Here is a 57,367-nt window from a genome sequence, read left to right as displayed (position 1 = left end):
TTTTGTTGGCATTCCATGGTTTGCATCATTCCATCATAGTCGTTAAAAGCACCCAATTTTTGCTCGGCTCCCTTTCTAACCCACTTCTCATACTCCAAATGCTCAATCAGACCTCACCAATCTCTTTAGAACATGTCAAAACCTTAGGAAACCAAATTTTAACTCAAATACCACCAAATCCATCGTTAAATCCACAAGATTCCCTTTTGATGGTCCTGATTATGTCACATTACCATACCCGTTACCCAATCAGATCCCATCACATGAAACCAAACCTTTAAACAACCAATTGCACCAAATTTCAGCAATAAATTATTTGATTTCACCATTCATCCATCAGAGATTCCATTCTAACATATCTTACATTACGATACTTCTCGAACAAAAAACCTATGATTCACGCATCTTTTACATGACCAAACCCTCTCCACAACCTTGTAATTCAAATCCATGCCACTCTACCAATCATAAACCTAAAATTTCCTCATTTACCCATCCATCAAGCTAAGATTTCATTTTTAATCCCCTCATTAGCCGAAAGACCCACGACGTAAATTCCCAAAATTCCAACACCATTAAAACTATCAAGCACTCCCGTTAGACCCCAAATACACCAAGTCACTAAGATATCCACCACCCAAATATCAGATCCAGAAACCCCCATTTTACCCTTTGTATACAAAGATTCTAAATCGATCACTCTCGTTGCTCATCACACTCAAAATCTTAAATTTCGATCATGACACCTCTCATGAGACACTAAAACCTTCCAAAAATCTTCAACAACCACTTGATTGACCACCCACCAAATTTCAGACCTCAAGATGTCCATTTTGCCTTTTATCCAAAAATATTCAAAATCGACGATCCTCATTAACCACCACTCTCCTAACCTGAGATCTTCATCAAGATACTCAATCCAAGACACCGAAACCTCCATCAACTTCCTAATCAACCATCCACCCAACTTCAGACCTCAAAATATCCATTTTGCCATATATCAAAAAAGATTCCAAATCAACAATTCTCTTAATCCAAGATCTTCATTGAGATACTCCATCCAAGACCCTGAGACCACCACTAACTTCCTGATCAACCACCCACCCAACATCAGACCACAAAATACCCATTTTGCCCTTCATCCAAAAATATTCCAAATGAACCATCTTCATCGCCCAATACGCCCCAAATTCAAGATCCATCATCTAACACCTCCAAACCCCATCCAAACCTCCTGATCGATGATTCATCACATTTTAGACCCTAAAATGACCATTTTACCATTAGCTTAAAAAGATTCCAAATGAACCATCATCATCGCCCGATACGCCCCAAATTCAAGATCCATCATCACACATCATCTAACACCTCCAAACCCCATCAAAACCTCTCGATCATCGATCTGTTAAACCTCAAGCCTTAAAATTACCATTTTACCCCTCATTTATGAAGATTCCAAATCGAGGGCTCTCATTGGTCGTTACTCTCCTATTTCAAGATCGGCATTCCGGTACACCCTCCGATACACCTAGACCACATCATTAGCTTCCTAGACACCTCGATAAACCCTCCTCCATCTTTAGACCTAAAATTACCATTTTACCCTTCTATCAAGAAAAATCCTAATTTGACCACCCACATTGCTAGACACACTCCAAATCATGATTTCTCACTCTGACACACCCCTCGAGGCCATTAAACCCCATAATTTCCCTTTTCAGACAACTTAAAACCCCCTTGGAAAATTTCATTACAAAATTCCCCATTTTACCCCTCCATCTACAAAGATTCTAATTCGTGTAATCTGGTTGGTTGAGAAAAACCCTAATATCTTGAATTTTAATTTCAGCCCTTGAATCCTCCACATTACACCCCTTGGACTTGCCCTCTCATTGCAAAATACCCCCTTTTTCTGTTTATTCACTCAACTCCCTTCACATTTCTAGAAATCACCCCAAAGCCCTCACTAAACCTAGAATCAACCCTAGCCTTAGACTTGAGTCCCCCTTGCTTCTCTACCCTAGGATCGGCCTAACCATCATTTAGCACCCCAAAACCCTAGCTATCCTCCTTAAAAATTCGGCTAAGCCATTTTCAATTCAAAAATTGAATTTAAATTTGAAAACTCCCCCCATTCTAAGCATTTAAGGGAATGAGACAAGGAGGAGAAAATCAGGGGAATTTGTCTCCTTGCCTTAAATTCGGTCAGAAGGCAAGAGGTTAACAAAGAAAGAATCTAAGAAGCCACCATCCCTTAGATTAGGATCAAACCATCCTAGCCTTCCATCTCTTTTGAAAATCAAGCCTAAAACCTTAACTTCTCACACTTTAACCCTAACCAAAACTCTCCAAATTTAGTCCAAATTTAACCAAACCTTAAACTAAACCCAATTCAGTTATAATGGAACTAAACCACCCCCCAAACCAAACTAGGATCCTTCCCACTTTTTTGAACCAAGAAAAACCAAAGAAAACTAAAAAAAATCAAAGAAAAAGAGGCCATAAGACCCAAATCCGAACCTAACATGGGGGATTTTGTTTTGGACTCTCTTTAGACTCTTCTCCTTTCTCTAGCACTCTTACCATTCTCCCTTCTCCCTCTCAAAAACCGAACTACACTCTCCACCTCTCCCTCTCTACCTCCTTCCTCCACCACCGAATTCCCTCTCACTCATCTCTTCTCCTTTACACCCAACAACCAAAAACCCTAGCCTCCTCCTTTCTCTCCACCACCAAACTGATCATCACCCTCCATCTTCACCCAAGAAATGAGATAAGAGGAAGAAAGAGCACCACCATTTAGTCACACGGCCAAGGGAGAAGAAGAAGAAGAAGAGAGAACAAGGAAGAAGTACGAGGAAGAAGGTAGAACCCCCTCCCATTCGGACAAAGGAAGCAAGGAAGAAGAAGAAGGAAGAGAAAACCCTACTTCATTTTGGCCCAGTCAAGGAAGAAAGGAAAGAACAAAACCCCCATTACATCAAATCAAATTTGGATTGTCATTGTTTTAGCATTTCAGCACTATCAATTTCATCTCATCCCATCCATCACTAATTGTTTGTCAAAAGGCCACAAAGAGGTGAGCTTCTCATCTCATTCTTTTTTTTTTTTTTCTTGAACTTTGTTGGTATCCTAGGCATTCTCTAATTTTAGCATATAACCCTTTTCATCTAAGTGACATTATGTAATTATTTTGAATAGTTTTCATGGTGGTGAGATGCAGGAATCATTAGAACATTTTGTTAATTACTTTGAATGAATATGCCTTGTCTTATAGTGTTTATTTTGGGCTGAATTTGAATTTATTTCAATGCTAAAATCTATTCATTTTCATGGCTTTTCAATTTGATTTAGTCTAGGTTAATTTTTTTTCTTGAACTTTTTTATATTGGGAATAACAATTGGAAGGGATTTTCATAGGAGATTGAATCACTTGTGGCTTTCCCTTTCCCATTTGATTTATAGGTGTGAGGGGAACCTTGGATAAAGAAGGAGAGTGGCATATAATTGCCAACTCCTTTGCTCCTTTAAGGATTTCCCACACCCGAATTGAGAACGGAAGGGTTAAATCAATTGAGAGAAGAATCCCCTATCATAATCCCCATCTTTCATGCATAAAATCACTAGCATTTTGTAGACAATTCTTTCTAGTTTTTATTTTTTTTTCTTTTCACTAAATTAGGGGAATGGTACTACGTATCAATTGTGGGAGATGAGTCCCTAATACCTTCCCTCTCTCCCCTAAAAAGTACTTAGATTAGCTTTGTTTTTGAGTGAGTCATTTCTTGTTGTTTTCTTGAACATGGGAGACCCATCACTTTTATGTTCTTTGCTTTGATGGGTGGCGGCTCCAATCCATTTTCAACCATGAAGTGAACTTCAAACTCAATATGACTTATGTGTTTCTTTTTTGTTGCTTTATAGTTAAAAATGTAAGTAACCAAAATTACGCTCGAATTGATCCCTCACGAGGGGTACATAGGCAACCTGGGCAGTGGTGCTTAGGTTAAATCGGGATAATAAAATAAAAATAAGTCTCATAATCAAGTGAAATTTTGTGATCAATCATCTTTGCATTCAAATAATCTTTTTTTCTAGGTTTAGACTCCTTCATACTTGCTAAACAACCTTAGGTTGCCTCCCTAATAGGTCCCTTCCGACCTTAGACACGCATTCTATGCATCATTTTCTTGTATTTCATTCACTCCATTAATGTCACACAAACACGTGCACACTTCTGTTTTTCTATTATTCTATTGCATGCATACTTTATCCACTATTCGAAGTCTGATACTACAAAGAGGGAAGAGAAAGAAAAAATGTGTAAGAGAAACAAGACCAAGATAAGGCTAACCCAAAGGTTCTGGACATACTATCTTGAGCTGCTTTCAATGCTATTCTTGAAATAAGCTTAAATATCTTGTTCTTGAGCTACTTTCAATGTTGTGTTGCTTTCTTTTAATGCTTTTCTTCAAGGTTTTAAAAACTGACCCGGAAACGGAACCATTCTAGTTACTAGTTTTCGGGTCAGCGGTTCAATCGTTCAGGTCGAATGGTTATAATGGTTCATATTAGGAAAGGCCAAATAGTATATGAGTCATGAGAAACAAGGAAAGGAGGATTGGAGGAGTGGAGAAGAGTATTTTGTCAACAGAGAAAGAAGAGAAGAAGGAAAGAAAGAAAGGAGAAAGGAAAAAAAAGGAAAATAAGAGAAAGAAAAGGAAGGAAAGAAAGAAGGAAGGAGAGAAGAAGAAGGAAAAGCAGGAGAATGATTCGGCGCTCATTGGTGATGGCGATAACACAATGTAGATGACAGATCTCATACAAGTTCTCAGATCTCAGATCTGAGATTGATTTTTCATTTTTTCTCAGATCTAGATCTGAGATCTTCTTCTTCTTCTGAGATCTAGATCTAAGATCTGCAACTTCTTCTTCTTCTTCTTCTTCTTCTTACTAGATATGAAATCTGAGTTCGTGTCTCAGATCTGCAATTTCTTAAATCGCAAACCACTGTCTGGGTCAAACGAATCGACGGTTCGACCACCTGGGTCAACGATTTTCTGACCAAGTCAACGGTTTTTTATCCAAGAGCGGGTCAGGGATGAAATGGAACCAGTTGCTTGAATAGTTTTTAGGCCGAATGGTCTGACTGTCTGGGTCAACGACGGTTCAAAAACATTGCTTTTCTTTACGAACATTGGTCCCATAAAGTTTTTGATACCTAGGAGGGGTTACTTTACCATAAGTAATTGATATCTATATGTTGATTTTATTTTATCGTTGTTTCATGTTTAAATGCTATTGTTGTTTTTTTTTATGCCAAATGTATCCTGATTTCGAATCTAGCATAACCGCCTCTACTGCAGTCGTTACTGCCTGAGCCGAGGTGGTAGATGTGGGCAGCCGTAGCAGGGTACGGACCTGTCAGGCGCGCCACATCTAGCAGAAGTGGTAGGCACGACGCTACCTGACAAGAGACGTGAGCACAACCTCCGGATTTGGCAGGTACTATTGTCAGGTAGATCTTTTCTATAGATTGCTGAGCTACTTTGCACCAAGCTGCCTTGGTCCGAGCTACCCTACATCGGGGTGTCGGGGTAGCCAAGGTGCGAGTGCTTGAGTCGAGCCTTAGGCAAATATGGGCAGAAGCATTAATGGTACTATCCCGAAGTGTCCCCACTTTGGGGTACTTTCCGTAGACTGGGGTGTTCCTTCTTCAGGAAGGAATAGTTCGGGGCCACCGGGGGGAGTTTGGGTCTCGGGAGTAGCTCGGAAGTCCTCCTCCCTTCGAGAGAATTCTGAGTATGCTAGATTTTTCTTCTTAGCGAGCTACTACATCTGTCGAGCTGCATTGCTGGGCTTTGGCGAGTTCAGTACACCGAGTTATGGCCACGCTACCATGCTGACCTATCACTTATGCCAGGTTATACCCACGTGTCCCCATGCTACGAGGTCGGGCCAAATCACCCTCCATCAATTGCCCCCCACTCCCCGTGCTGGGGGTTCTGATCCAGTGCGGGGAGTCCGCGGTGTACCGGGTGGATTTGGCTCGGAGCTCTGGCCTCCTGGTCAGGCAACTTATGGGCCAGACCAGTTCACTACTTGGCTCGATCAAGGGCAATCCGAGTCACGTACAGTCTACGTGCGGATGTCACACGATCTATGAACTTCGCGGATGTCAAAAAATGCGCTAAACCGATTTCCTCAAGGATCGCGTAGCTGGTTTCCTTGAGAGTCGTCAGATCGTCTTGATCTTGACCGTTAATGCCTGAGTACAGTGGCCATAAATAGCGGGGGTCCTGGTCATTTTCCCTCGCCATAAGTCCTCAGCACTTGTCTTGAGCTTGTGTCTAAGGTTTTCAACTCGGGTCAATTATTTCTAGTTTGGTTGATTTCCTTGGTGAGTCTTCTTTGCTTTTCTTTTAGTTTCCTTTCCTTCTAGTTCGTTTCTTTCCTTCATTATGTCTAGTTTCGATAGTCAACTGGATGAGCCCGAGTTAGGTACCTCGGCCCAGGGTGACCCCACCAAAGTCCAGTCTCACGAAGTGCGAAAGGCCTCGGGTAATCTGGCGTCCACCTCTAACCGAGGTCGGATGCCAGATAGGTTCAGTCCCTCCATTATGACCCTGGAGAGGCTCCGATACCTCATCCGGAAATACAATTTGCCTAGGGAGTATACCTACAGTCTTCCTGCGGGTAACTTCCCATGGGATCACGGTCCTGACGAGATCATGATCTTCTGGGAGCAGCTTATAGCCGGGCTCCGTCTTCCTTTCCACCCTCTTATCATAGAGGTCTTGAACCACTTCAATGTTACAATATACCAACTTCACCCAAACTCCGTTCGTAACGTGGTCGGGACCATATCCTTGTGCTTCGAGTATGTCCTTCCTTTGAACCATGATATTTTCTGCTCAATCCTCTCAATAAAGAAGAGCGCTTCAAGCGTTCTCCCCGAGCACAGGCGGGCTTACTACCTGTCTCCTCGCTCAGGTTTCAAGTTGCTGCACAAGATTTCTAGCAAAGTCCTGGCCTGGAAGCAGGACTACTTCGTACTCCAAAACACCGCGGGGTGGCCTTTTCCCACTCATTGTAGGGCAGCCATTCAAGACCCCGACGTTATCCTAGACAAGAAGACAAGGGAGACGCTCCAATCATGGGCTGAGCTCGGGTTCAATTACAAGGATTATATCGCCAAGACCAAGCTCATACAGTCCAACTTGAGCCCGGGTAGGTTTATCTTACTTAGTACCTTGTTTAAATGATTGGTACTTTTGAGTTTACTAATGCCGAGCTATGTTGCAGGGCCCATGGAAGAAGAGAAGCTTAAGGGGGAGAGACTTTTCCGCCATATGATAGGGAAGAAGAAGTGAGCTACCAAGAGAGCTCGCATCGAGCCTCCGCAGGCCCCCACTTTCGAACCCGAGCTTCCGCAGGCTCCTACTTCTGAGCCCGAGCTCCCTAACGTGCCTCCAATCATCGACTTGGAGGAGATCCTACCACCTCGGGAGCCCGAGACATCGGCAGAGCCTTCCCCACAAGCAGCGGCGGAGCTTGAGGTCACCACCGAGGCCACTGATGCAATAGCTGAAGCTTCCATCGAGCCCATCCGCACAGCTGAGATGGCCATTTCCAGCTCAGGGAGTCAAGAAAGGAACCGAAGCATCCTGATTCCTCAGTGCAGCCTTTAAAAGAGCAAGGGGGTTGTCTACACCAAAGAGGTCTCCCTTTGGGCCGACCTCGCTCCTGCTCAGCTCGGAGCCCAGGCTACCACCCACACAATGGTGGTAATTTATAAAGACCCTTTTCTCTCCTCTTTTGTCCCCCCTTTACTGTACATTTTTTCGGTGCTAACCAATCTTCTTTGGTCAGGTGAACTCTGCCATCCACGCCTTGACTCTTCAGTCCTAGAGGTATTTGAAGCGGGCTTTAGCTACCAAGGACTCGGCATGCGCAGCTCACGTCGATCTGAGAGCAGCTCATGACCAAATTTATCGGTTGGAGAACGATGCCTTAGCTCGGAAGAATGTCATCAAGGCACTGATGGCAGAGAAGGAAGAGCTGGCATGCGAAAGGGATGAGTTGAAGAGAGAGGTTAGCACCCTCCAGGCAGACAAGGGGGCTCTAGAGCTCGAGGTGAAAGGCCTTAAGGAGGATCAAGGGGTCCTGAAGCACGAGGTGGAGTTCCTCAAGGCCGATATTGAGGAGAAAACCAAGATCTTCAACCAGGCCATAGAGGAGACCAAGGTTAAGGCCGTTCTAGACTATGTCAAATCGGACAAATTTGATGTTGTGCTGATGAAGGCCTATCGTAAGGGCTTCAAACTTAGTAGGTGGTTGATAAGGCACACATACCCCGAGCTCGATATGAGCACTATCACCACTTCGCAGATCACAGATGAGATAGCCCGCCATGCCACAAAGGACCCAGATTCTATGGAGGAGAGCGGCGACAAAGAGGCAGATGCCACCGACCCGGCAGAAGCTTCTAAGGAGGTCCCTAGTAAAGATGAGTCCCCCAAATAGTGTAGCCCTTGTATCTTGAGCCTGTGAGCTCAGTTGTTCCTTTTTTTTTACCGAGCTCGTTGTACGAAACTTTCAATCAATGAATTTCGCTTTTTTGCCAAGTATTGCGCACTTTATACTTTTTCCAGTGGTTGCTTTATCCGAACTACTAAGTGTCCGAAGTAGGATTTTTCGTCTTTCGCCACCCCGAACTGTCTCCTAGTACTTTGTAGGGGTGGTCTTTATAACGTACACCGAGGTGAGCAACATAGTAAGGCATATGCCCGACTTGTCTACTCCTAGGTTACTTGGATTGATGGTTGTCCCTAGCGGGTCCAACCTATTGTATGCCGAGGTGGGCTATGTATTGTAGGGTCCACACTCGAGTTGCTTGCATCCTTGGCATACTGAGCCTACGCTAATGGGGTGGTTAGGTCATTTGTAGTGCCGAGGCCCTTAGTCAGCTCGACGTTTTATCCCTTTGGCTGGGGGTGACTTAGTCACACCTCTCCTAGAGTCTGCCCATGCAAAGAAGCGACTAGGACTTATAGTGCCGAGGTCGTCGTTAGCTCGACGTTTTGGCCCTTAGGCTCTGGGAGCAACTACGGACCACTCCCTCCTGGAGTTTGCCCATGCTGAAGAGGCGATTGGGTCTTATCACACCGAGGTCTTTGTTAGCTCGGCATTTTGGTCCTTAGGCTCTGGGAGTAACACGTGGTCTACTCAGTTATTCATAGGTAATATTGCCTTAGGTTGACAATATTCTATGCCCGAGGTACTTGTTTCCCTTCTAGGGTTTTGAGCTCGTATGTTCCTTCCTTGAACACTCGCTTTACTCGGTAAGGTCCTTCACAGTTCGAGCCGAGCATACCAACACCGGGCTCAGGCACCATAACCTTACGGAGAACCAGGTCGCCGATGCGGAGATTCCGCTTCTAAACCCTGACATTATAGTACCGAGCTACTCTTTGCTGGTAGGTCGCGGTCCTGATGTATGTGAGGTCCTGTACCTCATCAAGTAAGTCGAGGTTGGTACTTAGCTCATCTTCATTTGTATTGTCATCATATGCTTCTAGTCTCAGCGAGGGATTTTCGATCTCGGCTGGAATGATTGCTTCGGTGTCGTAGGTGAGGTTGAAGGGGGTCTCTCCAATAGCGGTCTTTACCATGGTACGATAAGTCCATAATACGCTGGGCAACTCGTTTGCCCATAGTCCCTTAGGTCGGTCCAGGTGTGCTTTTAGCCTGTGGAGGATAGCTCTGTTCGTGACTTCCGCCTGTTCGTTTGCTTGAGGGTGCGCCACTGAGGTGAAGTTCTGCTGAATTCCCATGTCTTGGCACCGGTTCTGGAATTTGATGTCCTTGAACTGCTTACCGTTGTCAAAGATCAGTACTCGTCCAAAACGATACACTATGCTCTTCCAAAAGAAGTTTTGTACATTCCGAGCTGTGATTGTTGTGAGAGGTTCAACCTTGACCCACTTGGTGAAATAGTCAATTACCACCACTAGGAACCTTCTTTGCACTGTTGCTGGTGGGAATGGCCCGAGTATATCAATTCCCCATTGTGCGAATGGCCACGGGCTAGTGAGGTATTTTAGGTCGGCGGCAGGCTGGTGGTGGAATTTGGCGTGCTTCAGGCACTTGTCACATTTTTTGACGAGCTTGATGGCGTCTGCCTTCATTGTTGGCCAGTAATATCCCTGTCGCAGTGCTTTCTAGGTGAGGGCCCTGCCCCCCAAGTGTCCGCTGCACAGGCCCTCATGAGTATCGCGGAGGACCAACTCGGCCTCAGAGGGTCGCAAGTAGCACAGATAGGGAGCATATAGGATCTTTAGTACAGTCACTCGTCTATCATGATGTATTTGGCCGCCTAACTCTCTACCCTTCTGGCGGCATTACGATCTACAGGGAGCGTTCCGTGCAGTAGGAAGCTCACGAGCAGATCGATCTAGCTCGCTCTATTTGAACAATGGGAGCGACCTCCTCTACCCCCCGAGAATGCTAGGCCGAGGTAAGTTCTCTATATACACGGTTCTCATGGTGCTATTGCTAGTACTAGCTAATCTGGATAGGGAATCAGCCTCAACGTTCTCTGATCTTGGGATCTGCTGGATCAAGTGTGACTGGAAGTTGAGCGGAGGCCCTCTTACTATGGCTAAGTAAGCTATCATGGTTGGCTCACGGGCTTCGTACTCACTTGTAACCTGGTTGACCACGAGTTGAGAGTCATTACAGTCGATAATGTGCTTGGCTTTCACCTCGTTTGCTAGATTCAGCCGGCTAGTAATGCCTTGTACTCTGCTTCGTTGTTGGATGTCGCGAACTCGAAGCGCAGTGCGTACTCCAGTTTTACACTGCTTGGCCCATACAGAACGATCCCAGCTCCGCTGCCCTACTGGTTCGATGAGCCATCTACGTGAAGGATCCAGGGCTCCTCATCCCAGTTCACGCTCGGTCTGACTAGGAGAGATGTCGCGCTGGTTGCTACTTCACGGTGCCTGAGCTCAATTGGCATGGGAACCTCGGGCTCGCCCGAGCTGGGGGCCTTGTGTTCGACCGACCTGGGGACTTCGGAGATGAAGGTGCATTCTGCGACAAAATCTACCAAGGCTTGGGCCTTGATAGCAGTTCACGGTTTGTATTGGAGCTCGTACTCGCTGAGCTCAATAGCCCACTTCGTTAGCCTTCCGGAGACCTCAGGCTTGAGCAGGACTTGCCTTAGAGGTTTGTTGGTAAGGACGACTATAGTGTGAGCTTGGAAGTACGAACGGAGCTTCCGAGCTGCAATGACCAGTGCATAGGCTAGCTTTTCTATCTCTGGGTACCTCGTCTCTACTCCCTGCAATACTTTACTAACATAGTAGACAGGCCATTGGATCCGATCTACTTCTCTTGTTAGTACCGAGCTGACCACCTCGTCACTTGCCGAGAGGTACAACTCCAAAACATCACCCTCTTCGGGTTGGGTTAAGACAAGAACGGTGGCGAGGTACTTTTTGAGCTCATCGAACGCAAGCTAACATTCTTCAGTCCATTCGAAGCCTTCGCTTTTTGTTGACTTAAAGAAAGGCAGGCAACAGCCTGCCGACTTGGATATGAAACGGCTCAAAGCGACTAAACGGCCGTTCAACATCTGAACCTCTTTCAATTTCTGGGTGGTCTCATTTCTAGGATAGCCTTAATTTTGTCTGGGTTAGCCTCAATGCCATGCCGGTTGACGATGTACCCTAGGAATTTACCCAAGGTGACACCGAAGACACACTTATTCGGGTTCAATTTCATATTAAACTTACGCATAATTTCAAAAATCGAATGCAAATCTTGTATTAAATCATGTGAAAATTGGGTTTTGACGACCATGTCGTCTACATAACACTCTATTTTCCTGCTAATTAATGGCTCAAACAGTTTATTTACAAGCCTTTGGAAAATTGCCCTGGCATTCTTCAACCCAAAGGGCATGACCTTGTAACAGTACAGGCCGAACTCGGTTATGAAAGCAGTCTTCTCTTCATCAGCTGAGTCCATCCTAATCTGATTGTAGCCTGAATAGGCATCCAGAAAGCTCAGCAACTCATGCCCCGAGGTCGCGTCCACTAGACGGTCGATCCTGGGAAGCGGGAAGTAGTCCTTTGGGCAAGCTCGATTCAGGTCGGTATAGTCGACACACATGCGTCATTTACCGTTGGCCTTTTTCACCAAAACGGGGTTGGCCACCCAGCTCAGGTTATGGATTTCCCTGATAAAATCGGCTACAAGGAGCTTCCCAACCTCCTCGTCAACTGCCCTCCATCGCTCTGGGACTAGGTTATGTTTCTTTTGTCTAACGGGCCTAACTACAGGATTAATGTTAAGCTTATGAGTCATAATACTAGGGCCTATGCTGGACATTTCTGTCGTGGACCATGCAAAAATATCCAAATTCTCGAGTAAGAAACTTACCAGTTGAGATCATAGGGTCTATGCCGGGCATTTTTCCTTGTGTTATTTCCCCTATATTTCTGCCAAGAAATGATCAAAATCTAATGGGAGAAGGTATACAAAGCTACTATGAAGCTTCGTTGAACCAGCCGCTGTCAAATCCTCAACATTAATCCATTCCTGCCATAGTCTTCTCTTGTCATTCTGAATCACTGTAATCTTTCTGTTTTTAAATATGGTCATCGCATTAATTCATTTTTGAAAGGAGATTGTCTATTAATAATTTGAAAATTTCTGTTAGTGATATGTTTTCAAAGACGATCACCACTTGTTTAGTTCTTCGCTGATTCATTTTTTTCTTCTTCTAATAATTAGCTATGCTGGAATGGAAAATCGATGAGTTTAGGATTGAGTGTGTTAATATCTTACCTGCCTTATTTTACTGAATGGGTGACTAGGTTTTGCCTATTGAAACTGTATTGAAAGACACCGAGTTTATTTTGATTATTGGGCATCAATGATACTGAGGTCGGAGAAAGATTATTAATAGCAAACACCCCGGTTACAAAAAGAAAAACGAACTTAAAAAATTATATTAATAAATAAATAGATAATAAAAATAACAAAAAAAAGGAAGAAAGTAGGAGGTTAAAAATCTAAAATGGTGACTTTGGATCAATGGAACAGGATGCTTAGCTTGATAGATTAGTGATGCTGCGCGATCCGGGCACTCTTAGCTGGTTGGAACCTGGCTCCTAACTGTGATTGACGACACCTGAGATGAAGAGGAACGTGAAGAATTCCCAGGTAGCTCCCTTGGCGGGAATGCTCCGATGCTTAAGTTAGAATTCTGATAAGACTTAAGGAAAATGCAGAGAGAAAACTATGCTGATTGCGCTAGCTTCAATACATTTGCTTCGCGAGGGTTGCAGTTCTCTTATACCGGAGCTCTGTCAAATCTGGCGTAACCGCTTCTGCTGCAGCCGTTACTACCAGAGCTGAGGTGGAGGATGTGGGCAGCCGTAGCAGGGTACGGACCTGTCAGGAATGCCACATCTGACAGAAGTGGCAGGCACGATGCCACCTGACAACAGATGTGGGCACAACCTCCGGATTCGGCAGGTACTATTGTCAGGCAGATCTTTTCTATAGATTGCCGTGCTACTTTGCACCGAGCTGCCTTGGTCCAAGCTACCCTACACCGGGGTGTCGGGGTAGCCGAGGTGCGAATGCTCGAGTTGAGCCTTAGGCAAATATGGGCAGGAGAAAATAAATGGTAAATAAAAAAGGATACAGTGGATTCCCTTTTGTGTTGGCTTGTTTTGGCATTTTGTTCTTATTATTAAAATTGTTTATTTGCGCTTGCACTTGCTTGGAATCCCATATGGGCCCCACCTATTAAACATGGGAGAGGGGTGCCTACCCCCTTCCCTTTTCCATCCAAGTCTTATCCAAACTGGTTAGTTGGTGCCTCGGGTTTTGGAGTCACTATTAAAACAAAAAATATTTTTTAAAATCATTATGGGCAATCTCATAATCTCTATTTCCTTTAAATGATGGGTGGCAACTCCAAATAAGCCCAAGTGAGCCATTTCCCAACACTCACAAGGCCATCACTATATCAATTTATCAATGCAAATACAATAATGAAATACGATTAATTCACACAAGCAAGGAAAACAAACATATTGCATCACAAGTAAGTTCAAAATGTTTCAAACATATCCAATATGTTAGCCATATTATTCGAATTTTGAATTAAAACTAAACCTGAAATTGTTCAATTTTGTGTTGCTTCCACATCATATTTTCTATATTATCCCTAATATTGGTTATTTGTATATCTGCTTGTTCGATCTCCTCATCGGAACTCTAATTGGCTTCATTTGAATCCATTGCATATCAATCGATGTCTTTATCATGAATGGATTCTTGTCTAATAGAATTGTAGGTGATAAAGTATGCCACTATGATGTATTTTTGCATTCGTAAATCAAATGATGACATATTCTACAAGATAGGAAATTTTCCCTTTAATATCCCAAAACACCTCTCTATAACATTTCTTAATGATGGGTATCTGTTATTAAATAATTCATTCTTTGACTGAAATCTTCTTCTTTACAAGTCCACTGGGCAATCCAAAACCCACAAGATAATATTTTCCTATAAACACCATATGCAATCGAATGCATTAAACATGGGTAAATAAAAGTATACCAACCAAAAATGTCAAAATATATTATCTCCAGGAGGATGTGGGAATATTTAATGTAGTTGAGAAATAGCTTCTATAATAAACACATTTATGGTGCAATGCGACTTCCTCCCCGTATATGGGATTTCTTGTCCAAATGAACCCATGCACTTATATTGGTACCATTAATTGTCCCATTACAATCCTATGTGGTCATATACATTATCAATATATAAAAAATACATGACATATATAGATATACAAGACACCAATGAAATACCTGAAACCATGGGTAATATTTCTCTGAATGTCTGATTAGAGGTGTAAAGTGGGTCGTGCCGGGCCGAATCATGGGCCATGCCGCCCTCGGTGAAAATTTTGGGGGTCGTCCCAGCACGGTCCACAGCTTAGGCCCGTGTGGGCCCATGTCGTGCTGCGGGCTGAGCTGGCCCGTGGGCCAAGCCTTGGCCCAAGTCGGGCCTTGGACCGGGCCAAGGCTATTTTTGTCTATTTATTTAAAAAAGTAGAAAAAAAACTTAAAATTTTTATATACTATATATTATTATATAATTATAATTTATATAGTATATATATATATATATATATATATATATATATATACTATATATTATTATATAATTATAATTTATATAGTATATATATATATATATATATATATAAATAGTATATATGGGTCATGTTGGGCCGGGCCGTAGGTGGCAGGCGACATGACCTACTTGATCATGCCATGCCGTGCTATGCCGGTCCAAAATTGTGCTGGACGGCCTGACCCGATTTACACCTCTATGTCTGATATGTGGTTGCACTTCTTCAAATGATAGTGGTCAAATCAACTCTCTCGCAAGCCTACAAATTACTTTGCAAGTCCTCCTAAAATAAGTAGTAATAATAGTTTTAGAGTGTTGGAACCTACTTGCAATCATTTAATATCTTTCATTATAATTAACAGTCAAAAGAAAAATAGCAAGTGATTCATCCACTATGATATTCTGATTGTTGAATAAACGGCTATGAGCTCTCAAGAGATTTGCAAAATTTTTAAATACATGTCCTTTCATATTAAATGTGTCATACACTTTATCGTGAGGCTCAAAGTCATCCAAACACTCTATCACAAATGCATGTCCACTCATCCTCAATGTGCAATATAGTTGTTTGACAAAGTATGTGTGGTATCTAATCACTCTATTTATAAAGATAAGTTCAAAGAACTCGTCGTCATCTTCATCCCACTCATTGAAAGGGATGTCATCTATTTCATTAATGTCCATAGAATTCCTAAGAATATACGCACATTGCAATACCAATTGAGAAATGAAGTATTATAGAACATGATAAAACATAATGAATTTAATGAAGTATAATGGAACAATTGAAGTTTCATTTGCCACAAGATGATAAATACAATCATCCAACCATTGTCGGATACGTGCAATGGCTTTCAAGTCAAGAATTTCCCATTGATCATTTGACATGTCCTTTGGCTTCCCTTGTTTACCTTTGAATGATGCATACAAGTCTTTAGAAATCAGCGTATCTTTCGTTTTGATTTCCAAAGAAACTAATAACTTTCATTTAATGAAATCATCCTAATTGAATCTCCTTCCATTATTTCCACAAGAACCTTGCCATGATACCACTATTATTAATTGAGTGGAGTCATCAAAATTGGGGGGGTGGGGGGGTGGGGGGGGGTTCATACACGTACACACATGTGAGGCCCACACATAATAAAGACATGTAAAAAAAAAAAAAGTGCAAAAGGCAAAAAGAGTAAAACAAAAAGGCTTTTGTATTGGCTTAACTTGCAAGTCAACACGTTCTTCGACTAACAACAAATTGAGTTCAACTCTCCATCTTCTCTCTTGCTCTCTAAGGTTTTGGTGGAGAAGGTTTTGAGAAGGGGGCAAGAAGAAATGCAATGGTTGTAAAAGAGAAACAAGGAATCCTACAACATCTATCGTTTCTCTCTTTTGCTCTCCATCTTGGTGAGAATTTTCTTATTTGTGCATTCTATCTACATTGGTGATGCTTATTGTTGGAAACCAAGAGTTTTTTTTCTTGATGTAGTCATCTAGTTGTAACTAAATAGAAAATCATTATACCCTACTATTGGGTTGATAATGGAAGATTTGGACTTCGGTCGTTTGGTTTTGCCTTCACATTAAGGGGTTTTCCACGTAAATCTTGATGTCTCTATTATTGCTTGCATTGTGTTTGTTAAATTGTTTCTATTATTTGCTACTTGCTATTTGCTTGTTATTCTTTTTTCTTTGCACTGGGAAGTACAAAAGGATTTGTTTCCCTAACAAAGTGGTATTATAACCAAAGGTTTGGTTGGCTGCAAGTATTTCCAAATGCACATGGTGACTCCCATGGCTTTGTAGGCTTTACCATGGTCAAGTAGTTGGCAAGAGCAGTTGATCTCCCATGATTAGGGGTGGCCATGAGCCGAGCTTTTCATGAGCTATTTGAGTTCAACTTGTGAAAAGCTTAGTTCTGATCGATTTAAACTGAGTTTCAAGCCGAGCTCAAGTTCAATATATAGGTTCATTTGCTAATCGAGTCTTCATGAGGCTCGTTAGCCTAATGAGCTTTTACATATATGTATATACATAACTTGTTTTTATAATTCTTCATTTTTAAATCACATAAAAAAATAAATTTTCATATGTATAATTTTTTATTTTTATAAAACATTTAGCTCTTAATCAAGCTTGAACCAAGTCGAGCTCGTACTTACAACCTTTTGACTCGAGCCGAATTCGAGGTCAAGTCTCTAGCTCAAATCGAGCTTGAGCTTGAGCTCGAGTCTCATACTTTATTAGTGAGTCGACCTCGAATGGTTAGAAATTCAGCTTGACTCGGCTCGAATCCACCCCTACCCATGATGTCTCTATCCATGGGAATGGTGCTCCCATAGCTGGCTTCCCTATGGTGTGAGTAAAGGGCTCTTGGTTGGTGTGCCTCAAGTTTGGCAATATGACAATGGCTTCCATTTGAGAAGTATGAAATTCCCAATAAGGAAGAGATTCATACGTGAGAGGGAGACTATTGGGATTCACGTATGAATAGTTGAAGAGAATTCCGCATTGGAAAGAAGCGAGAGTTGCAAGGGGCTTATATACAAGAGTGGCCCATAACCTAATAGCTTAAGCTTTTGGGTTGTATGTGTTGTCTCTCTCTTGTATGCAAATCCTACGCGCATGTATCTGTATGAGCCCCCGATTTTTTTTAAGACTCCCCTAAATTAATAACAAACAATACCTATATGATGGAGATGAGGTTCAAGATTGATTCAATAGTCTGTCTGGTATAAGAAAAGACCTGTTACAAACAAATAGTCTGTTACAAACAAATTTCCATGCATGAATAGATATAAAATTCACTTCCTTGGTCCTCCCAGCTTATAAATGTGATTGATGGATTACAATTACACACAAGAACCAAAGTAAATCATACAGAAAATATATATATATATATATATATATATATATATATTTGTATACCCAAATAACTAACTTGCATATCCATGATATCTATTTATCTATCTATCTATCTTCCAAAATGTATAAAAATAATATACAATCCCCAACCTTATAACCTGAGTGTCTAAGCTATCAAGAAACTCCTATGGCTCTCCCCAAGTATAAACCTGTATTAATTTTTCTTTCTTTACAGTAGTACTAAGACCTGCAAAACCCTTATCTTCCTCACTGAAGAGGGGAAGGAAAGAGATGCAATAGTGTGGATTAACCTGAGATGGGAGACGAATATAATCTCCTTCTCTTTCTCCGTTGGAAGTACCCATCAATTGAGCAGCAATGGCAGAAGTAAAATGAGAGATTGGACAAGTGTGAAGGATGTGTGAACCCATCAAGCCACAAAGTCTGGCAATAACTGTGCTGCAAACCTCTTTCCATTCTGGATGTTCATGTTCTCATAAGCAGCAGAGGAGTGGGGAGGTGGAGAACTCATCCCACAGAAGTCATTGGGTTCACCTCCACCTATCTCTAGCCTCCTTCCCAGTTGAATGTTCTGGTTGGAGAGGTAGGTCTGTTGGGTTCCTGATAGGGAGAGGTTTTCACAGTGGGGAAGGCCAAGAGTGAGGGAAACTCCATTGCCAGAGAATCTTGGTGCGAATTGCTCAGGGTCGAACCTGCCAAGCTCCCCAAGTGAGTACGCACTGAATGCTCCACCATGGTTGGTCGTGCTCGTTATTAATGGGTACCCACCTCTGCTCTGTCTGCCCGTGTCAAATTTTGTGAAGAGATCTCTGTTTGTGTCTGCAGGCTTGACATCTGTGTCCATGGAAGGAATACTACTTGGGGAATTCTGCTGCAACTCTGTACTCCGGAGCTTCTTGGGGCTGGTTCCTTGCATGAACCCTTCAACGTCTGATGACCCAATGAGGGAGAAGCCAGCTTGGGTCCGTATGTTTCCGCCCATGATAGCAGAAGTTGAAGAATTTGAAATGGCGGTAGAAATGGCGTTTAGGTTGGTGGTGTTGCCTTGTTTGGAGCTGAAATTTTTTATTTGATCCGTTCTAGCAGGACTGTTCTCTTGTGCAGCATTGGATTTCGACCCTGAATCCTCATTGACTTCACTCCTGCTGGTTTTATCCTCTGAGCCATTCTGTTCTTGGTCCTTGGTTTCTTCCAAATACATCTCTTCAACCATTGGCTTCCAGAGCCGAACTCGAGCATTTATGAACCAGTTAGAGACCTGCATTGCCCAAGATTAAATATCTTTTAATCACACCACACAACTGTTCAAAATGATGGAAAATCAGAAAATATCTGAAGGAAGAATCTAATGGCTACCTGGCCCCTGGTAAGCCCTGTTTGTTTTGCAAGCATGTGCTTGTCTGAATCCTTGGGATAGCTGAAAATTAAGTCGAACGATTCAATAATCTTCATAAACATCTCTGAATAGAGAGAGTGAGGAAAGATGAAGGTGAATTTGCAGAGCACTTACGGGTGGAGGAAGTGTTCGAAGAGCCAAGCACGAAGAACAGAAACGGATCTTTCGGGCAATCCTCTCTGAGGTCTCCAAGCATTGTGCTGGATCATTCCAATTTGCTGAAGCGCCCGTTGTTGTCGAAGCTGCTGATCTACGAACCTGAGTCGTGATCCCTCAGACTTCCCTCCAAAGCAATCTTCTTCACCCAGGCTCTTGCTTGTGGCTCGAATTTGCCCAGAGATTGCATCTTTCAGACACCTGAATTGCTTTGAAATCGTCTGCAGAGCAAGGGCAGTGTACGTTTTTGCTGACCCGAAGCCTGCTGCTTGTTCGAATGCAGACACTACGATCTGCATCTGGTGATGGTACTGTCTGTACCGTTGCTCCACCTTCATAACCATTAAAGAGATTCAATACACAGGGTCCCATTGCAGGAGAGCCTTAAATCTGGGAAATTACAACTCTTTCCGTATTTTAATTAAACTAAACCAAGGAGAATTAGGACAATCAAGCTTCAGCATTCCAAAAGCTGGTTGATATCAATAATTTTTATGGACAACCCGATTGAAATTCATTATTGAATTTGTCACAGAGGAAGATACTGAAAAGCATATCAGTTCTGCATAAGAATTTTAAAAAGAAATCTTTTCTTCCAGAATTAGAAAACATAAATGTTTCTAATAATTTAACATAAAAAAATGCTATAGAAAGCTGACACACCTTATTAAAATCTTAAACCATTTTTCTTTGATGGGTTCCTTCAAAAAGATAAAGTCCAACTGAAATCGATAGAGACCCAACTCAATTTTGAATAGTTCTACCAATAATTTGCCTTTAGAGAATTCCTTTCCTAAAATCAACCTCTGTAACTTGAATTGATGGGGATTCTTAGGTTTCTTTTAATCAAAACCTCAGCAGATGTAATATTCATACCTCATCAAGCATACTGACAAGCTTGGCCTTCCTCATCTGAAGCTCCTGTCTTTCTGCTGTTGTGAGCTCGACTGCGGGCTTCGTGCTGGTTTCGCCTGCATTCGAGACTTCTCCGCTCCCAGCATTTGAGTCCCTGCTTAATTTGCTAAGTCCTTTGCTGCCTTTCGCCGATTCAGTCTTGATTCCCTTCCCGACATTAACGACTTCGTCGAGGAGCTGCTGTGCAGCCTTTAAGTACTTGGAACCCAATAGAACACTCTGCATGCCAGAAATTCCATTGGAAACTGCCGATGCTGATGAGGAAGAGCCGCCTGATATACGCATCTCGTTGCCGCTGGTCGGAGATATAGCCGGAGCTGGAGCTGGTGCCGGAATGTCAGATTCTTGCCTGTATGACCCATAAGCTGGCTGCTGATGAGAAGAAAGGCTGAGAGACAGTCCTTGCTGAGTCGGTGACACAACAGACCGCCTGAGACCCAATTGTGATGAAACGTCGGTAACACCGACAGAATTGCTCACTGCCGCCGCCGCAGCTGCTGTTGTGGAAATTTGGTGCTGGTGGTGAGCCTGTGGACTTCCAGCTCCGGCCGTCGGATCCATTGGCGTCCACAGATTGTAGTGAACACGAGGAACAAACCCATGGATGGTGGACATGTCCTGCTGGCTGTGCACTGATGGGCGGTTAGGATCTTGCGATGCTGCTGCCGCCCCGGCAGCCACAGCCGTCGCCTGAAGTGGGATTCCCACCAAGTGTTGGCTCGTCTGTGCCGCGTGTGATAAGCTTGCCGGATTTAAAGTGTTTCCGGCGGAATTGAGGAAGACCATGTTAGACGGAGGCTGTGTGTCAGAGTATCCGACATAGCCAGGGTTCATCAGATAAAGCGTCTGCAACCCGTCAGCTTGGATTTCCGAAGTTCCGTGAAAGTACGTCGCCATTGATTTGATGACTATCTTATACCACTAAAAAGAGACTACGTTAGGCTTAACAACTAACCCAAATTCTCACAACTCTTCTCTCTTTCTCTCCTCTTTCTTCAGTCCCTATATGAACTCTCTTTCCAGGTAAAATATTATCCTACCGATCAACCAAAATATCATTCTGGGTCATTGATTTCAGCCCATCTTGTTTCTCAACATACAGTCTGAATTCTTCAGATTTCTAGGCGAGCTCCGATCAGCATCTTGATCCTAGAGAACACCTGAAGCAGCAACCGACAGGAGAAGAAACCCATCATGGATCAGTAAAATACCAGAAAGAAAGACAAGCACTCTTGACTGAAATCTGTACTCAGTGACTCGAGATTCCATTCAAACCCATAATTCAGAACAATTCAGGGTTTCAAAAGGACCCATCTTGTCTTTTATTTCTTATAATCACTAGGTTGAAAGGGTCCAGAAATTATAGTCATGTCCTTTATATATACAACAGCAGGAACAGTAAGCAGTAGCTTCAGCGAGAGAGAGAGAGAGAGAGAGAGAAAGAGAGAGAGAGAAACTATCAGTTGATATTACAAGTACCTGGTATGATGGAAATCAGAGTGCACGTGCTTCATCTTCTGCAGATGAAAATTGTGTTTAATTACAGTGACCCGAAACCCATGAAAGATCTTGCAGAGAGAGAGAGAGAGAGAGAGAGAGAAAGAGAGCTCCTGACCTTCTGTCTATCTATTCAATCGATGTATGCATCAGTATCACTCACTCTTCACTTTGGTTTGGAAGGGTCTCGCTTGTCAGGTTCAGTAGTTTGCAGCTCTCCCGCTGAAAAGGAAAAGAAATAAAAAGAGAAAGAATGAGAGAGATGGGGTTAGAAAGCCTGAACAAAAGATACCCATCTTTCTTCACTCCTTATCCAAACCATGTGTACTATTTTGCCTTGGAAACAGAGAATTAAGAATAGCAGAAATTATTAATTATTTGTGTGTGTGTTCTTGCTGCTAGTGTTGATGAGAGGGATGCGTAGGAGTTGTTCCTTCACAGGCCCCTCTTTCACTTATAGCTTTGCGTGAAGTACCTGAGAATAGATCAAAACAAGAGAGAGAACTTGAGTGATTTGACCCTCCTTTTCAAATCATTAGATCCAGGCTCGTTTGATGAAGAACAACGAACCTTTCAGAGAGAGAGAGAGACTCGAAGAGGTGTTAAGAACTCTATCAGTGTGTCAGAAGAAAGAAACAGATGAAAAACGAGGAAACGTCTACTTCCAGCCAATTTTTTTTTTAATCAAAAAAGATGGGAAGAAGGGGGAGGAGGGGTCCTGCTATTTGAATTAAATATCTTTTTGTCCTTTTCAATTTGTTTAATCTTTTGTGTTAATTTATTTATTATTTTTTGTGGTTGGTGGAAGAGCTCAAAGATAAAGCAATTGAAATGCCAAGAAATTAATCCAACCACCACCATAATAACAACTTCAAATGCCAGTAAAAATAGGAGAGAGAGAGAGAGAGAGAGAGTTGAGTAAAAACTCATTTTGTTGAGACCATGACATAAAATAGTTAGGAACTTACCAAAAGAAAAAGACATGTTAATAGTTGGAATAGTATGATTTTTAGAAGATTTTATATCTGATGTGCAGATAAATCTGAAGAACCTGATCTAAAGGCCTCCTGAGAAGATCTCATGGCCCAAACCAGTCCAATCAGGGAATCAAATTTGCCTGGAAATATACTTTAATTTACAAATTTCAACAAAGATGGCTACAGAATCAAGATCATCACTTGAGATGAGGCTGAATTTTGTATGAAGAATTCCATATCACCAAGCATGTTTGTACTGCGCATTCCTCGGTCAGCCAGAGATCCACCCCCCCCCCCCCATTGAATTACTATATTACAGGAGACCTTCCTCCATACATATAAGCTTATATTTTATTTGAGTTGGTGTGGGTGTGTTTATACCAGGGTCCATCTTGCTTTCTCCACTGTCCATTTAGTTATATCTAGCCATCTCTATCTTGTTATCCACTCTGCTTGCTGGTTCCTTTCTTCACTATGTACCTTCCACTTTCTTTTCAGAAGAAAAAGACTGCAGATGGGGAGGAATACTGTGCAAAGCTTGATATCTCCTTCTAACATATTTTATCTATATACAATAAAATAGAGAATATAATAATAAGATAAAGAGTTGTTATAGCTTCCAACTAGGTATAGGATTAAAAAAGCACGAGTTATATATGTACCATTATAAAGGAAGGTTGATTGGAAGAGTGAAATGAGTCTTTTATGTAATTAGTGTATAGACTTCAAGCATTAGGTGTCCATGATGGATGCAAAGATGCATGATGTGCTTAATTCTTATTTTTTTATTTTGATTTTTTTCCTTTCTTTGGGGGAGGACTAATTGCTAATGTCAAGTGCTCATTTCTTTATCAAAAGAAGAAAAAAAGAAAAAAACACTACTAGGGCCCAATACATGTTGAATGATGATATTTGATGCTAGCCATCTAATTTACCGGCCGTGATCGGATCGGAAAATCCGGCAGTTAGGGTTGTTCGATTGCTACAATGGTCCATTGGCAAGACTGTATCGATTGAATTGTCTACATTGATATGTCGACATTGTCTGCTGTTGGTACATGATAGAAAAAGGTCATTACCCAATGTTGGTCCCGGCTATATCTAGAGTCCTTCAATTGTGTTTTTCTTTCTTTCTTTCAATTTTTTTTTTTTTCGCTTTTAGACTTGATACTGCATTCTCATGCTTCCTAAGATTTTACCATTGCACCAGGTAAACTTTACTAGATATGCACACTTTTAAAACTATAAACTCTAACCCTTGGAACCCTCCTGTAGTGGAAATGAAGAAAGCTAACCCTTCATTAGGAGATTAGAGATTCTCTATCTTTCCTTTTCTTTCTTCCTGGTATTAATAAAATAGGTAATTTCAACTGGAGCCGCATCAACCCATGCTACACACTGTGGGACACTTCTATTATAGTCATAGATCTGATTCAACAAGGAAATGCATTATACCTTGAAGGAATGAGAATTTCTCACTAGATCATTTATTCTCTGACTGATGATTAAATTCCCTGTAAAACCTGTGGGGAATACTTTATTGTACTAAGCAAACTAAAGTTGTTATTAGATTCATGAATGTCCATATATAATCTCTGTCACACCCATTTGCTTTTATTCTTCTCCATCAATACAACTAATTGGGTCATTAACCAAGCCTTGGCATAGAGGCTCAAATGAACAAACCATCTCTATATACAATGAATAGGCCATACCCCAAAAGAAGAAAAGTTGCTCAACTCCCTAAGCTACTTACTAACCATCTGATCAAAATCTCACTTTTACATGGTAGTCAACAAAATTATATGCGTAAATGGGCCCCTATAGAGTGAAGAAAAAAAAGAAAGAAGGAAAGGATAACTCAAGAACATTTTGTGGGTCCAGTGATTGATCATTGATGTGCTAAGAACTGTTTGCAACCCCATCGCTCACTTTTGCATGTCCACTACCCAAGAAGTGGCCCATCAAATTGAAAGTCTGAAGGGATGGTTAGATACATTACAAAACCTTTTGGGCTTGTGTGAAACCTAATACACGAGTTTTACTACCCACAAAAATTCACTTAGTACCCATTTTAGAGAGGGAGAGAGAGAGAGAGAGAGCCCACGAGAGGGCCCATCTATTTAATAAGGAGGAGAAAATGTGGGTATACTGTTTTTTTGTGTATGACCTATTTGTTCTCTAAGATGTCCCCCCACCTAGTACGCAACCATTGTTTGGTTTTTCTCTCAAGGTGTCAATAGCCACAAATGAAACCCTAAGTACTAGATTGTATGGTCCTCTCTTCACTCCAACTCCCACACCTCCTCTCTTGCCTCCCTTTTCTTTATGACCATTTTCTTTTTCTTGCTAAATTATGGTGAACACCCACCCCCTACACTTCCCTTTGAGCCACAGCAAAGGTGCCACCGACGCCGTTGTGAGGCAGCTTAAATCAACATTTGTCGCGCAAATCCAACCGTCCAATCATCGTCGAAAGTCACGGTCACACCTCATACACACTCGCTAGCCGACACACATGACATCAGTTCGCCATGACACTTTCTAGCATCCAGTCCCTGTACTTAACCTTAATTCAACGTCATACAAAACCCTAATTCAATGTCATAAGCACACCCTCAATAATGCTCAAAAGCATTTCTTTAGTACACTACTTCCATTAAAGTAGTAATCCTAGCACAGTCAATACTATTGCTCTTATCTTAGGCTGTGTTTGGTTTGAAAGAAAAAGAATAGAAAATCTCTTTCTTAATTGACATTAATTTTAATTTCCTTTGTTTTTTTTCTTCTCTTTCCTTTTCTTTCCAACCAAATATAATATTAAATAAATATATCAAAAGAATAAAGAAAATTAAGTTTTTTGAATTGTGGCCGGGCCAGTCTGGTTCATAGTGGGTCAGACCATGGAATAAAGCGACAAGTTGCAGTGGAGCAACGAGGGGGGGGGGGGGTGAGGTTATCAGTTTATCTCTCTCTGGGCTGGGCTGGGCTGGGTTGGGTCTCGTTCTATCTGTTTTGGCCTTTTGGTTCGAAGGGCTGAGAAGCTGCCACGTAGGGAGCGCACTTATTGAGGCGGTTAGGCAGGGAGAGGGTGGTCCCCACACAGACATGCACCACACCATAGCGTTGATCCCACGTGCCAGCTAACGTAAAGCGTTTAGCGACTGGTGAGGTTGGTTGGACTTTTGTTCGCATCAGCTGGTCCCTACAAGACCAACCCCGACACACGCGTCCATCGAACAGCACGTTAGTGTCAGTGCGGCCGAAGGTTCGGTCTCCTCGCGGGACCCACAGTCCAATCAATCACTGTTCTCTGGCGTGTAAAAACACGAATGGACGGGCCCCACGTGTCCAGAGGTCAAGGGCCCAACCAATGGGAAGAGAGCAGGAGTTTTCAGCAACGAATTTTATTTTTTTAGTAGTTTCTCCGATTTTTCGGATTTTAAATTTTTCGAGCCCGTCGCTGTCCGGCCAAGGATGGGACACGTGTCGCGCAGCCCTATCGCCTGCCCAAGCCAGTCCTATCACTTTCCGAAAATGACGTTTTCGCCCCTCATTTTTACCTTTTCGAAATTATTAAACCCTGTCTTCTCCCTCCCCCTCTCTCCCTAGTCCCTGCCTTTCTTCCTTCTTTGCTGCTTTTGTACTGGATCTGTCGTACTACGCTACTGTTGGGGAACTGAAGACGTAAAAAATGATGCGTTGCACTTGTGGAGTATTCAATTGCCCTCAACAACTTCGAAAATTACGGAGGTGCCCTGTGGGGGCCCTTTTTATTTTGTTTGTATCATTTGTGAGCCTTTTCTTCCTCTTTTTTTCGGTTCTTGAAAAGGGGAGGAGATTGGGGACGCTTTATTGGGTGGGTTACGTGTAAGCACAAGCATGTCGTATTGACATAAGCCATTACGCACAGTGCGCAAGTTAGCAGGATATTATTTTGAAATAATGATCCTATGCATCCGGTAGTACTTCTTAGCAATGGGCCCATCCCTTTAGATGACTTGTGATTGACCATATCTTTGCCTCTACAAAAGAATTGTAACTAGAAAGATGGTACACCGGTTCTTCCCGTCCATATTATTATTCAATGGTTTTTGTGTGTGGCTCCCGTCTCTAGAAATTGTTGGATTGGAACAAGTGTGTCAATGGACCCAACAGCATATTCGAGTTCAAAATGATTAGGTGCGACATAAAGTCAGGCGGGGGCCATGTAGGCCGGTGAATTTAATTACGAAAATAGCCTTACGGGGCCGCTGAAAGTGAAACGGGTTTTCGCCAATAAATGGTATCCAACAAAAAGTCGTCGGGAAGGATTGCTTTAGGACGATGTCCGGAGGGCCCACGGATAAGATAAAGGAGACATATTTATCTCATGGAATCTTGGCACCCGATTTTAAATTAAATAGGGGTATTCTGGTCATTTTACTAGCCACGCCAATAATTTAGTTAGAACTTAGGACCCTTGTGTATTTATTAACTTAGATTTTATTATTTAGTTAAAATATCAAGCCAGGAAAAGTCAAGAACGTTTTGAATTAAAAGCATCCAACCATACTAAACTTCAATAGGCCAAAGATACCCTCGGTGGCATTCTTAAATAGGGTCACTCTGAAGGGCAATTTGGTCATTTAAGGTTAAGGATCTATCGCAGCATAATTTGAGTTGGGATCTCCTACCAATAAAATACATTCCAACATCGAGCCAATGTGGGGTCGCATTGTGATCCCACACCACACATTTTACCATATGATTAGGATCCATCATGTATGAAATATGTGGTATTCGATCATATTGATAGGGTGTTGGAATGTATTTTATTGATAGGAAATTAGCACATGGGGCCATTTGGTCATGTTTTTTTTTTTTTTAATGTATTCAATGTTATACATCATTAATAACTTCCCCTTAATCCTATTTTCCAAAGTACGGGATTTGATTATGCATCAAAAATATTGGAATAAACCAATTAACACACCAATAAGCCAGCCATCGGTTGGTCAAGGAGAAAGGTCATACTGAGGCAAGGAAAAAGGTCTATTCCTTCTAATTTTCCTCTGTCTCATCTCAATCTCATGTACCAACCATCCCCATCTCATGGGGCATAGAGGCTGATTATCGATTGGGGAGGGGGCACAAAGTCATGGGTGTGTGAAGCAGCCGAACGTGAAAAATAAATGGATATCCAGAGTGTGAACCACCTCGGTTGTCGGGGTGGGTGGTTCACAGTCCACACTCCAAACCTCTTATGGTCATGACTTTCTCGGCTTGCAGAAATGGGTGGTGGGTCAAATCCTTCTTTTTTTTCCTTTCTGTTAGGTATTGTTGTAGGTTGAGACCAAACTTGAACACGACCTAGCTGGTGATGACCCTAAATCAATCAAACCCTATCCACAGAAAGTGATTGGACCATAGGGCTACAAATGCTACGTGTTTTTTCTAAATTTGAATTCGAATAAGATTTAGTTATGGGTGATCTGAATTTGGTCTTTTTTTTTTTAATTGGATCGAATATAATCCACCTCTATCTATCTGATCCAACAAATTCAATTATATTCAATTCGATTGTTATAAGTTTTTCACATTTTCCCAATTCATCTTCTTCGTTATATCCAATATTGAAGTCATTCGAAGTTCATTTTATATTTTGATCCAACAAATTCATTTTACTGTTTAACATCCGATTGCAATCTCGATTTTGGATTTGATTCAAATTTGATATAAAATCAATGAATAAGGTTTTTCAATTTGAATATTAACAAATCAAAATTTGATTTAGGCTGGGATGGAAAAATGATGTATATTAAGCTTAAGAAAAGTAAAAGGTATAGAAATAAATAAATAAAGGTCAAAGACCCATTTGTCAAGATAATTAGTTGGCACCCATTCAAATAGAAGGTGAAAGATCAAACCCAAAGAACTTGTAGTCTCTGCTCTGCCTCACCCCCCCAATTTCCTTATGTGTATAAGAGAGAGAGAGAGAAAGAGAGAGAGAGAGAGAGAGAGAGAGGACCCGGTCAAATGTCAACACTTAAAAGCCTTGGGTTTCAATGTACAGTGCCTTATAAAGAGGACAAAGAATGGCAATGGCGCACATCCATTGATCTATGCAACACTTAAAAGAAATGTTCAAACCTTTGCATCACAAAGTCCTCTTTGCATTCTTCTTCCAAAAGCTAAACTTGTCAAGAACCCTTCTAAATGTTGTTTTCATGTATGTACAATGTGGACACTTCTTTTACTAATATCAACCCCTCTTTTTCTTATTCTTTCTTTTTATGGTAAACCCTAACAAGGGACAGAATTCCATCTTGTTAGGGACAGAATTCCATCTTGCCAAAGTCAGTTAGCCTTAATTACTGATAAAGAAGATGTATTAGGCAGATCCAAAGTTGTGAATCTACCTATTACTTGTATATATTTGACTTAGACACCGTCGCCGTCGCCGGATTGTTCTGTTTCTTTTTAGGGCTTTTTTGTGACAAGAATACATTACTTTTCCATCTCCATCACTGTCACCGTCATCAAAATCCAAATCCAAATAATAATAGAGAATTCATAATCCATAAAGGTAAGGAAGTCCTAAAACTTGGGATCCAAATAATAACAGGGTATTCACAATCCAAGAAGGAAAGGAGGTCCTAAAACTTGGGTGTTTATTATTTGGGCCTATCCAATCTGACCCATTGTTTATTCACCTATGGAGTTAAATATTTATTTGATTATTGATTTCTAATTTGTGGATGTGACCTTAGAGCTCTCCTTAGCATCCTAGAAGCATGAGAAAATATTATAGCGGCCACCAGCACCATGTTTTCAACACCACCATCCACATTTATTTTCCTTTCTTTATATTTGTTAGTTTCTGATTTGGAGTCTGGATGCCTCACAAAGTATAGACAGACCACAAACCCAGCAATATATTAGATCTAGGAAAAGATGAAATGCAACCCCTCTCTCAATCAAGATCATCTCATCATGTAATCTATGTCACACAGTCTCTATCTTTGATGAACATGTCCTTTGGCAACATTTAATTAATAATATTTGAATCCAACTTCTAATGCTCATCAGCTTGAGTGTTCATTCTTTATTTTATTTTATTTATTTATTTTTTTCCTCCAATAAATGGTGTACTAGATTCATCTGCTTAGGTGGTCAAACGGGGAAGGGCCTTTCTATTATAGGCCCCACATAATTTCAAGATGTTGTTGTATGATGAATTACATAATGGGCCATGGCCCACTAGTCTTCTTCTACATGAGACACTTTTTTTTTCATCATTAGATGCCATTTTCATGTCTTCGTGGTATCTTACTTGAACCCTTGACAAGATTATGTGATGTATACGTATACCATTATTATGTGACCTAAGCTTTCGTAGGGTACCTTTATGGAGTACCAATCAAGATGGGACATACATCCTGATAAGGGTATTTTTCAATTTTTTTACCAAAATAACCTCCACTACCCTATTGTAATTGTAATTATCAAAGGGCATTTGTCAGAAGAGATAAGAGATTGCAATTTATAGGATAGTCCCAATTAGCCACGTGGACAAAAATCCTCTGACAGTCCAACACGATAGAGAATCAGTTATAGTAGTTTATCACATCAAAGATTGCTTATATGGGACCTTTTCCATGGCCATTGAAAAGTGGAATAAAGTATTCTTGTAATAGTTAAGCCTGTGAGTCTGTGACGCCTACTGACATCAACTCTGAGGGTGGCCGGTGGCACAGTTGAGCAAATTAAATGTTCTGAATGGTATGTTTTGTATCTGAAAATCAATTTCCATGTTTTTTCATCGAAACCCCTTTTTTCTATTGGACGATCTGGACTGGCCAGATGATCATCCCTTCAAGTAGTATAAAAGAGACTGAGCCACTGTTAAAATAGCCTTTGTCTGCATTCAGTCGGTGAGCCTGGGTGAACCATTGAGTCAATGGCTTCACTGGACATGAAATCAAATGAATACAGCAACTTCGAACTCCGGTTAGGGTGGGATGTTGAACCGGAAAACGGATGACCCACTGAGTGATTTAATTTCTTTGATGATTTTTACAGGCTGAGTGATTTAATTGGCAATTAAACCGCAGTGAGGTTTCTGATTTTTATCCCATATGCTAGAGAAAAACTATTCAGAGACCTCGTCTAACGGCCTAAACTTTTAGGTTTAAAGATTCCTTTAAATGGTATCAGAGCCTGTTTGATTAAATGGTCGGGTGTTTGATCCTCGTCTTCTCAATTATAAATAAAATCTATAATGCGGGAAAGATATAGTATGGAAAGAGTTTTGACCAATTAAAACCCATCCATAAATTTTGATGAATAACACCTTACTTGTTATCATGCTTATGATTCTACTTTATCATTTAGTTACTTTTTGAATATCATATCATGGTCAAACCTTTTATAATTAATTAAATTTCAGCACAAGGCATAAGTGTGTCTGTGATTGTTCATACTTCAAGTTTATAGGCTTTTATATTAAGGGGTATATTAGAGAATAAAAACATATTCAAAGGCCTCACTTAACAACTTAAGCTTTTAAGGTGAAGCTTTTAAAACTTGAGGTTATCAGAAGAAGCAGCAAGTAAGGAAGGGGGTTCGCTCTTTCTCAAGGAGCACGTATGTATAGCTGGTGTTCACATCTGCGCCCCACATGGGGCAATCCACAAGTCCCACAACACATCCCCTCCGTATATTGGGAACATCTTCCAATGATGATATCATTATTTCTGGTGTTATTATCGGGAGATGTTCTCAATACACAATGGAAATGTGCTATGGGACGTTGTGGGGCACAGATCTGAACTCGTACAGCTGCGATTTTCTTCTTCATTTATGTTGTGTTTGGTTTGAAAGAAAAGGTAGGGAAATCTACATAAAGTTTGTACATGTTCCCCTTTATTTCCCTTCCATTCCTTACATTTTCCTTCAAACCAAACACAACATTAGAACCCGCTTGGATGGGCTGAGTTGAAGATTCATCTAAGTTGGTTCATCTGCTCTGAAGTGCTTTGGATAAACTATTCAAAGAGGTTAAAGAAAAAAGACTTTTGAATCACTGATTGACAACTGATTTGAGTTCCTGATGTTTTTTGTCCAAACATAGTTTATAAGCTATTTGTGTGGGGGCCATCTTGAAAAGGTCAAAAGCCACTATGCTTCAGACCTCCCAAACAGGCAAGGCTTCATTTTGCAGTTTCTGGCCTTGTGAGATGAGCCCTATATGGACAACCTATAAGTTATGTTTGGTAAAAGATCAGAAAAGACAAGATACCACACTATCATTCAGTCAAAAAAATTGATTTTTGGGTGAAGCTTTTTCAAAGCAGTGCAATCAAAGCTTGAACCCTCCCAAAAGGCCCGTGATAGTGTTTAGTATTGTTTGGAGAGCTTCCATTCTTTAGCTTTTAGCATTGGAGGTGGGAGTCATCTGCAAAGCCTATAACTATAAGCAATGTTTGAAAAAAACAAATCTAGAGAGTTGGTGCCCGATTGAGGGGCTTTCATGAAATGTCTTCTAGCTTTTCAGTTAGACCTGTTCACGGCCAAGCTTCGGCCTAGGCTTTAACATTGTTTTAGGGGGCGTATATGATACCTGGGCTCGGGTAACCAACTTGACCCTTTGGAGGAGAAGGATGGATAATTAGTGTGGACAATTTAGAAGATATAATTGGAGGACATGTATGGTTAGGTTTCATTTGTATCTTTGATGGAATCTGGGCTATGGTCTGGGTCATCAATTAAAATTTGGCAAAAGCTAAGCCCGAATCTAACTCATGAACAGGTCTGTTTATATATATATATATATGTATATATATATATTGAAAATGACAAACCCTACATTGACAGCCTGTAAATTATGTTTGGTGAAAAATCTGGAAAGCTCAAAAATGCTCTCTTCAGTCAAAAACTGACTTTCCAATTAACTTCTTTCGTAGCTTTTTCAAAGCGGCTCATTCAAAATAGCTCAATCAAAGCATCAGCCCTCCTATACCAAAAAAAAAAAAAAGAAAAAAAGAAAAAAAAAATGTCAACCCTCCCAAATGGGCCCTCAAATTTAGTTATTGTACAGCCATTTGAGCAGCTATCTGGATAATCTTTTCCATTAGCTTCTCCAAAGTAGCTAAGATAAAGCTAAGGGCCTAAGACCTCCCAAACAGGATCTTGGGTTTACAGCCTTGCCTGATTATTACTAAGCTAAAACGTTGTCCTTTATAATTTTTCCTTTTTAAGTAGATCACATCACAATGTTCAAACTTCGATGGAAATGTAAGAATGATCATGTGAACCATGAAAACTTTTTCTTTGACTTAAGAATTTAAAATTGGGTTATGTTATGGAAAATATTTCCAACAGTGTAAAGATCACAAGTTTGTAAGATGGATTTTGTTTGAATTTTGAAATTAAAATTTGATTTTATAGCGGATCTTTGAATTAGATGTCATTTCAAGATTTGCAATCTTATTAAATACATTTGTTTGCGGTGCTTATTAAATACATCTGCACTGCACAAATACATGGGAGTGTAAATTTTTCTTCACTATTGCTTCAGGTTTCATTGCACTTGAATTGCACTAAAAACAAAATAAAAGTAAACTAGAATTTGTACTCCCAAACTTTTGCATCATTGCAAATGAAATCAATTTGACTGTCATATTTTCACTAAAAATGACACAGATACAAGTTATTTTCAATTCAGTTTTTCATGTTATACAATATCGAAGTCACTTTTAATTTATTTTATTAATAATATATAATATTCAATTTCAATTCAAGTTCGACATTTAAATATTAACAAATTAAATTTGGATATAAGTACATCCAATTTGATGTTCTCCATTTGCTAGCAAGATGGGTCAATAGCAATGACCCAGTAGTTGAGATTGTCACTGAGTGTTACTCATAGTCTCCTAAAGTGGAGACGCGGAATCAACTACTGATAACCATAGGTTCTCAATTGTATGGCCAGTGGGCCTCACATGCACCCTATTTATCTCCACCCTGAATCCCTATCCACTTCTACTCTGTGATTGATCTTACTATTGTAGGGACGGGTTAGGAGAACTGAGCCATAGATTCAGATAAGCGTTACATCACCTTTAGGGTCTGTTCGTTTTCATGGTTTTTGTCTTATTTATCTAAAAAATAAAAGAATGTTAATAAATGTATTTATCTAAGTAAATATATTTTTTTTAAATGTTACCCTGATAAGTATATATTTACTCAGATAAATAACTTCCCAAAAATAAAACAAGGCCTAAGTTTTGACACCTTGCCTTTAACTATATTTGACAGTCTGTACTGTCCACAGGCTCAAGCCTGTTCCAACTTGGACAGTCAAAGTTTTCTTATATCATAGGAAGCCAGCCTGAGTAGCAGATATATGAAATTATGAAAATAACCTTTAATGGCCGTTAAAAGAAGAGTCTGGGGAGATTGCTTTAAGATGAGTTCTGAATGGCCCACGGATAACATTATGGACCGTGTATATTTCATGGAATCTTCGCATCTAATTTGAAAAGGTGGGGATAATTTGGTCATTTTATTTCACAGAGAAAAATCTAGAATCCCTTTATTATATTATTATTATTATTTATAGTATATATAAAGGGATACTTGCCTTGGATTTTATGCAGATGATAAAAGTTAGATTCAAAAACTATATAACACTATCATTAATACTTCATAATACGTGCTCTTACACTAGTTTTCTAAAAAAATATAAAAATCAAAAAACTTAATTATTTTAAGTAAAATGTAGAAGACTTATGCTTAAAGAATTACCTAAACCTTAATTTGTTCAAACTGACCAAAGATACCCTTGATGGATTCTTTAGATAGGGTCTTTTGGAAGGGTAGTTTGGTGAAGTGGGTTTGCAATCTGGTGATTTGAGACGATTAGTCAAGATAATCTACTGGAGCAAGGATTAGTTAATTCATCATAACAATGATAAGGTTTCACGTCAGTAATAAAATACATAAGACATTTGCCTTTCACAGTAGAGCCCATGAATTTATTATTGGAATAAGACCTTTTCATAGCTAATCCAAATTTGGTGTACAGGTGTATTCAAGTGCAATTTAGTGTGTGAAGCAATTGTTAGATGCTCAAGCCATAAAAAGCTGGTCCACCCCCCCTTTCCCTTGTCTCTGAGTACCAACCATAACCAAGCTGTCTTTCAGATAAACAAACACATTATCGGCTTAGTTAAAGTTCTTCAAATCACAAAGATGATTGCATTTCAAGATTTTCAATTTCACAGTTTGCACAAATGGGTGGTGGGTTGGATTCTCCTTACTAGCTTCTTATGGTTGTTCTAGTTTAGGAATGGCAACAGGCCAGATGGGATATTGCTTGGGGTTTGGTACCAACCACAAGCCAACCCAGCTGGTGACCTGCCTTAAGCAAGCAAACCCATCAGCCGAAGGCGACGTGTGGAAAAAATGTTGAAAAATCAAGGGACAAGAAAGAAAGAAAGAAATGTCATGAACAGAGCCTTTATGTGATATGGGTGTTGCAAATGCAATTTGGGCGGGATTGGATTGGCATTTTGTTAAAAATTGAATGGGCCTCGTCTAAAATCCAGGGCTCAATGTAGTGTAAATTCTTCAAATCATATATCCGACTTGCACCACTGAACCAAACCTACTCGAACCCACCAAGAATTAGCTATCTACACCCTGAACTGCGACAAGATCAGGAGCATGCCGACTCATTGTTGTTGCTCATTTAGCTGGCTAAGGAGCATGATGGGATTTTTTTTTTAATGCTTGGGTTCAGATAGTTTTAAGGTTGTTTTATGATGAATTGCAGCATGAACCACGGTCCACTACTCTTCTACGTGACAGACACACTCTTCATTCCATCAATGGTAGATGCCATTTTCATTATACAATGTTGTTTTGTGATAACAGTTACATTTATCACATTGAAAATTGCTTTTGTGGGACTTTTTTCATTATCAACGGTTAGAAAAGTTTGGTGCAATAGCTGAGCTTGTGATGCCAATTGATGTCGCTTCTGTGGGTGGTACAGCTGAATAATAAATACGCTGCCCTGAGCAGAGGAAGTGTAGCGAAGACATGCTTTTTTTGCACCTTGAAAAGCATTGTGAATGTGGACCGGGGAGTTGACGTGGCTAATCCAAAATTCAATTGATGGTTTGGATTAGCCACGTCATCCCTTGACATGGTGAGATAGGATATGTTGTATAGAATGTTTTGAAAACCGGACCGGTCCTGAATTTCACTTGTATATTTGGAAAAGGATAATGTTCCAGTTGAACATGGTTCAATTGGTTACTCCGGTTTGGTTTTGAAATGAGAATTTTATTTGCACTGGTGTTAATGCATAGGAGTGTAAAATCCTAAAAGGGCTGACTGTAAATTTTGATTTATTTTTGATTGAGATTTGCCTTTACCTTATTTGTTTGTGAAAAGTAAAATAGGAAGTAAAGGTAAATAGTCCCTAGAGTTATTTGTCTGAAAGTGAAATAGGAAGCAAGATGATGTGATTCTCACTTTATATGAGAGAGGATTGAAGTAAAAAGAAAAAGGTGGTGTATATTCGCATCAGTTTTTGAGATGTAAAATTCGCACTATTAATGAGTGCAAACGAGACAACAAGTACAAATCTTGTACCAGGCAAAATGCCGTGGACAAATTTGCCACGTTTACATGTGTTGAACTGAATTGTTCTTTTCAATATTTATTGTTATAAGCTTATTTTGTTGTGAAATAGATTTAAAAGATAATGTAGAATCACATTTATTTATTCTTTGTTTTTTTTTTTTTTTTGATACTATTTTTAGGGAGAATCTCACTAAAACCCACCCCATAAATTTTTATTTCACTGTACTCACAACAATTTAAAACTTTCAACGCCCCGTGTATAACGACACCATATACTCCCTCAGTCCTTTTTTTTTTATTGTAATCACCAATGCAAGCAATGTTAAAAAATAAAAATTAAATTTGTATCTTGGTCTGAATGGCATCTAAATTTACAATGATAAGGTATTTTTGGATTTATGAAAATTTGTAAAAGTCAGATGATGACATTCACTTAATTCATGCAAGGATATCTAAGAAAGGAAGTTTCTACTAAGTAGAAAAATGTGATGAGAGATTACCAAACCTATTTATGAAAAGAATGGGAAGTTTTGGCCCATTTCAAAAAGTATAGATTTTCTAATGAAGTAATCATAAAAATTAGAGGTACAATTTGGGTAGCCCAATCTGACCTGGACTGACTTGGTATGAAATTTTACATAGGTTAGGCTTAGATGTTTGGTCATGGGATGGTCCTTTAGGTTAGGCCAGGACTGGCAGCCTCAAGGTAGTCTAAACCCAATAAGACCTTAGCTTTATATGAACCCAACCCAATTATACACATACATAGATGCATGCATACAACATACATATATGTGGTTTTAGCAAAAAGAAAAAAAAAAAACATATGCATGTATGTTTAACTAACTCAAACCTAACCTGGGCCCAAACCCAATTAAATATATCAAATTTCATTGCGGGATAGATCTAGATTAAATGGATTGGGCTTGATCTGGGGCTCAGTCTAGGCTCGGGCCTTAAGATCAATTCTTAGGGTTGTTCTGAATTAAACTTAAACCTGGCCCAACCTACTCAAATTGCAGCTCCCTAATAAAAATAGTTTCTAGGAAACAGATAAGTATTAGAATTGGTGTTGGAATCTTGCTAGATATGTGTGATTCATACGGTTGATCTTAGGCTCGGGCCTTGTGACTACTTCTTAGTGTTGAGCTTAAGTTAAACTTAATTTCGACCCAATCCTCCCGATTTGCACCCACTGATAAAAATAGTTTCTAGGGAAATAGATAAGTATTGGAATTAGTGTTGGAATCATGCTACATAAGTGGGACCCATATGGTTGGGTACTTGGGTTAAACAATGGATCTAGTGTTTCTTTTTTTTTTCTGTTTTTTTTTTCCCTTGTTATGTAATTATGTTTTAGGTGACTGCTTTTGTTTTCTCTAATGAGAATTTAAAGCAAAAATGGGTGAAGTATAGGGATCTTGGGAGGGGGTGTAATTGATTGGGGTAAAAGACTTTAAAACTCCCTTCACGTTTCCCATAAATACTAAAACCTCTACTCTCTTTTCAAAAAGGACTAAGGGGACATTCTATAACATGAATGTTTTTGTTTTCATTTGTTTTTGGAATCACAACATCAGTAAAAAAAACAAAAACAAAAAGATGTTCTTGAGCTCTGATTTTGGTTTTCAAAGGGAAAATACAAGTTGATTTTTGTTTAAAAAAATAATGCAAGTTTTTGGAACCAATAAAATATTGGCTTTTTAAAAAAACCAATTTTCTAGTATAGAAATTATAGAAATTATTAGGAGAAGTTTTAGTGTTTATGAACACAATGACTAGAGGTTTAACTCTTTTACCCATTTATTTATAACACATAACTACCAAGTGCTTACTTTCAATGTGAATGCTTCCTAATCGTAAGCCTACATTGTCAGATTATACATTTTGTAGAAAAAACTAAGAGAGGAAGAGAGAGAAGAAAGGGGGAAGAGTTGGTATAGACTTCAATGGTGATGAGGATGATAATAGATATAAAGATGGCATAAGACAAATGAGAATAAAGAATTGATGGTGGGTGATGAAGAAAGAAGATATGGAAGTGGAGATGAATGAACTGGATGCAGTGAAGACACAAATAAGAATGGTGGTGAAAGGTGGAAAGGGAGATGAAATAGGTGGTGGTGTGTGGGAAATGGTGGAAGCAGTGGAGATGTGGGTGGAAGTGTTTTTGCAATGGTAGTAGAGAAAATGGCAATAGTAAATCATTTCAATGGCTGAGATTGATTTGCTGATCTTGAGAGCCTATTTCGATGGCTTTTGAGGAGGTAGTGAAGGCAAAGACTTGTTAAACTAATAAACAATCGTCCAGAAAATCGGTTCAATTTTATCCCAAACATGGTCTCTAGCTAAAAAAAACGTTGAATTGGTCAATGACCCATTGACCCATGTGGTCAAACCATTGACCCGTTCAACAGTTTTAATTTTTATTTTATTTTAATTATTCTTTTTTAACTTTTTTATCAAAATGGACCACTGATTCGAACCGGATGATCGAACTGACAACCCAAAAACCGATGGCCAGAATGGTTTTGATTCTGGGTAGTTTTTTAAAATACATACACTATTTAGACAGCCTAGGTTAGACGAAACCTTCTTACATCACTTGGATGATTGGAACTAATTTATTTATCTTAAAAAGTATTTTATTGTCCTTGGTCTTTAGGTTGATTTGATAAGTCATTTGAATAGGATAGACAAGTTAAAGTATCATTTGATGATGATGCTGATGATAGAGAATAGTTGATATCTTAATACATAATTTGAAGGGTGCGATTAATTGATTTATCTTGGACATTTTGATGGTCCATACCTTAGGCTTATTTTGTACATCACCTTACTTGTATTGGATTTTCTTAGAAAGTTTGATGCCTTGAATGCCAAATATTACGTGAAATCCTGGCACGTTGATTGCTCGGATGTCCAAGATTTTTAATTTTCTTTATTTTTGTATATTAAAAGATACAGAAATCGACAAGTCAGAGAGGATACAAAGTTAACCAGGCTTGGAAGGTCAGCTACAGCTAAAGAATTGATCCAGTCAGGACAATTGGATAAATAAACTGCACTCCATCTCAGAATTTTGAATTTCATTATATACCTATAATAATTCAAATTTTCAAATAATTTCACCTATAACATCAATACCCGTCTATGTATTGGCATCAATTCCAAACTGACACCTACTTAACTATATGGTGGAGCTAAGATTTATTAGAGTGGACTGATCTGTAAAAACCCCAAAAGAAAAAGGTACTGATCATCCAAGCCTTGCTTTGCAAGTGAGGAAGCCCATTATATGGACAGTCAAGCTAATTGAAATTTTAATACATCTTGAAATTAGTTCACTGATTTTATGATACTGCTTTTAAGGCTGCAACTTTGGTCCAGGTTAGCCCAAACCCAACTTAGTTTCATGCATAAATATTATATGAGCATTTATTTAATGCATATATGTATGTATGCATGTGGCATGTAATGTTCTTTATATTTATATTATTATATTATACTACTGTAAAAAGTAATAATGGCCTCTAAAACTTTTGGAGCTTTTCTTGACTAAAATACCTCCTTTTTGAAATATAGTCCCTCTATTGTGAGGGGTTGAAAATGTAATTTGAATACTCTTGTTCAATGCATTCAATTCTCTCTCATTAAATCACACATTTAAAGTATTAACTCCCATTTACCCTCATTGAGTCATATATTTAAAGCATTTTTATTTATTCTCATCACTAAATTCCACTACTTAAATCTATACATAATAAATTCATAATTCCAATAACATAAATAAACTTATACTTTTAAAATCTACAAGGAAAAAATAGTGTTTTCTTCTGGGTGGTGGTAAGAAATTAAACCATTTTGGGCCAAATGGGCCAACTCATATTGCCACAATTAAATAGTAAAAAAATCAAAATAGATAAAATACAAAAAATATAGAAATTAAAGAAAATTTGGAAACATTTTTAACATCATATATATACCAATGAGTGTGTGGAACATTCTTTTTGACTAAACTATCCCTATTTTTTAATTTACTCCCTCAAGGGCTAATAATGTAATATCCTTTACAATTTTTCACCTTATTTAATTCTCTCTCATTAAACTTCACACTTAAGGTATTAACTCACACTCTCACATTAAATCTTGTATTTAAGATTTTTTTTATTTAATAAATCTAATAATTAGATCCTTATCAAATATTTTTTTGACAATATGAAATCCATGTTTTTTAAAGGGCAAAATGCTAAAACCTCCACTAAAGTTTTTGACCATTGTTGAAACCTACCCTAAAGTTTGGTAATTGCAATCACCTTCCCTAAATTTTTTAACATAGTTGCAAGTAAACCCCTTCTCTTATAATCCTCTAACAAGAAGCATGAATATGTCCAATGTAACCATTTAGTTACTTTGACTAAAATTTTTATTTTCCAAAATTTCCCTTCATATCAATCACTACATTAAACCCTTCTAATCGTTTTTCCGAAATTGATTTATTTTATAAATTTCTCCTTCATATGAATCCCTCAAAAGTAAAGTTGCAATTTTAAACTTCCTTTTTTTTTTCTTTGTTGTTGATAAAGTTTGTGTTATTTGTTATGCAAACTCAGCCTCAATAGTAACTGTATTGGTATGTTGGACATTTTGTGTACATCTTGTTAGGGGATTCTAAGGGAGGGGGTCTACTTGCAACTGTATTAGAAAGTTCAAGGGAGTCGATTGAATTTACCGAACTTCAGGGAAAATTTCCATAATTTATCCTTTTTTTAAATTAACTAAAAAAACTGAAACCATTCTTCCATCCAAGTGGTGGGTAAGCGAATTTAACCATCTAGGCCAATTAGGTGAGTCCATGATGTCATAGTTAAATAAAAAAAATAGAAAAAATGGGCCATTTCTCTGATATTTTATATTAATCATATTAAAGAAAAATAAGTGTCATAAACAAGAATTGTTTTTATTGATAATGGAAATGAAATACAAATTTTAAAACCAACCAAAAAATGAAATTGGTTTCTATTTGGTTCAGGTCAAGTTCAACTTTTATGTCAAATGTGCCAATATTTGATGTCATAATAAAATAATAAAATGAAAAAAAAAACATATGCAAAAAAGAAAAACATTTGGGTGCATCTCTTATATTGTATGTTTATCATTTTAAACAAAAACAAGTGTCATATATAAATAAGAATTATTTTTATACATGAAAATATAAAAAAAAAAATTGTAATTTGAACTTAGTCTCCCTTTTTAATTGTGAGGGCAAAAAATGTAATTTGAACTATTATTTTTCACCTCATTCAAATCCCTCTCATTAAGTCATATATGTGAGGTGCTAACGCCCATTCTCTCTCACTAAACAGTATATTTAAGATATTTTCTCACCAATAAATGTTGTTATTAGATCTATATCCAATATTTTTAATAATATAAATCTCATTGTTTTTTTTTTCAAAATTGAACCAGAAAAATGAAATTGTCCTTCTGTCTAGGTGGTGGGTAAGCAATTCAATCATTTGGGTCAAATGGGTCAAGGCATAATATCATAATTAAATAATAAAACTTAAAAAAAAATACAAAAACACAAAAAATACATAATATTTGTAAAAAACATTTGGGACATCTCTATATAAAATTATTTTATACATATAGAAATATATATAAAATTTAAAATAATTTAGATGTATATTACTATCTACACCATCTAAAATTTCCATGTGCAAAGAAAAAGACTATAAAAGGAGTTGTGACATCTAACAAAATCTGAGTCTAGATATATGAAAAGTTCTAGCAATTATGAGTGGATCTAGAGGCAGGATCCATATCTAATCGATTTCATAAAGCCAAGTCCATTTTAATGTAACCCAAACCAAATCCAACTCTTTTTATCCCATAAATACATCTATATGGGTTACATCAAGATATAAATCAATCCACTTTTATTTAACTAACTGTATAACTAAAATCTTATCAAGTACCAATGTTTTGAATCTATTGTTAATTTGTTAGGTATGACTGGATGGCCTGTCACCCAGCTAGGTTTCTCAGTCCATTTAGCTAATGAGCCATTTACTAACAAAAAAAAAAAAAAAAAGACATTGGCCAAGCCTAAAATCTAGTGATTTATCTAGTCGAATTATTGGACTGTTTAACACAGTCAGTGGGTCATATTCAGATATTAAATCCACTTTTGGTATTTTAAGCCATTTCCATCTTTAATAACAATAATTCTTATTTATCATATTTATTTTTGTTTAACATAATAAATACAAAATATCAAAGACATGGCCCATATTGGTTTTTTTATATTTTTGCATTTTTATCTATTTTTATATTTTTATTATATGATATACGTCATCACTGGCCTACATGTTTGAATTGTTGACCCACCAAAGGGCTAAAAATTGCTGAGGTAGACCTATTTCTTTTTTGTATGAAAAATAGATTAAGGCTATGGTAATTATTTTTCTGAATTAATTGTTTTAGCATATGTAATATTAGAATTAGAACAACATGGACTACTTAATTAATTTATACTTTTTTATAATCATATCCACGAATCTTGTTTTTCTTAATCATTATTATTTATTTTTTATTAAATTAATTTTCTAGTCAAATTTATATAATATTGGATCAATATAAAGTTAAATTTGGAGACCATGAATACTTTAATTAATATTATTTAATCGAATATGTAGAATATTTTGGTTGGGAATGATCTAGCCAAATTAATTGATCGATTTATTTACTTTTAATATTATTGCACATCAAATCTTAAGTTAATTTTTTTTACTTAGTTTGATATATTAAATAAATTTTCTATTATAACAAATAGAGAATTCAATCAATGCTAAGTTAAATTAAGAGATAATTAATAGACATTGCAGTTGACAATTGAATCCCTAAAGTATTTTGTTAAACCATTTCCTGTGTTTTTCGCTTAGAGAAGAAAGAAAACTACCACCAAGGTGTTGTTTGGTAATGTATAGTTGGACTGATTCTGATGTTCCAAAAACAAAAGAAAGCAACTATTTTGCACATGGGAACATCAAAAACATTCCAACTAGACATTACCAAAAGTTGCCTAACTTTCTAGTGCGGCTCAATCTCACAACTAGTACTAGCAAGTTGTATAAGAATAAGAAGGTTTGTACACATGTATCCCATACATCCCTAGTGAAAGAAGAGAAGACACAATTGCTTATAATGATAAGAAAATAATACACAAAAGTACTTTTGTCTTTTAAAAAATGTGTATTTTTGGAAGAATAATTAGATCCCCTTTATGAAAAAAAATTAAATGGGATGTGTCCAAATCTTCCCTAAAAGCATGAGAAATGCTAGTAAACAACTTGTGGTCTCTTTACCCAATAGACAAGGTTGTGAAAAGACATATCAATTTTTTCTTGCAGTCTTTTCATGGGTTCTCTAGGGTTAAGAATAGAAGAGTTCTATTGTTTGGTTATCCAGTTTGGATCAAGAACTCTGTCCATTTATACCCACATAACGTTGCAATAACACATGGAGAACATCTCATCATCTTAGTATTATGTACGGGGAGATGTTTCCAATACACGGAGGTAGTGTGTTGTGAATAGACATGAATAGAATTCTTATGGACAAGAGATCCAGAGTCTAATCAGGGATTCATCAAACACTGCCGTAGTTTTTCTGATTCAGTAGTTTCTAAGACAAGTATTCGGCAGACTATCCAATTCACTCATAAAAAATTAGATAGAAACTGAAAGGCTTATTCCTATCCTTTTCCTACCTACAATTGCAGTGGATAGGGTTGTTAGAAGGGCTGGTTGAACCCGAACCAAGCTTGATCCACAATGTTAGGCAGGGTCCAAGCCGGTCTAATCTGGCTAACAGGTGCCACCCAGCCTGACTGAGCCCATTAATGTAGGTACCGGCCCATCCTAAGTTGGGCTTACCATATCATCTTGGACCAGGCTCGAGCCTATTTTATCCTAAACCCAGCCCATGAACTCATATAATGAATTAATATAGAAAGTGTGAAAGTTTCGAAGGGATCTAATAATCTAAACCACCAAGAAATTTTGACATGGCAGCACAGTTGTGAGCCCAAAAGGGCCCAACTTGTTTGTCTTTCCTCTGTCAAACAAGCTTTAACCTTGCCATGTATTGAACCAACGTCCTTGCTCCTCGTCACTCTGTTTCTCTTACTCTATATATGGAGATATATACATACATACATATACATAAGATGTGAAATGCTACAGTCCAAAAGTTGTCAAAAATTAGTCCTTAATCCCTATGGAGTCCAGCATCCCCAATGATAATATTCCACGCCAAATAATAAATTCATGGGCCACACTGTAAAAGGCAGAGTCCGGTGTAGTTTATTACTGGCTTGGAACAGTATGATTGGTTCCACAGCCCTCTGAACAGATATCGCATTCATCTAATCCTTGCTCTCAAGACACAAGATATCTGGGACCAATATTAATGGGGAATGGTCCTTACCTATTATAATCCGAGCTCATGGTTGGGACTCTAGGAATGGCCCATTGAGCATAAAATAATCACCATTCAGGTCTAGCCCAATCCTAGTTTCTGTAGAAAATGGGCCATAAAATTGCACCCAAAACCATTGTTGGACACTTGATGAAGCCTGAGTCCAAGTTTCTTTCGGAACCCAATTGAGCATACTCACCATTGTTTAATGTAGGAATTTATAATTATAAACTCATCTACGGAAACTTCAGTGTCTCACTGTTTCCTTTTGTCTTCTTTCGGAGAAAAGGCCAAGGTTTTTTCACACAAATTCAAACATATGATGCATGATTTCCAATATAACATGGCACATTGAAAAGGATAAGGCATTAAGGCAAAGACTGTATTGAATAGAGAGAAGGACACACCGATATTTGGAAATGCAAGTCAAGCCATTAGCTCTGATGTGTGGTTAATGGCTGCCCACCAGAGTTGTTTCTTCTTTCTGTACAATAGTGTGATTATTAGTTGGTGCCTGTTCTGGCCTCTGAATTCTTACCATGACTCATTAGACATTGAGAAGGGTCTGACGCACAATTGCCCAAACCTCTCCAGTGGCTATCATCCAATCCTTGTGGGAGTTGAGAAATTTCGGGATGGGATGACTTAAAGACCGTCTTTGGTTTGATAGAGAATAAGAGAACAGAAAGTTGAGGGAGAGTTCACTTTCTGTTTCTCTTTATTTTTTGTCAAATTTGGGCTAAGGGTCAAGACACAAAAAAACAAGTTCTGATCTGTTCCTTATAGGGCATGCCTCACACGATCTACAGTATGTTCTAACCGCACATTGGAAACATCTCCCATACTTGTATTTATCATTCATGGGGAGATGTTTCTAATAGAGGGTGGGATGTTGCTGTGAGGTTGGTATGAGTTACACGAATCCCAATTCCAATAAAACTGGATTAGAATGGATTAATTATACCACTCTGATATTAGGTGTGAACTTCTGAGCTTTTTTATTGGTCAAATAAACTTCTGAACAAGGACATTGGAGTAGGGACTAATTGGGTCCAGCTGCTGGCTTTTGAGATTGTAGTGCAGCCCACTTCTCTGACTGACTGTACCTTATTTCACATCTCTTTTGCTCCAACCCTATCCACAAATAGAGTATCTAATCTCTATATTTTTATTTTTTATATTTAAAAAAAAATGTAAAATTCAATTAACGAAAAAAATACTGGATTCCTAAAAGCAAAAAGAATGGAAATACATTAAGAGCATATCCTGATGTATATTGAGAATATCTCCAATACTTATATGTTAAATTCATGAGGAGATGTTCTGTGATTGGATGTCCTGTTCTAAGCATATTTGCACACTCTTGCTTTCAGGAAATCCTGTCTCTCACACAAGAAAGCTCCTCTACCACATTACCAATCATTACAGACTACAGTCCACTTTTTTTCTTGAATTGCTTCCAATTCTTTAAACTTTTCATACCTTTTCTCTTCTACTTCATAGGGGTTTCTAGTTCTTCTCTCTCCTATCTCTCCTCTACTTTCTCTATCCCATTCCAAAACCTACCATTTTATGATGATTTTTTTTTATTTGTGTTTTCTTTCTGTTACTCACACCTGTACAACCTGCAAAGGGTCTCTCCTATTGGTGGTTAGGCCTCGTATTGATTCATTTAGCTGATCCATATAGTTGATACAAGGCTTAGATGATGATGATGATATATGTAAAAGGGTGTGGAACTAGAACGAAAAATCATGTCATTTCCTAAGTTAAAATAAAAAGTTAATTATGTCTTTAATAAAAAATCAAAACTATAGTTTCCTAACAAAAAAAAAAAAAAAAACAGCAGCATAAATGCTTTCAAACCAAGGAGATCATTAGCTAGCAATCACATCAATGGAAATTCTCACTGATGTATTTTAATGGCTTGCTGGTATATGACAATGCAAGGTGGGCTATGGCTTACATGGATTCCAATATGAAAAAAAGAATCCCACCTATATGAAGGTATCCTCACATACCTCCCTAGATGGGACATTGGGATGTACATGTGCCAAAGTTAATTTGTTATAACCTAGGCACCATTACTTGATGTGATGATAAAATCTTAAGCTAACAAGTGTAAGAATACAGGGTTGGGGGCCATTACTTGGTGGTAATGGTAAAATCTCAGGCTAACAAGTGTGAGAATACAGGTTGGACACCAAAAAAATCTAAAGGATAGAACCATATCTAGTCAACCCCTTCCAAAACCCCACACAACTAAAACCAACATCGGGTAATGGCCTTTCTAGTACACCTTGGTGTTTTCTTCAAGATGCATCCACTATATCAAAGCTATGTATGCTAAAAGAGTAAAATTGTGAAATGGGATTATACCTTTCAATAGCACCCAATCTACTACTTGTTTAAAGCATAGTTATTAGGGAGAAAGATGTTCAGCCCAGGATCATAATTTTTAGGCCCAAAGTATAGTTGGGGTAGGTGCCAGTTCGGAATTGATGCCAATTCACAGGCAGGCATTGGTGTATAGAGTGGGAATTTTTGACATTTTGAATATTTATAGATCTGCATTGAAATTCAGAAATCTGCATTGAACCTGTCTGTACTTTTCCCTAGTTATTATACAAAATTTAGAAGGGAAATCATTTGTTATATGCAACATTGCAACTAACTGATTCATTCCACATTTTTTTAATTAGGGCAAAAGACTTAAACATATCATGAGTTTTCAAAAATTGATGTAAACATGCCCTGAGTTTTTCAAATAAACTTAAATGGACCTTGTGAGTGACTTGATTAGACTTAAGCATACCCTTCAACAATGAAATGTCACATGTGAACTCATATAAAATTTTTAAATTCCTATTGTACCCTTGTATGCCTGACATATGGGACCTAATTTCACATTCGCATCTCTTCTCTGATGGGTTGAGTGAGAGAATCCATGTCTACTCATGTCCTCCTAGCCAAAGTTCTGGGCCATTGCATTTTAACCCTATACTCTTAAGGGTGTCAATGGACCGGTTTTGGATTGGACCCCGTCTAGTCCAAAATCAATTTGGACAGATTGGATGGACCAATAAGATATATCGGATTGGACCAATCCGTTCCAAAATATGTATTACATTGGATTGGACCTGATCCATCCATAACAAATTTATATTGGATTGGGTTGGATTAAGCCAATATCTGGTCCATTGATATAAGATAAGAATGTATGTGTCAATGGACTGGGTTTGGGTTGAAACCAATCTAAATCAAAATGAATTTGACCAGATTAGATGATCCAGACATTAAATTGGACCAGTCCAAATTGATCCAAAACATTCATTGGATTGGATTGGACCTAATCCATTTATAATGGACTCACATTAGACTGAATCGGATTGGACCAAATCCAGTCCAATTGACACCCTTACATACTCTGACCTTACCTTCATGGACCGGAATGACAGACCAGTTGGTTTGGGCTCCGTCTCTCTTTTAGACTTTTAGAGTTACCAACTTCTCTAAATCCCAAGCCACCGTTGGAATATTACATGTTCAAATGGTTGGTGATTGAAACACAATCACTGTAGAAGCTTTCTCTTGCACTCTCACTCTTCATCTGAACAACCCAAAGAAGAGAAACCTTGTCAAAAAGCATCCAAACTTCTCAAAATTTTGGTGTCCATGTTTGAAGAACAAACTAAGTGAGCAAAATCTTTTATAGTTTGAAAACCAAAATTTATCCAATCTCTTTTAAAAGGGAATCGCTTTAATTATGTTGCACAAGTCAAGTAAATCTTAAATATTTTAAGATTAGTGGAGGTTTCCTGGGCAGAAGGATTTTAAAAAGTGGAGATTTTAAAAGGTGCCAACCAGCTTATTGGTAAGGTTTCTTGGTGGTCGTAGAGGAGATTTGGGGTTGATTCCCGCCTGTATCTGGGTTGGGGGTTGGGAGTTGGTGGATGGGCTACCCTCGTTGTCTAACCCTTCAAAAGAAAAAAAAAAAAAAAAAAGACAAGAAAAAAAAGGAGGAGATAGAGAGAAGCTAGTACATTCACCACCCACATGAATTTGAAATTTTCAAGATATATTTTAAAATTTTGAAAAAAAAATAAAAAAATCAGAAATTATATTTAAATCTATTTGAAAAACTAAGGGTATGTTTAAATCATTTACCTTACATTTGTAGAAAAGCCACATATAACAACAAGATTAGTTCTGGTAATAGACTAAAGACAAGTTGGATTGAGGTTGAACCGGCTATACCAATTGGATTACATAGGGTTTGACCCAATAGGCCTAATTATTTAATAACGATATACCATATGGAATGCAGAAATACCATACAAACTTGTTAGGTTCTCATATGGATATACTAATTAGGGGCGAGTAAAAAAATCAAATCGGTCAAAACCAAACCAAAAAATCAGTTAATTGAACTGGTCAGTTCGATTTTTGTTTGATATTCTTAGAAATCCAATAGTTTCGATTAACCATTTAAAAAAACCAGTGGTTAACCAAACCGGCTGATATATATGTAGTAGTATATATATATATATATGTATATATATTGAAAATCAAATAATCAATTTCAGTAGTCTAAAAGACTTTCAGACTTTCTCTTTGAAAGCTTCAATTTTAAAAATGAAAGTTCGGCAGTCTGCCTCTACCAAAGTACCAGGCTGCCTCTTCCATAGTGCTAGACTACCAGCCTCTCAGTCTCGAAAATCAAAAATTGTCAAGCCTTTCTTCTCTCGAATTAGAAACCTAAACTAAACCTTCTCTCACTCTCTCAGTTTTTTCTCTTACAGTCTTATTCTTTGAATCAGACTCTCAATAGTCAGTTCTCTTCTTCCCCAACGGACCGACAACCACTGGAGCTCCGCCCTCTGACCGAATCACCAACGACCTCCAACGATCGAGTCACCGATGTCTGACACTCCAACCAACTGTGTCCGTCTCACCTCACTCTCTGTTCTGTGTTCTCTCTCATACTCTTCTTCTTCTTCTCCAGCAGGTCAGACCAACCGACGGGCGAGCCTCCAACTGACGTCTAGCATCTTCTCTCAGGTTTAGCCTTCACTCTCTCAAACCGACATTTGGCGTCTCCTCTCAAATCTCAATCTCTCATCTCTCAGCCTCTCTCTCTCACTCGACACTCAGACTCATTGACACTCAGTCTCTTCTCTCTCAGTCTCAGTCACTCATCTCTCCCAATCTCTCTCTCTCATCTTTCTCACTCTCAATCTCAGTTCTGCTCATTGTTCACTCTCTCCACTCTCTAGACCATCGGCTGGGAAGGTTTTTCTCTTTTTTTTTTTTTAATATTAAGGGCATAAAAAAAACCAAAAAATCGAACCGGTTGCATCGATTTAGCTAAATTGAAAAAACTGAACAGTTCGATTTGATCTAGAAAATCACCCCACCGTAAGCACTCCTATTCATAATACTAATTACATTCATACAAAGACAAATAAGTAGTTATGAAATATATGGATATATGTGTGAAGGGAGCAGGTTTGCTAGTTAGGTTGTTAATTGAAGGCTGAACAACCAATGAACCTTCCACTTGGGAAATTGGCTTGTGGTTCAAAATGGCCCCACACAACTAACAATCCCCTTTTAATAAAGCGAATTTGAGCCCCAAAACCTTTGCCACGTGGTCAGAATAAAGCCCCTTTTATACAAATTTAAATTGAAATATTATTAACTTTCAACAACTAGTATTACTTATGAAGACACTAGGTAGATTACTCGAAAGAGTTCCCACTTGGCCAATGGCTTGGATCTGCGGCATCTGCCACAACATCCATCCCACAGCGGATTTTCTGTCCATAAGCTGCACATCGTACTTGTATGGTGTCATTGATGTGGCGACAGGAGAGATGTTCAACTGCAGTAGTTTGTGGGTAGTGTGGGTAGGGTATTGTGTGCAGTAAATCCAGACTCCATCCATTTACATTGACATAAATGGGGTAGGTATAAGGTCCCAACTTATCCATAGATGTGATCCTATTTTGCACGTTGGAAAGTAGGTTTACTATAGTCAAATGATGTAGTTAGCTTTCCCCAAACAACAAAAGAATCTTACATATGTCAAACTAATTTAGAGATTGGAGCTCCAAAAGAGTCTCCAAATTCTTTTTCCCCACCATGGAGAAATTTTGACCCCAAACATCTTGTCAAGTGTTCAAAATAAGTCCACTTTTGTAGGTAAATTTTAGGGAATGCCAGAGAATCAACACTTGGAAGTTTGAACTTTGAAGGGCTAATTAGTGTTTGCAACCCGTCTTTGGTCCGGCTGGTCGGACTTTTCTACCCATCATTCTAATAAAGAAAATGGGTTTGTTTTATCTGAAATAGCAATTTCCAATAATAATTCATTGACCATGGTTAGAAAAGCTGTCAGATGGTCAAAACGTTCAATCATCTGAAACTTTCAGGGCTAAATGGTTCAAAGCATTTAAATAATTTGAATATATTATTATTTTATTTGTATATTAAAAATAAAATGGAAAAAAAAGAGAGAGAGATAAAGACTTGAGAACAAAGAAACTAAGGTTGCATACCAAATTTGTCATTTCAACTAAAAATGTCAATGATTAATCCCATACATGCATTTCACATTTTTCTCATCAATTTACCCCACCCCCCCACCCCCCACCCACACACACAGAGGAGTGGGACTTGTCTATCTAATGGACAAATGGTGGTCATAGCTATGGCTACAAGGATGGTGATGGCAATAATTCCCTTCATTTTCTTCATTTGTCTCTCATTTTCTAAGGTATAAGACTAATAATTAACCTAATATTCTCATCCAAAGGCCAATAAAAATATTGGTGTAGTAATGGCTTGATCCATTCAATCTGATGGTTGAATTGATGAACTGTCACAAGGATAGAAAATTGGATCAACCTTCAGATTATTGGGTTTTAAAATTTTGGGCTAATGTTAATTGCAGAAGTCACCCAAAACAAATGGGGCATATGTTATATGTTTGAGATGGGCTATAGAATTAAGCATGTGGTCAATCTAGTTGATCGTTGGTTTAATGGACTGTCTAGATTAGAGGTGCAATTTGGGGTCTGTTCGTTTGTTTGGTTTTTGAGAGGGGGGAGAGTTGGTAAATGGGATTTTGGTCCCCATTAGTCAAGAAATTTATGTTTTTTTTTCAGATTTTTTGGGGCATATAAAAAATTTATTTTCCCTAGGTATCATTTACACGGGTAAATGATACACATCTCCCATGTCGGTATGTAACTTTCTCACCTGGGAGGGAGAAGTTGCCAATACTTAGATGGAACAAATTTGACCCTTTTAACAATGTTTTTTTTTTTTATGTTTAAAATGGTCATTACCTTATTTATCTAGAAAATAAAAGAAAATGAATAAATGCATTTACACGAGCAAGTAACTTTCCGAAAAGCGAGCAGGATATTGGATTAATTTGGTTAAGGTTGAGTTAGGGTTAGGGTTAAGGCCTCATGCAATGGACTCAACCTGAACCTAACATGTTTATTCATATTTGTGTGTTATGTATATCTATGCATCAACAATTTAAAGTTTAAAGGTTGAAATTTATTGGTTAACATAAGTATGATATTTCCAAAGTAACATAACTTATTTACCGTGTATATACTAACAAGAAAATAAACTCATGCAATGCATAGAGTTAAATGAAAATTTGGTTTTGACGATAGCTTAAATCCAGGCCAAAGTTGGTCTTGTATTGGCCCTTAACCTGACTCAATATGTCTAATTTATACCCGTTACTAGAGGGAGTCAAAAAGTGTTAAGAGAGATCTAATAGGGGAGGGGAGGGGAGATTTTACAAACTTTGACCATTGAGAGAGAGAGATTTAAGAATTATTTTCACATAGAGTAATGATGGATTTATTAGAATTAAATGATTAAGACCTAATAAAGTTTCATTTTGATTTCTTATATTTTTAATAATTTAATTTAAAAATATAAACATGTATAAGAAAGGAGAGGAGGAAGATTATAAGATAGAAACCAAACCTTCTAGTTGGGCTCTATCAATTAGAACTCAGATCTGCTACCCACAAAGACACTACCCACTTGTGCCCAAAGACACAACAACCATGCATTGGGAACATCGTGTCTTGTGGATAGGCTTATGGGTAGCATTAATTGTAGGTAACAGATCCAAATTCAATCAATTGGAAGAACTTTCTCTCAAATGGGAAATTGCAATGCGAGAATCTGAAACATCAAGGAAGGGTAACAATTCTTTTATTGTTCCAAGTGCTCAATATTCATATGAAAGATTTAAGAAAGAATCAGATAATAAATGGTCTCATGGAAATATCCTAATAATGTAGTCAATAAATTAACTATGGATGGGGTGTGTATAGGTAACTCCTAGGTAGGGGTGGATTCGAGTCGAGCGGAGATGAATACTATCATGTTTGAGCTCGGCTCGAGACTATTCTACAAAGTTCGAGTTCGATTTTAAGAAAAAATATTTTATAAAAATAAAAAATTATATATAAAAATATTTTTTATTTGATATTTAAAAATTAAGAATTATAATAATTAATAATTATAATATTTTTATTATATATATTATTTTCTATGATTATATATATATTCGAGCTGACTTGCGAGCCTCATGAGTTGAGTTCTAATAGACTCGAGCTCGGTTCATTTAACAATCGAGCCAATGAATTGGGCTTGCCACCCCTACTCCTAGGAAGGAGGCGCTAGTGGCTTGCTGCGTAACTCCTTTTTTATTCTCTTTGCTGTTCACAGTTTCTGTGGGATGGCTTAAAGATCTACTTTGAAAAATAATTCAAAGAAGTTGAGGTTGAAGGGGGAACAAGATTATTATGGATATTATGCTCGGTGAGGTGAGTTATCCTTTTGCAAAGAATGAATGTGATCTTCACTCTAGGAATGGCAACGGGGCGGGTTCAGGGCATGGATTATATTCTCCGTCTCCACCCCTGATTCTGAAATTAACCCCCATCCCTGTTCTTGATCCTTGTCGGGGATAAAACTTGTCCTCCATCTTCAATCCCTGATGGGGATGGGTTCCTTACGGGACCCAAATCTCCAATTTTTTTTAGATAATAGTATTTTTTGAAAATTAAATTTACTTAAAATAAATAAAAATTATAAATTATAAATAATGTTTTAAATGTATTTTGATAAATATATAATATAAATAACATTTAAATATATATAAATATATAATAGGGGTCAAGGTAGGGTAGGGACCTCAATCCCCATCCCCGACCTTGACCCCAATCTGGGATTCCTATTAATCCCTATCTCTATCCCCACCCCACCAAAACAATCTCGATCGGGTCAGGAAAGTCAGACTTTAGTAGGGGATGGGGAAAATTGCCATCCCTACTTCACTCATACCCTTTGGGAAGGAAACCAGTGTGCTGACTTTTTAACCAATAAAAGTATTGCTGAGAAGTTCTTTACTATTGTGTTTGAATTCATGAAGACAATTTAGGTCCTCCTAGCCTTACATTTAACCATTTTATAATTTGTTTAGTTTTTTTTGCATCTTTTATTTGTTTTGTTTTAGGTGGGGGTAAGTGGGTGAGGGAGACTTTGCATGCTTGGGTATTAAGGTAAGGCAGGCTACATCCTTCCCTATTTTTAAGAATTAATTTTCTTTTATAAAACAATTAAGAAAATTTTAACATGGCCGCCCATTTATCAGCAATAGAAAATAAAGCTATGCCGAGAAAGGATTAGATGAACACTATGACTGTTCAGCGGGCTGTATAACCAATGATAATATTCCACGTTTGAAATAAAATACATGAAATCTACTCTTTTTACAATGGGGCCTATAAATTTATTACTGACATGTAATATTATCATTGGTTTCACAGGCTTCTGAATAGCCATAGAATTCAGCTAATCCCAATTAAGCTAAGCCTCCCATAATATCCCATGTTTGAGAGAATCTGAAATTTCATATGATAACATGGGTGACTTGGCCTGGCCATATTTTCCGCTACCCTGGTTCTGAACTCTAGAAAACCAATTGAGAGCTGATAAAGGAGGAATTTCATTCTAATGCATCATAGCATCCAACTTGGCCATGGCAATGCATTATCTTGGCTTGCTTTTAAGGGTGTTAATGGACCAGTTTTGGATGGATTTGACAGATCAAAAGGCATAGTGGATTGGACAAATCCAGTCCAAAATATTTATTAGATTGGACTGTGCTTGGTCCATCCGTAATAAATTTATATTGGATTAAGTCAATGTCCAGTCCATTGATATAAGATAAGAATATAAAGTGTCAATGGACCAGATTTGGGTTAAAACTAATCTAAATTAAAATAAATTTGAACAAATTAGACGGTCTAAACATTAAATTGGATCGATCTAAAATAGTCCAAATTATTCATTGGATTGAATTAGACCTAATCCATTTGTAATGAATTCACATTGGACTGGATAGGATTGGACCAAATCCAATCCAATCGACACTCCTACTCGCTTTGGCAATGGCCTATTTCTCTACCAACCAAAGTCTGCAAATGATCCAAATTACTTTGCTTTGACCAATTTGGCCTAGCTATTCTGATTGCGAGATGTATGCTAGTTTAAGGCTACCCATCGCCATAATAAAAAATGAATTCGGAAGGCAGTGCACCACTTAACCACTAATAACAAAATATACACAGTAGCAATGGCTCCTTTTGCCCTGTCGGCAAGTCCATTGCAAGTGCTCCCACATATTCATTGCTATGGGACCATTTGATAATGGCTGAAGTGGCTGGACTGAATGGCTTATTGCTTTATCTCTGGTGATCAAGGTAATGTTTGCTTCATGAATAGGCCTTATCATAAACTTAATTTTGAGTAAATTACAAAAACCCCTAAACTTTTATTTTGTGACAAATACTCCTTCCATTAAAGTTCCCTCAATTAACTTCAAAAAAGATTTTCATTCAGCTGTTTAAAATCTATTAAATCCCCAAATTACTGTTTGCTTATTTATTTGAATGAATTATGATTCAATTAGCTTTCTAAGTATAATATTAAAGTCCTCTCGTTTGCTCTAATAGATCCTTGAAGATTTATGGCTGGATTCAATATTCAAATGAAATGGCAGAGGTTTTTTGATTTATTTGAGGAATTAATAGATAATTTTTATATTTTAAGGTGAAGAGAGGCATTCATGTCAGTGAAATGAAACAAGAGTATAAAGAGACTTGTTTTTCTATGTCAGTGAAATGATTCTTGTTATTTTAGCTGGTTTCATGTGGGGGAAAATAGAAGTATTTTTGGGTCAATTAGGGTTTAAGAGAAAAGGAGAGGGAAATAAAATAAAGAAAGCTCATATGGGTATTATGATAATTTAATGCATTCTATCATCTAAATTAATGGCCAAGAGGAATTTGTTGTTGTAAAGTGAAAGTTCAGGGTCTTTGTTGTAAATGAAAGTTTACCTCATAGTATAGGTGAGCCATTGTAATTTGCCTTTTTTTACTAGTCTAATTTACTTAATTTACTTATTAAATTAAAGTTATGAAAAAACTATTTTTTTTTCTATTTTCTAATGGTTAATTGCTGTTAGTAGAAAAATTACTTATCTTTGGCAAACCAAACACCTCATAAGTCATTAAGTTGTGAACTTTTTAATAACCAAATTGCATGATGGTGATGGGTTGATTAAAATACTTCCAATATTTTATTATAGGATCATTTACTAACACCCATCTAGTTTCACAGATTTATAATTAAAACCTAACTTATAGTTTGCATTTTACTAAAACACCTTACGTTTTATAACTTATTTACATAATCAACCTTCTATTAGTGGATATGGGAGAGGAAGATGATGGTTTTGAGTTTTGTCCATAACATCCGTTCAAATAAATTTAATCAAAATAAAGTGAAAATTAAAATGTCATTCTTGCCCTTGGTAAAACATTAGCAACCATTATGTTCAATCAATTTAGTTCTCTATTTAAAAAAGTATTAGGGATAATTTTGGAAGAAATTAACAATCAAGACCTGATTCCCTTAAACATTTTTCATTCACTTTTAATCTGTGAAATTATATGTAAGAGGTGTTTTCATAAATAACCTATTACTATTTCATCTATTAAAACAAACAAAATAATAAATCATTCAGTTCAGTTCAGTTCAACCCATTCAGCCATTATCAAATAACCCATAACCCTCATGT

At 38.2% G+C, this 57,367-nt stretch overlaps 1 protein-coding gene across 4 annotated transcripts; it reads right to left on the bottom strand.

The window, feature by feature from the left end:
* Nucleotides 1–18,165: 18,165 nt before the first annotated feature.
* Nucleotides 18,166–23,465, bottom strand: LOC148871356 (BEL1-like homeodomain protein 1). 4 transcript variants are annotated; one of them, XM_088972797.1, is made up of 7 exons: nt 23,257–23,465; nt 22,197–22,300; nt 22,061–22,098; nt 20,543–21,741; nt 19,625–19,998; nt 19,471–19,531; nt 18,166–19,372 (listed from the first exon to the last, which is right to left on the bottom strand). In XM_088972797.1, the coding sequence occupies exons 4-7, from the start codon at nt 21,476–21,478 to the stop codon at nt 18,524–18,526; spliced, it is 2,220 nt and encodes a 739-aa protein (XP_088828923.1). In that variant the 5' UTR covers nt 21,479–21,741; nt 22,061–22,098; nt 22,197–22,300; nt 23,257–23,465; the 3' UTR covers nt 18,166–18,523. The 4 variants fall into 4 exon arrangements, with proteins under 4 accessions (XP_088828923.1, XP_088828921.1, XP_088828922.1 ...); XM_088972795.1 differs by lacking the exon at nt 23,257–23,465 and adding an exon at nt 22,554–22,831; XM_088972796.1 differs by lacking the exon at nt 23,257–23,465 and adding an exon at nt 22,649–22,770.
* Nucleotides 23,466–57,367: the final 33,902 nt, after the last annotated feature.

The sequence above is a fragment of the Nelumbo lutea genome, chromosome 2 (genome assembly GCF_056320005.1).
Source record: "Nelumbo lutea isolate HS-2025 chromosome 2, American lotus-T2T, whole genome shotgun sequence".
NCBI classification, from domain to species: domain Eukaryota; kingdom Viridiplantae; phylum Streptophyta; class Magnoliopsida; order Proteales; family Nelumbonaceae; genus Nelumbo; species Nelumbo lutea.
The sequence above is the reverse complement of the archived record's forward strand: the minus strand, read 5'-3'. Positions and strand labels throughout refer to the sequence as shown.

Excerpts from the sequence above, each read along its gene's own strand:
- LOC148871356 (XM_088972797.1), bottom strand. The coding sequence starts at position 21,478 with ATGGCGACGTACTTTCACGGAACTTCGGAAATCCAAGCTGACGGGTTG. Across the intron at positions 19,532-19,624 it reads TTCGAACACTTCCTCCACCC|CTATCCCAAGGATTCAGACA; the intron begins GTAAGTGCTCTG and ends CTTAATTTTCAG. Across the intron at positions 19,373-19,470 it reads CAGGGCTTACCAGGGGCCAG|GTCTCTAACTGGTTCATAAA; the intron begins GTAGCCATTAGA and ends TGGGCAATGCAG.